The sequence below is a fragment of the Melozone crissalis genome, unplaced genomic scaffold (assembly GCF_028551555.1).
Source record: "Melozone crissalis strain CALT ecotype California unplaced genomic scaffold, PUWL_Pcris_2 ptg000027l_1, whole genome shotgun sequence".
NCBI classification, from domain to species: domain Eukaryota; kingdom Metazoa; phylum Chordata; class Aves; order Passeriformes; family Passerellidae; genus Melozone; species Melozone crissalis.
This window is the reverse complement of record NW_026535805.1, coordinates 47,688,866-47,749,813: the sequence shown is the minus strand read 5'-3', so window position 1 is coordinate 47,749,813 and position 60,948 is coordinate 47,688,866. Positions and strand designations below refer to the sequence as shown.

The window sequence follows — 60,948 nt, the reverse complement described above, 5'->3', positions numbered from 1 at the left end:
CTTCCTTATTGAGAGCCAGCCACTGAAAACCAGGCACCAGAGAGCTGATGGCCCCACAACTGATGCACGAGAAGCTGGGGAGCCAGCTAAGGCCGCAGAGCTTTGGCATTTCAAAAAGGAAATTTGAAGAAACACAGAGTGCCAAAAACTCTGAAGGGAATTGTGATCACTATCTCCAGTAGAAAGTTACAAAGAAAAACTGTAGCCAGTTCTCCTTGGATCAATACATGGATTTTTAAAATACCTCACATAAGGGACTGGAAGAGCATACTCCTGCAGGGCCTTCAAAACATTGGCAACTCCAATGTTTTGAAGCTGTACGTACCTTAACCTAGGTACAGCTGGAAAACAAAGCCTTAGCACATGAGGCAGAAGGCTGGCAAAGAGACACCAAATAATTTGGATGGCTGATTGAATCAAACACTTGTATAGAGTGTGGAAAATTTACCCAAGTGACTTAAAATTTTCACCTAGGAATTGAAAATCCTTGAAAAATACTACTTGGCCTTTTTAATCATTTAACTCAGAAGCATCACTCCTACACAGGAGCAGGCATCATGAGCAGATTCCAAAGTACATCTGTGGGAAGGGAACACCAGGTGAACAGAGTAGCTAGGATAAGGCTACTCAGAAGCATTAAAAGCAATATGAGAAAAGAAAATCTAAAGAAATTGAATATTTCTCTTTTAAAGTCAGCATGTTTTCCACTTTTCAACTCCTCGGTTCCCTTACAACTACGAAACTTCTAAAGAATTGGGAACTGCATCCTATGGGAAAAGACACACTGGACAAGGTGATAATATTTTCCAATTATTGCAGTGTAAGTTGAAGCTTACAAAGGCAAGCTTGAAATATGTTAGCCCATTTTTTTTTCAGGCCATTGAGCTGAGGTTTTAATCAGCAAAACCAGACTTCTTACACGGATCCTAAGTCAGGACACGTTTCTCTTCCTGTCACGTGTGTCTCTGGAGAAAAAAAAAGAAAGCAGAGGACTCTTCAGTGACCACAGTCACTGGGAGCAGCCTGGGAGCTCCTTCAGCAGGAACCTGGATCACAAAGAAATTTTGAATGATCTTTTTTGACTTCAGGTAACATAAAGAAGTAATTTCATTTCTCCTCTTTGTACCATCTTCATTCATAGCTGCCTCTATTCCTCATTTTGTTTTACAACAACTCAAGCTAGATTTCTCTCCTTTCCCTCTTCTTTCCATCTGCTGAAGTCACCCATATCTAAACCCTCCTAAAAAATTTAGAGCTAAAATATAAACAGTTAACAGTTTCAGCCCTCACCAATTGTACATTCTACATCTTTTCATCCAACATGACTCAGCCTTGTCTATTGAGACAGTTCCTACGCTCACAGCTTTCTGCCCTCTGCTTACACACTCCCAATAAATCCCTAAGCACTACCATAATTATACTACTACCAGTTACCACAGCACTGCCTTTCACTTGAGCTCGCTGCTCATTCAGATGAACTTCATGCTTTAGGGTGAGATGACCACTGCAGTAGAGGTGAGAGATTATTTCTTTTACAATATAATTTAAAACACAAAACAGACACTAAATCTGAACAAAAGGACTTAAATATCAGGACTAAAAGTTGTAACTTAAAGGGAAGTGTTTCGTAACTGCAGTAGAAAACTTCGAATATTTCAAAATGCATGGAAAGCAAACAAACACCAACAAAAAAAATAGAGATAAAGGGCAGTTTCCACAATTTTAGCCAAATGACTTAACCCTTTGACAGGTCTAGGCCTTTACAGCTCTTCCTAGTCAAGGGCTTCAGAATATTTATGGCATCATTATAGAGTCAGAATATTTATGGTACTATTATACAGGCTTCAGTCAGTTCTGGTATTATTATAGAGTCATATATGCATGTATGCAAATATTTTTTGTCTTTTAACTAAAAAAGATTCAGCAGAAAATGCATCTCAATAAAATCTGAGACATGTCCTGTAACTGTGTCTTTCAAAACAATGTATTTTGCTCTTAACTATAGACTGGACTAGATTAGAGTCAAACTCCACATTATGCTGCTCTGGTTTCCCCCATATGAGCTTTTTGGCCAGGCGTGAACTACACTCTTAACAGACAAAACCACACACATCGTTGTATCTTTATTATGTACAAAAAGAGAAGAAAATGAAATACAACTCTGAATTAGGTGCAGAAACCACTGCAATGCAGAAGAGTATGTTTATTTACAGTCTAATAAAAATATATTATATTCAGCTTAGCTAGGTGTATACATGTTTTGCAAAATGCTCTATCTGCTACAGAAATGAGAGTAACCCATAATGTAATTATGTTTGAACAAATACAATAAATATCTGTATTTTGTTTGATACAACTGTGGATTAACATATATTGAGATGGATAGAAACCCTCTTCACTGCCAAGAATACACGCCTACAAAGGAAATACTACATACAAACTTTGATCAGAGTTAAATTTATTGCCGTAAAGCACTTTCCTTATCTTACATGCTTTTAATTAACATTGGTCCCAGATGCCAACAAACATTGTCCACCTTTAGCTTAAAATACAATTGTCTTACTGAAGATTTTAATAGGAAAGGAATTATATACCAAAAAAATTGAAAAATTATCTTTAGAATATTATTTTTTTTAAGTAAAAATATATATACACACACAAGTAAACTGTTTTACACTTTAAAAAATAAAAATTAAGTCTGAACACTGACTTTCCTCAGAAATTCTTCCAAGTCTAACTCATTAAGCCTCTGGGAATCAGCAGGACTGAGTCTTCCAGTTACTGACAAAGGGGAGAATACACATTTGTCCATTGAATCTGGAAATCTCAACTTGCAAAACTTTTCTCAGTTTAAATATTAATCTCTAAGCATTTCAGTACAATTGCAAATAAACCTGTATGTTAAATCAGGTGGTAACAAGTACAGACTGTAGTGTCTGAGTGAAATCCTCCCATCCACAGCTTCCTAAATAAAGATTATAAAAACTGCTGGGAAGGAAATCTGGTGATAATTTACTGCTACCTGATATGCCCACTCCCAGTCATCTTCCTCAGCAATTGTTCCTTCTGTTGATCTCGTACAGAGATAAAAATAAAGAAGAGCAGAGAAAGGTCTAGCAGATGAAGAAGAGAGCACACAGCATCACATGAAACTGGCAGATGAGGAATGTTAGGAAAATAACTCTAGAACCATTCTTCCACTTCAGGCTAAAACTGATCAAATGCATTGAACAGAAAATACAGTGTGCCATGAAGTGAGGAAGAAAAAATAAATAAAAAATTTCACCTTTCCCTCAAATTAAGGGAAACTGTACAGGAAAATTGAGTGTCTTTTAAAAAAGTTACAAGACTACTTGGACAAGTCTAATTTCTAAGAACAGCAGGAAGATTCCACACAGCAATGACTTTCAAAGACAAGATGACCACAACTTAGCTTTCAATGTCTGTTCCTGACAGAGAGGACATTATGTGTTCCAGGCCACAGACAGTTTCAGAGTGCACTCTGCTTGAGGAGCTGTGGGAAAAACACAAATCTGGATGCAAAAGTTCTGGCAGTGGATTCATCTGCTAACACACAGCCAATGTGTCCTCAAGTTTCTGAAGCTTCAGAAAAAGAAACATGCCTGGGGACCTGTTTCTTCTTCACACAGCTTTATTTTTAAATACTAGTTTCTGTTCGGTGAAAACTGTACAGCCTTGACTATTTTAAAAACCTTCAACAGTATGCTGTACGACAAACACTAGTATAAAAAATGAACCAAATAATGTTACTCCACTGAGTAAGTGAAGCTCATGCACACACACATACACAAAATGATCGTGTAAATAGCGAAGTTAAGGGATTTATAAATAGCAAAATCTTTGAATAAAGTATATACATTTTTAGGCTTTTTCTATAAACATATAAATATATATATAGTGCTCCTAGGAGAGACAAGGTAACTGTGTTCTACATCACAACTTAGAACATAAGATTAATTGATGTTACTCTAAAGGCCTTTGAGGTTTTTTCTTATGTATTTATACCCTACACAGTTAACACTTGCAAAGATATCTTTTCACATTAGTTCCACTTTCAATGTACAAAACCATTTCACGTTACAGTTCAACAGCCTGCAGAGCAGTGAACAGGAAAGATGGCACTGCATGCTGAAATAGTAAGTGCGAAGACAACGTAGAGCTTGTCTGTGGAGTGTGCTGCACTTCAGCAAGAGAGCTACAAATGGAGCATGAGAAACTGCTCGAGACACCAGCCTCAACCTCCCCACCTGCAGACATGCCAGGGGCCTTTAGATGCACACCAATTAAACACTATTTTAAGATACACTGCTCTCACAAAGGGAGTAACATTTTGCTTCAACAGTAAGACAATTATAGGTTAATAGGACTGCCATAACATAACACAGATAGGGCCAGGCACCGTATGACTCTGAGAACCTCCTGTAAAGTACTGTGCACTCAACTTCTACTTCTTTAAGGATTATTTTAATGTGAAATGAGTATGTCCAGTACCCATCAAAAGCACTCATCATTTCATAAGGTCAAGCTAACAATGACCAATTCAAACAACTCTGCATTAGCAGAAACCATATCCATTCAAAAACAAACACTAAATTGATGATGCTCAGAAAAAAATACCAAAGGGCTCACATTAATTGTGAGTAATTTTTCAACTAACTTCACTATTAAAACCCCATACTACTCTCCTTAACTACTTTTGGAGCAGGTTTCAAATGGAACAAATGGTGGTGAATTTAAATAAAAACAACAAATCCAAAAACCTCACTCATAAAATTATCATGGGCTGAATGATCATGATTAGCAAGCACTCCACTGCTTATGTAGGTTTTGATAGTCTTTGCTCAAATAAAAACTTTCACCTTTACTATTCTGAGGGAAAAAAAAAGTGTTCTTTAAAGTTACAGTTCAAAAATCCTAAATACAAAACACTTGGATGCAATGGAACAAGTGTCCCCTCCATCTGTCTAGGGCTAAAGCACGCGTCACACCAAACTGAACATTAGTTGTCCCTTTAAAACATCCAGGGGTCAAAATTAGGCCTGTCACTCATTATTCTGCTTCCTAAGGGACATCAATGAGATTAAAAGTGGAACGTACTGAGGTTATCCACTTTAAAAATCCCACTCCTTGGTGGGACTACTCTTTTATTATTAAAAGAAATTCATTTCACATGCTGTGTGTTCGGTAACTACTGTGTGTCACGCAAAGGACAGTTTTCCACATTGAGAATTGCTCACAATGAAGCCCTGAGGTAACCGCCTTTTTTCCAGGCAACAGTAATACAGTTCCTTTTGACATTTAATCATCCTTTTACAACCTATACTAGTATATGCAACTTTAAGCAGTCAATATTGATTATCAATTGTTCCCAAAGATGGGATCAGTCCAGGCTTTGCCTTTTTTTTTCTTTTTTTGATAGTTTTTAAGATAAAGACTCAGCAGAACGGGCTAATTTGGGTGCAGTGTCTTCTAAAGAAGCTTCAACTGAATTCCCCAGGTCTCCATTTTCATGTCCATCAATACTTGGCTTCTTATCAAACACTGCAAGTTAAAAAGAAAATTGATTTAAGGAAAGAAGCAGTCTTGGGAAGGACAGATCAGTGATCCTTGTTTCAAAAACTGGAATGTTTCCTGAAATGACTACTAAAATTAAAGCTGACAGGTTTTTAGCAGAACGGAGCATGGCAGGAAAACAGGAACTGTTTCTTTGCTTTTCTAATTTAAAAAATGTATCTGAAAAAGTCACCAGCATGAAGTGTTAAGGGAAATTAACAACTCCTAGTCAGAGGTAGGAAAAGATAAGAATAAATTTGAATTTCAGCCTTTGGGAAAAGATGACCAAGAAAAAAGTTCATAAGTTAATTCAGTTAATTCAGTTGTATCTAAGTAAACCAGGCCAAACATTGAGGGACCAACCAGATGAACTGACAGTCTATTAGTAGGTTAATTGAATTGACAGCAGATTAATTTCACAACGAATATAAAAAAGTATTTTCCAGAAACTGGTTTGCATATTGAGACTTCAGAATTAAACTGCAGGTAACACATTTAGAAGGCTTACCTTGTGAGGGTTTGACATCCACACTTGCATCTTTCCTATTAGAACTTGAATTTGCACCTTCTTCCAATTCATCAAGATATAAACGGTAACGGTGTCCACTCTCATCCTCATATTCTACATTTTCATCATCCGAATCAACTTCTGGAGCAACATACACTACTTCAAATTCGATTTCACCTCTCTAAAATGTAGCAAAAAATACAAATTTACTTACTACTGCACAGCTACCCAGCAGGATTACCAAGATGAGCTAGGTTAGTAAAATAAGTATATCTTACTGTTGTGAACACATTTCTGTAAATTCAATTAAGTTGACGCTGATTCAATCATGTTGAATATTTTGGAGAGGTATCTGAGTTAAGTTTTTACTGACTAAAGTAGAACAGCTCTATAGCTAAGCTTTACTAAAACTACCCATATTTCTCATATGCCAGTACATTTCAAACAGTGATTTCTAAAGAGGAAGTTTTCTGCTAAATTAGGCACACGTGTTAATTGTCAGAAAATGGGATGCAAATCAGGAAGAAGATTCTAGACCACAAAGCACATGAGAAACATTGTTTGGCTGGAGCTGTTCAGTCGTAAGAGTAAAGCATATGTCACTAAATAGTTATTTCTGTGGGGCAATGTAATAAATTGATTTTCATCAGCCTTACTGAATAATGATTAGCCAATATATGTTTAACTGAACTGCTACTGACCCAGCAGTTTTCTCCTTAAATTGCAAAACATAAGAGGATTAAGTGCAAGGTGATAGAGCCTCAAGAATCACTGTATCTTAGCATTACACGCTATTTAACAGGAAACACTAGAATTCAAGGCAATTCAACAGGCAGAACACAGGAAGCACCTAGATGTGCCTATGGATAACAGGTCCAAACTGACCTGTTGGGAAAGAATAGTTACAGCCTCTTTATGCTTGGCATCTCTTAGATTAACTCCATTTACTGCCAGAATAGCATCACCAACATGCAGTCCTCCACATCGATCAGCAGGCTGCCCAGGATGGATTTCAGAGATCAGTATTGGAACACCATGCTCCTTCCCACCCTATTAAAAAAAAAAAGGGAAGGCAGATTTTAATTAACTGAGGTGCCTTTTAATATAAAATTGACATTCTGATAGTAGCTCCTAAAGTGCTCACTTCAACTTCTATTTTAGAAAATTAGAAATCACTCTTCAAACAACTAATGTTTAAGAATGCATGAGCTGTTTCCCTTAATTCTTCTCCCCAAAGAAGAATGGAAAATTTCAAATGTGCAATCAAAGTCAAAGCACGCAATTCTGAATACTAATAAAACTATAAAATCGTATATAAACTCATGAAAAGCAGAAAACCTCATTAAAGAAAGCATATCAGGCACCATATTGACTTGCAAGAAACAGTATTCATATTTAGAATAAAAGTCTAGTAGTCAAAATTTTCCAAATTTGTTCTAAAAAGTTTACACAGATTTTATTAGGTGAGAGGTGCCAATACAGATATTTCAAAAAAAGTTATAATCACAACAGCTAAGTGTTGGAAGTCAGGTCTCAGATTGTCTCTGCTCTTCTAAATATTTACACCTGGAATCACACCTGGCTAAAGTGTCTATATCCTACACATAAATAAAAATCTTAAGTTTAACATAAAGTAGCAATTATCTATTTCCTAATCTATCAAAATGGGTCTTGAAGTTCTATGACCATAGCTATGGATTTGTGTATGTTTTTTTCATTTGTTCTAACCGCACATTTATCGATCCATGGATTTTACAGAAGTAGGAATACAAACTTGAATTGCTGTGTCTTTGTCATAGAAAATAAATGCAAATATTTACTGTGATTGAAATTCCTAGTCCTTCATGGTCTTCTTTAACTAGCAAAACTTTTCTGATTGGGCCAACACCTTGACTCTTCTTTAAGGCATCAGGATCCTAGTTTGATAAAAAACAAACATAGCACAAACATAAATGTGTGAACCAAAAATGGATGCATTTTAGCATTTTGGTTTTTATTATTATATACAGGCAGCATTCTGAGCAAGAGAGTTTTAGACTAGCTCTAGGCAGGACAAACTTACAGTGCCCCTTTACAGAAAGGGAGTGAAATCAGAAAAGATTCCTCATTATGCACCCCTGATGAGAATAATTATTTAAATTACTCCACTGCTAATTAGTGCACAACACAGAACTGAACTTCAAAAGAAGGAAACCAGCCACATAAGGGACCACATGAAGAAGTGCTGATCACTGCTGAAATGTTATATGATGTAAACTCATCTTAAAAGCAACCAAATGACAGGAGATGATGTAATATACTCCCAAGGAAGAGGTTGCTTGCTCGAGTTTATTTTTATTGTAATAAAAATAAACCACACCAAAAACCATTGAATACAAATCTAAAAGAGAGACTAAATAAACCAAGGTTTGTTTTTTCCTTTTGTTAAGTCACTGATGCCTTTGTGCATATCTTTAAAATCACAAATACATGTATTTGTCCATCAGGGTTTTACATGCAATTAGCAACATAAGCAGTAAGACCCATCTGACCAACTAAGGTATTTAGAACAGATCAAAGCATTGCACCTTGCCCAAAATGTCTGGTTTTCTGTACTGAACACTGGGGTGATTAACAGGACATGTCCCATGTTGGGTGAGTTTTACCAAAGATACCCATAGTGAAATGCTGTTTAAAGGTTTTGTTTTAAAAAGTACCTTTAAGAGGAAAAAAACCAACCCACAGATAATTCTTTTACAAAGTGACAATTTATCTGGTCTTTTAAGAAAAGAAATTAAAATAAATTTCAGTTTAATCTAATGCTAAAAAATTTATTCTTGGTTTTTGTAAATAAGTTAGATCCACATTTTGAAACCTAGGTTACAAAATTCTGCTTTCAAGTTGTATTTATACACATAAATACATATATTTATATCAGAAGCCCAGTTTTCAAAAGGAGTGAGTGTTCCTAGGTAAGTCAAAGGAATTGTATCATCTTCCGTGGTCATTTACAGGGATATGCTATTCAGCACAGAACTGTGCTTCAGCATATAAAAGGACAACATACTTACAAGTAACATTTGAAAAAAACACAACACTGAAGTGAAAACAATCACAAAGCTGAAGAGGTAACTCATGTCTGGAAATCATGGAGGACTGGCTCATCTTTCCAACTTACATGTCCTGGTGGTGCTTGCATTGGTCGTTTGAGGTCGTTCCGGCCGCGGCAAGCTCGAATGACGGTTTTGTGGCGGTGAAGGTGAATTTCTGCCTCCAGCTGGTTCCACAGCTTGTCGTGAGCAGGTCCCTTCATATCCCGGCCCAGTAACTGAATCTGCTGCACCCTACACAGTGACACAGAGTACAACAATGCTGCATTACCACAGCAAAAGCAATGCACAGCAGGACTCACATCTCATCAGCCTACAGCACATGAGCACGCAGCAACTGGCACGAGAACCCTGGGGATTTTTACTCTTCCTTCTGTTAATTAACTGGAAGCGTGAGGCTTTTCCTCCTTAGTCTTAACCTTGAACCTGCCTCTGGGGATGCAAAGGAAGGAAAAAACAACAACAAACATCTTATGCTAGGGGACATGGATTGACTTCACATACCTTCCAGCTAGCTCCTTATCTAAATACTTGGCTGCCAATCTTGCTCCATAAACCTCAGCCTGAAGCACAGCTATGTGTCTACGGAGGGCTTCATTCTCCTTCCTCAGCAACTTCACCTCAGCTTCCAGTTGAGCTTCTTTGACTTTTTCCTTCTTGTTAGCTTCGAGTTCTCTCTCCTTTACAATGACAAAAAAAAAAAAGAAAGAAAGAAAGAAAAGAATATTAAAAAGCTTTTATCCAAATTAATAATAAAAGAACACTTATTGGTTCTACACACACAATCTGAAATTATTTTCCTGTGTACAAGACATGCATGCAGGAAAAGAAATTAAAAAAAAAACAAAACCAAAAAAAACCCAAAAAACAAAGCAGGGACTCTGGCACTACAGCTAGTGGTTTGCATACTATCCTACAGAAAGGTGGCAAAATTTCAATACCCTGAATATCATCTTTACATTTTCTTGTCTTGCAAATAGGAGTTTAAAAGTTAAGCAATACTATTTTCAAAATTAAAGAGCAACCATGAAGCTACTAAATATTTCAATTTAACAAAACTCTTTTATTATGATGATGACAACATGGAAACCTAAGCCCATATGTCCTTAAAATGACAATAATTCTCATGCAAACAACCAAGAAATGTCCAGCCAGAGACATTTCCAGATTAAGAGTCTGAAGACCACACAAATAAAGCCAAGGATTCTACACATGAAAATGACACCCTGACAAAACTAGAAGAAAATTAGTGCATAATAGCTCTGTTAAAAAAAAACCCAAACAACAACCAAACAAAACAAAATCAAAACCCACATTAAAACCACACTTTAAGCAAGCTATCGCCCTGTGCTTCACCCCATGAAAAAGAAATTATGGAAATATAAATTAGTCCCACACTGTTCCATCCCAAATGTACACAAACTGCATAGTCATTTTACCTTTTCTAATACCCAGTGTACTGGTGCAAAAGGAATTAGATTGCTAATCTACAAAATCTACTTTAAGGAGAGCATGCTTGATAACATGTATCTTTTATATCTTGCTCTGCATGCCGTTTACAAAGTGGGGGAAAACCCTCACCATTAACTAGGGAAATAGCAAAGACACAGAGTCTAATATTGTTTCCTTTCAAAACTGGCTGTCAACTGAAAGAGCAATAAAAACTAAATTCACCATAATGCATTTCTGAAGACACCTGGAGTACCCAAAAAACCCTGTTCTCTGTACCTGTACCAATTATATTGTTAAACAAATAAAACCAGGATGTTCTACTAAAGAAGCAACAGGACAGATATAAAAGTTTACAGAACTGGCAAGACAAATCTGTTATCAAATTGTGCACATGCTATTCACTATTCCAAACCTGGATATAAAACCATTAATATGGTCAATATCACCACATTTGAGAAACTACACAAAATTGGTCCTTCCAAATGGAATTATTTTCACAATAGATATATGAAAGCATTTACTGACTTTGCCAGATAGTCACTTCTGAATTTGGTATGTGGTACACACATAGGTGTGTACTTTGTTCTTCTAAACTGATAAAAGTATTTAACAGATGAGGGAGGCAGTAGAGTCTATCAAATTCATAGGTGACTTTGAGTCTATCAAAGTCAGAGTGCCTGGCTAGCACAGTGCTCAGGAGGAGCAGCTCAAGGATTGCCTGAAATCACTGGCATTTCACTTTCTGCGATTCCCATGATGACACACCTTCAAATCAAGTTTGGCTCCACAGGTATGTTAGAAAACATGCCACACAAAGCCACTTCTGGCCTCTGCCCTTTGGGTTGGGGTTGTCTTGTGCAAATGACTCCACAGCAAATCTCTTTCTGAACTACAGGACCACATCTAAGCCAAGAATTTTGACTAATCTACATTTCAGAACAGGAGCTTCTAAGATTATACCAGTCCTTTCTATTATTATTTTGGTCTTGGGCTATCATGCTGTGCTGTCTCTGCCACACACTTGAGGAGTAAGAAGGGTCACAGTTCAGACTTAACATCTGTTTTACAGCAGCTACAATGTCCATATACAAATACAGAGTTCCTGTTAGCTCTGTTCCTGTTGTCAATATTGCATTAAGGTGATCTAAATAGCAGTATAGGCTCCCTGTTTGTCCACTTTTAGAACACCTATTATTTGACAAATATAAAAACACAAAGACTAGAATTTAAGATAGGCATATTCCAACCTCCCTCAGAGAAGTGAACTGTTGAAGTGATCAAAGATTCTTGATTACACCAGCAAATTTCAAGCAGCACATTTTACAGTATTTACATAAAGTTTAAACTTTATATAAAGCTTTAAGCTTTATATAAAGCTTAAACACTCTCATCCAGACTCAGGTTGTCCATTGATTTTCTTTGAATTTGGTTTGTCATTTAATTTAAAGAGGAAGCCAAATGACACACTTCTACATAGAATCACTTTTAGTAATGCATTTTAAATGTTACACCTAAAATACAAAAATACAAGGGAAATGCAATCTCATTAAAGTGTTCTCTTCCTATTTTCTCCATTACTATGACTACTCTTTTGTGACAGCGGTGCAAAATTACACCCAGAAACCAATCTCCTACGGACTGTCTCCAACTGATCACCACATGAAATAAATAAAAAAATATTAAAAGGTTTGCAATACAGAATTTCTGAAGATGTCCTGAAAGAGCATGTACTGTTTTGAATGACTGTCAAAAGATTTGACAAAAGTCTCAAAACTGTTAAAAGAAATCAAGGAAGTTAAGTTAGAGAACAGTTTCATGCTTTTTAGTGTTCATGGTAGGGCACAGGTTGTGAAAACAGAAAATGTATTTTCTGTTGGTAATATAAAAAGAAAAGTTACAGCAAGGTTGAAGACTAAAGCTTACAGTTACCAGCTATTCTGTGGCTTTTCAAAAAACCAAATACTGAGTAATGATAACGAAGCATGTAACATAGTAAAAGTAGAAAAGCTGGTTAAAAACCTTTCAAGTCTATCACTGTGAAAAAATAAAAGTCAAGTTTGCTTCACTTTTTATTTATATCTATGTATTATTGAGCTCATATGCTTTTGGCTGTTACATCAGCCAGTAAACCACATTAAGTCATGCCCATGATAAAATAAGGGGGGAACAGGAGAAGCTGACATGATTTTTTCAACTACAACATGCAGAATACTTCATATCACACTCATAGAAGTGTACAGTGTTTATACTTTAGCAACTGTATAACATCTTAGCAGTTTTTGAGATACTGCCAGAACAATCTTTCAGAATGTCAAGTTGCCAGATATCATCCCAAACTAGCTGCAGCAATAATAAACAGAATACATACAGAATTAGGAAAGAGGGCACCACATCTAGAAAAGAAAAATTAAAATGCAAAGGAAATTCTTTACACGGTCTCTTGCCAACTGTTAGGATGAAGAAACAAGCCAGATCTGTTTTGCCAGTTTCTGTGGCCAACATATATACAGGTTGTTGCACAAAACAAAAGCACTGCTTGAACATAAAAAAATGGCAATCAGCATACTTACCATTTCATCCACAGAAAGGACAGACTTAAGACAGAAGAAAAGAGTTCCATAATTAGAGAAACAGGCAACAGGAACTTCAAGAAAATGCAATAACATAAATTACTTAGTCCAAAAAGACTTCACCAGCAAACTGTATATTTCATTAGATGGCATATAGAACAAGCACACTGCTACAATTCTATTTAGCAACAATTTTGGTATTTTGTAGTGAAATTTATTAAAAATCTTATAAAAACTTAACTTTAGTATAGTATTGAAAACAACACCTTCTTCTAAAATACCAAGAATCTCTGTAAATGGCAAAATAATGCAATATACATGAAAGAATCACAGAAAATCCATTCTGTAATATAACATTATACAGATAGTAGATTCTTTTTCTTTCAGAAAGAACATACTATGAGTTACAAGAGGGACATAAAGGACAGGCAGAAGTATCAGAAAAGGCATCAAGTGCAAAAACACACAAAAAAAATTTCAACCAGGTAACTTCATACTCTCACAAAGAGTTATTATGATTGTACTAAGAAGATTCCCCACTCCTAAAAATGAACTTGGCCGAAACTACACAATTATCAACTGCTTAGCAATCTAGAAATTTTAAAATGTCCTAGTTCACCACTGTGCACAGTTTTACAGATTACAGAGTATACATTTATGCTAAGAATCTACACATAAAATAAGAGTGTCTGTCCCTCAAGAAAGGAGGAAGTTAATTGAGCTTTATTTCCCCACTGCACATTCTGTTGACACAGTTCTTCTTTGCCCTCAGAGACCTTCTGACTGCCAGAAGGTCAGCACAACAGTTTCATTTACCCAAACATCAGAGGTCCCATTTTATTGTCATTAAAGCAGCCTCAGTTTTGCTTGTTCTAGCTTCACAAACTTTTATAGCTTTCTTTATCTAGAACAGTTTAAAGTTATGAATCCTCTAAAGGCAAAGTAAAACAAACTCAAAACACTAGTACTCATATTTGAAAAAGGAAACCTAAAGGAAATTAAGTAGAGAATATCAAGCTAAGCTGTTATAAAGTTATAAATGTTATAAACACAGATAAAACTGAACCAATGTATGTAAAATGTATTTATTGTCACCTGTGGGAAGAAGACTGCTGTCAATAGCATGGAAATTTAATCTGTCTTTAGAAATAATTTGTAACGAGGTAACAAGAAACAAAATCATTAAAAGTATTATTCTGTGTGTTAGTCAGAAGTTAAGTTGAATTAAGAAAATCTGGGGACCAAAACCACTCACAGTGATGTGTTAACTTAAAATTTTCTTTGTGTAAACCTGCAGCCTAACACTTACAAAATGCTAGTGATATTTAACTAATGCTTATTTAAAAGCCAAGAGAATTATTTAGATCTCTAAATAAACTTCACCATACTGTAGCCATGATTTAGTAGAGAGTAAATTATGTGTGGACAATCCAGAAAATACTCTTATACTGCATATACAACTATCTAGCCCTAGGATGACAGCTCTAATCAATTACAGCTTTTGAATCTGAAACACAAAGAATTTGGGTGACTCCTGTTGCTCAGTGATTAGCCTAGGCATCCTTTAAAACTTAAAGTCTACCACTGTGTTTTATTGTACATTATTAATGGGACAAAATAGGAAAGAGACTAATCTAATGTTCCACATATATTGGCAGTAGGTATTTGCAACCAAACTGTGAAGCAATTTTAGCAAGTCAGAGATAGACTTTGATTCATACCAACAGCTAGAAATCACACATACACAACACTACATTATTTTAATTTACAAAGCCATAGTATTAGAGCCTGAATTTGTGCAGTGGCTAGTAACAAGGCAGACTATGCCCAGGCTATCAGTCAATGCCAACTAACCGCACAGATTAATTGCTGTTAACTTTTGGTGGGCTTTGCAAAGGTCTGAGTTTGGAAAAAACATGCAGTCTACTGAGTGCTTCTATTACAGACTTCTTCTATTATCTTTTGCAATTTCAGTCTTCAGAAAAGCTTTATAAATCACAAAAACATTTTCATTTTTTTTACTTTCAGAAACCACTAAAATGGTTTATTTACAAAAAAAACTTAAATCCTTACTCTTTTTTCTGACATTATTAATCTTATTTTTAATTGGTTAACAGCCAACTATAAATGTTATGAAAAGCAAAAAAGCTAATTCTCTTAACATGAGAATTTGTAGTCAGCTTATTCACACCTTCCAAGGAAGAACGTGGAAGCCAGGAGAGGAAGAAGATTACTATAATCCCACATTCAAGTTGCCATACTCACCAGTTTTGCCTTAATAGCCCCAGAGTCAACATTCTGACCAGTCTTGGCATGCAGCTGAAGCTGAACAGCGTGGAGCTGCAAAAGCTGATCGTGCACTTCCTTTTCCAACACTGCTTTCTCTGCCTGTGTTTCTGTCAGCTCAGACTTCAGATCAACCAGCTGTGCCTGTGAAGATACAATCCATCACAGTAATGAGAGCAAGGATTAAATGGGGTCACCAGAACTGTGACACATAACAGCATTTGCTGGTACAAGGATGCTGCACCTGGTGGAATGCAGGTTAAGAATCCCTGATATCACCCATTCCTCTGAAGCCCAGCTTTAACACTGGGTCATTTGCAGGATTTTCTCCCCAACTTGCCACAAAATTCATGCAGCCATAGAACCAGTATCAAATGACCATATTGCCAAGAGTAACAAAGCTGAGCTTTCCTTCATGCAGACAATGGCACGTGATGCTGATGTTCACTTCAATACAAGGCAATGGCATTAAACTTATGTAGGATTTACACCTCTAGCAATGTAAATGCAATTTTAAATTCTAAAATTATTAAATCTTACTGAAAAAAATGGCTCAAAGTAAAATGACAATTATTTATCCAATACTGAAGTCAAATAATCCTATCTACATCTGGTCTATTTTCAACTGAAAATATTTCAGAGCTTAACTGAAATAGCAAATTAGTTGAGTAAATCAGAAGTCATGAAATGCCCCTAAAACATATATGTAGAAAACAAGAAATAGCTATTAACTATTGAAAAAAGTGGTTTTGAAACATTTTAAAAACAGTTTTCATGTGAGGTTATATGTTACAAAGCAGAAATCTGTAATCAAAGAACAAATCCTAACATGTTTACAAAGTTACTTATTATCTAAGTTCAAGTAGCATTTTATAAGATAAGCTACATTTAGATAAGCTTTAAAGCTACTATTTGCCAAAAAACCCACAGATTATGATTTCAGGGGATTTTTAGGTAAATTCCCAGAGTATGTTTGTGCATCCAAAAGATTTGGAAATAAAGACCAAAACAACAAATGACTAATTCTTAAAAAACACCCTCTCATATTAAAGCAGGGTATTTTAGGTACTTAAACAACATTACACTAACATTCAATTAACAGTGAAACTCACGTTGCAAGGCTTGATAAAACGTCTGTATCAGTTAATGAAAAAAAAGCAGGAAGGATTTGACTATCAGAGGGGAGGATTTACAGGGTCCAACTTCAGGCACATGGTTTAGATGGACAGCTTCTCAAGCTTCCAGAGTAATTCAGAGACAAGTAGGAACTTCCAGAGGTGATTCAGAGCACCCAGGGTGCAATTGATGAGATGGATCAAGCCACCCTCCAGCGTGCAGCTGCCAAGAAGAACAATCTCCCCTCCTGCCTCTTGGCTCTGCCCTTTAGTCCCACATCTCTGGGACTGAACTCAACAGAACAACCTCCCCCCGTCCCTTGAGGCACAGCCTCAGCACATCAGGCCAGCATTTACTTTTTGCCAAAAAAAAATGGAGCTGCATGCATTTTTCAGCTTCCAACTGCCAGAATTGCAAAAAAAACCTTGAAAAATTTGCAAACCCCTGCAAGAACTCTAAAGCAGAAACTGCCTTTTACAGTAAGATGATATTTAAAATACTACAAAGCCAAATAATTTCAGAGAAATGAGTTACTTACAAAGCTGCATTGCCCCAGTGACCAGCCACAGTTAAAGTCTCTGCTGTGGTTTACCCACCTTCTAACAAAAGCAGACACACACCTGAACTAACACAGCAAATGAAAATATCACCAGCATACAAGCTGATGATACTGTACACAGCAGATAACAAAGTCCTTAATAATGAAGGCACAGTTTGACCCAGCCACAATTTCACATAATAACAATAATTTGTTATTATTACATACTGCATATATTAAGCCTAGTTTTAAAAAAGTAAGACCACTACTGTCCTAATCCTTTCTAACAGCTGACATGCTGACTTTTATGGCTTTTTTATACATACACACACACATGCTCTCTCATCTACTCTAATTCAAAAGACTGTGGAAGGGTGAAGTGGCAGAACAGCTAAATTAGACCAATTTAATACTGTCCAGCCTCACCTAATAGAGAATGGCAATTGGAGTTCTGGTGGGGAAAAAACCCCAAATTTATTTCCCTGTGCAAATAACAAAGCAGCAAGAATGATAGCTACCAGCTTTGCAGGGTGAATGATGCCCCAAAAGTATCAAAAAAGACTGTCAAATGCGTAATAAAAATTAAAAATAGTACTCTGAATATAACCTGATATTCAAATCATTGAATCACAGAATGGCCTGGGCTGAGAGGGACCTTAAAGACCTGGTTCCAACCCCCCTGCTATGGACAGGGACACCTTGCACTAGACCAGGCTGCTCAGAGCTCCATCCAACCTGGCCCTGAACACTTCCAGGAATGGGGCACTCCAGACAACCTGCTCCAGTGCATCACCACCCTCACAATAAAGAATTTTTTCCTATTATCTAATCTAAATGTACTCTCAGTTTGTAGCCACTCCCCCTCGCCCTGTCACTACATGCTCTTGTAAAAAGTTCCTCTCCCATCTTTCCTGTCTCCTCCCTCCAGTTACTGTAAAGCCTAAATAAATAAAAAGCACAGAATGAAAAAAAGCAAAATGAGAAATGATAAGAGCATATATAATGGAATTAATCTGTTTACACATTATGAAAATTCATAAATGTATCCCCAGGAACTGATGCAGACACAAGAGTCACATCAAAATGCAAACACAAGCAGCTACTTTCATATTCTGTGAACTACTTCTATGAAGGCTGCCAAATCTTTACAGTACTTCACAGAAGTTCTGCCATTCTCAGCTTGGCCAGCTCACTTAATTTTCCTTTACATTACTTTTACTAGCACCATTTTTTATCCAAATTCCCTCAATTAGTTATAAATAAAACATATGAAAAGACTGCTGGAAATTCAACCTCTCTATCATCAATTTTGGAAGCTACTCAGTAAAAACCAGGGATGGGGCAGAGACAGCAGGTGAAATCATGAGCACAAACAAGGACTATCAGTAAAGCTATTCCTTCCCAGAGCACCGTTCACTGCATGAGGAAAGGGCTCTGCTGAAAAAGATGGTGTCAGATAATATGATATTCCAATTTCTATAAACATAACAGGATAAACACAAGGATAAACTAATGCTGCACAAGCAACTGTGCTAATCCTTTAGTTTGGATGCACTCTCCCACAAGACTGTCAAAGAGAGATGCCATGTATTTTGGTGGTCACTTGCAACCACCCTAGAATTTGCAGAGAAGTCAGCTGGGGGCAGAACTCACAAACATCCAGCCACAGGACACCACTGAGTTTCGTGGTTAGGTGAGTTCAGGAAGAGCCACCAAACAACAAAAACGGAACAGAAACTTTGAACAGGGAACAATGAGGGGCAGAGGCTGAAGAGAAGGCAGTGTGTTCAGTCTCATAACCTCCTCTTAATTGTAACTTGCTGATTCAGCCAAAAAGGAACCCTTCTGGGCAGGACACAACCGTGCAGATCAGCAATTGCCACTCACCAGCAAGCACCACACTGCAAGGCTACACCTGAGCTTCCTCAGCTCCCTCCTTTGTGCCTCTGCTCCAGCCAAGGCACAGCACACAGCACCACCAGACTGGGGTCATGGAAGCAGGATTTATAAGGAAAACCTACACCTACATGAATCCAGCAGGCAGGACATCAATCTACTGCTTCAGATTACAACCACAGGCTATTTCTAAATTCCACAATTCAAGTAAAATGGAGATCTTGGTCAAATTCACCACATAGCAAAACTCAGCATTTATCTTCCACACAATCTAACATCCAGATGATACCAGAAAAATAGTTTTAAAAAGCTAATCAAATATTTAGTCAATTTTGGGACATGTTTTGCCATTTACCAGGTGTTTTTTATTTCTCAAAGGTCTTACAGCTATGAAAGTTAAATGCCAACTCAACAGAAATAATTCAGGAATTTATAAACTATTCTTTTTATTCCTACAGGAGATAAAAGAAGAGAAATCATGGCATTAAGCAATTAATATTTCTTCCACAGAACATCTCAAAAATTCAAAAAAATTTTAAAAACCCCTAGGCAAAAGAATGCATACAATGTCCTAGTTTTAATCAACAGTTCTTATTGCCTGTTCAAGCAGTTACAAATTATCAAAAAATTGAGTTTGTTACATTATCTTACAATGAATATGTATTTTAAGCTGGCAAAAAAATAAATGTACTCTAAAATGCTAGGGTTAATTGCATTTATATTCATGGAGTTCTTAAAGTCTTAACTAGTGTTTTTCATGAGGTCTTAGAACAAAATATTAGTATTTAAGTCTCTTCCAATCAATTTATATAATATTTTTCATATGATGGTCTGAACTCTCATCTGTACATTTTTCACAGAAAAGTGACATTAGTTACTCTAACAGAATAGCTAGAATCACTAACCCAAAATTAGCTTATTTCTATTAGATCTCAGAGACATACTCAAAGATCTTATACTAAATTTATATGTTGTAAAAAACAAGAACGTAGATCTTGCCCTGACCAGCTTACAGTGTAAATGCATGAAGGAAGGATGAATAAATGTAACAGAAGTACAAATACAGCTGGGTATTGCCGCATAGAAGTGCACAACAGGAGGCAGACAGATGCTAAAACCACAAGTTACGTGTGACTGCTCAGAAGCATCACTGCTTGAATGAGGCACTAGAATATGGCAATAGTGCAACCTCTGAAGATCTAAAGCATGAGGGGAAACACACAGAAACTGAGAAAACTTCACAAAGTGGGACGATGGTGACTTGCATACCATGGTGACAGGAAACAACCTCCACTACTGATGGGGAAAGCAGCAGCAGGGCGGTCGGGGCAAACAGAGAGATGGCATCATTAGATAAAGTAACAACAACGGGTTTAGCTTTGGGAAAAGCTTTTTCATTTTCTGAGCTATCATTGCAGTAACTTCTGCAATATGGACAAGAGGTGCATTATTCACCACATTATGCAGCAAATAAAAATGAGAGGAAGACCAGAATCAACTCAAGTGTAATTAATGCACTTCTTGGTATATGAATTTCTAGCTCAAAAAAAGTCCAGACATAATTCAAACACAGTAGAAAACTCAGATTTTTCAGTGAAGGGAAGCTAGATACACACAAAGGCTCCATTAGTAGCCTCAAGGGACTAGAAGTCATAAGCCAAGCACTCATCCAATGCCTTTAGTTTTTGTTTTATTTCAGGTCTTTAGCACACACCTTATTCATTCGTATGCCAAGCCTTCTAAATCATAAAGTCTGAAAACTGCCTTTCTAAAGATTTTTTTTCTCACCATATAATCTCCGATTGGCAGAACCTAGGAGTTCATCTCAGAATTTTTTAGCTACCTAAATAGGGCCATCTAGTGCTATCTTTTTATCTATATGTCTACATTTCTCCCCATTTCACCCTCCTTCCCTGTTGATTTGAATTGAATTTTCAAAATACAAATGAATCTATTAAAGGGGTAAAGGTGTGTATGATTAAAGTTCCTAAAACACACAACTTTTACACTAAACAGCTGCTAGTAGGAAAGAGTGACAATTAGTGCCCTTTCAGAGGGAGAAGTGAGAAGACCCAAATCTTTAGCTAATTTGTTTAATCCTCACAGAGACAGAAGCCGACAGCCTGGTGTACAGAGAGCACACATGCAGTTCTGAGCTAAAGACTGAGCTGCTGTCTCATGTCCAGCCAACTAACAAAAAAATGTAGGGATGAAAAGGCAAAGGAAAGGATGCTGTGATGTGGAAACTCCTAAATCATGCAAGAGAACAGGAACTGCCTGAATCAGAAGGTCTTAGTGACTTGAAAAAGTGCTCAACACTTCCATTCCCCACAAATCATGAGGTTTCCAAGCTCCGTTGATTCTGTTACTAATAAAACTCCTCTGGTGTACATGTATATATTTCATAGCTAATTTTAAAGGACAGGTCCTTATGTATCTTGCTACGGGACCAAACCAAAATTCACAGACAAATCAAGTTTATGAGGTGCTTTATTTCCTCAGCAGCATGTCGTTATGTAATTTATACTAGACTCCATAAAGTTTACCAACATATGCATTTATGTATTTCAACATTTCACTGCTGATCAGGACTATTAACCTTCTGATTTAAAGGCTGCAGGACCCAGGACCATGAAACACAACAGAGCACACTGCAATGCTGCAATTACCCTGTGGCTCCTGTCCCAGCACATGCACAAAAAAGCACTATAAATATCAAGATATGACGCTAGCATATTTGCTTATCATTTCATTCTGGAGGCATTTTTTTAAAGATGGAAACATCATTTAAAGGCAAACTTAGGTAAAAAATAAAAATCTTTCATTATGCTTTACAAACAATGAAATCATTATTCCTTAGTGTTCCCACAAAATTACACCAGTGCAGGAGAGAGAACAGTTTTTCAGAGCATGCAGCAGCTGCTGCAGCGTGCAGATGCACACTCAGACACCAGATCCACAGCAACAACAGAGCCTGGCCTGCACAGCCCACACACTGCCACGTTTTCATGGGCTCCCCCTGCATCAGCCCCTTGATGTGAAGCAGCCAGAGCTCTCAATTATTACACTTCTCTAATTCCTTGAGGAAAGGATTGTCTCCATTATCTCACCAGCATCACTTCACCACTTTGCCAACAGCTCTCCAAAAGACAAGAACACTCTACTCTTCCTCAGTCTTGAGTATTCAATTTTTCCTGCCTACTGAGCCCATTTGCTGCAATTTGTCACACAACCCCATTAAGTTTAATGGACTGCTCTGAATGAGAAACCATGGAACAGAGCAGAGCCCTGTTTAATCTCATGGTGCTCCCTGCAAAGCTAAACAATGTGACAGCACTGCACAAAATGAGTTTCTGAATAGATGATACACTTGGAAACCATATTTTTATGATAACCCCCCCAACTTCACCACAGTGCTTACCACTTGTCAAAGAGGAAAATGTTTCAAGATAGTATTGGAAAAGACTATACTGACAGATTATTAGATTACATTAAAAACCTTTATTTCATTATTACTGTGACCCCAAAAAGGACCTTTGTGACTTCAATTTTTAGCTAATGCTGAATTTAACAAAACAGTCTTTATCATGTGGCTAATAAGAACATGAACAACAAAATTTATGACTAATGACTCCCTAAATAAACAGTATGGTAGTGTAGCTATGTAAGTAGTCTTGGTAAAAATGCAGTGCATGATACTGAAGACACAAATGAATTATAAATTAATTTAATCCACTTTTATTATGTCCCATACAGAACATAAAGGACATAAGACAAATGAGTTGCTCCATTTCTCAGTTTCTATTCTAGTCCTGACAAAACATTCAGGGCCAGCAAATTAAAAGGATGCAAAGCAACACTCCTAATTTTTTACCTTCTCTGCTGAAGACCATTCTGGACATGTAATTATCTGCACACTTTTCCACCCTACAACCAAAGGATAAATAATAATACTAGGTCTTAAATAAGGCATCTTAAAAATTTGGTTTCCATTTACATAAATGGATACATCCACCAACATTTTTACACCTGTGACTGATCTTTTTCACCTCTATCATTTAAATACCAGCTACTGTTTCTTGCTACTGTTTTATTTTGTGCTTGACTGTTTTATTCTGTTTACACCTACTTACAGAAGAACAAATCACTTTTTTGTTAAATTTTGCTAACAGGGACAAATTTCTGACTGCCTCACAATGACTACTTCTGTCAGGCTGCTCATGCTTCTAGTTGCTTATCAGGAAGACACAAATCTGTTCTTAGAAATTATATTGATAGTTTTATTATTAACATTACTTTGAAATCTATACTACCTATGCAAAGTAAATCAGTAAAATAAAGTAAGAAATATAAACCAATATTTTGGTTTCTTCTCACTTTCTCTTTGGTAGCTCCCAACAAATGAGACAAAAAAGGAAAACACTTTACCACATACAGACTGAAAATGAATTAGGCTAGTTAAATTTGTATAGAAGTATATAGGCTTCTGATATAGGAAAATATTAATTAATATTTGGATTAATTAAATAGGCATAATTGTAATTAGAAAGGGCATAATGATTCTGATAGAAGTCATATGTATCACACTAATGACAACTTAGTATATAAGCTGACTGAAAAAATGCATGTAAATCTATGTTTCCTGAATATGTGAAAAATGCTCAAATTTTAGGATATCAAACTAGCTGGACCAAATCTCACTCCACTGATATTTCAAAAAAATATACTCTATCTAGTACCAACAGATTTCTAATTCAAAAGAGAAAAAGTATTACAAGTCAAATCAATAAAATAATACCTCTGTAACTACTGGAAATATTAATGACATTTGAAAAAAGTAAATAAGCTACTGCAACTATTCTATATGTATGTATATATACACCTCACATGGACAAAAAAATATCTTGGTCTTCAATAAGTGCATTTCTCACTATAAAATAAAGAAAAGTGGCAAAAAAAAACCACCAAAAAAAACCAACAAAACAAAAAAACCACGACCAGACAGACCTTCCTAAGAATGTGTATGGTCCTGCCTTGATTAAAGTAGTGCCAAACAACAGAGCAGGACTGCACCTCTGCAGTGTGTCCCATAAGATGGACTTGCATGCCTATGGAAAGTCACCATACACATAACGGCACCTACACTTAGCTTTTCCAGTTTGCAGTTGGGGTTTTTACCTATACATCTTCATATTACCCACATCATTCTGCATGCTTTAACTGAATAGGTACAAGTTGCTTACAGAAGAATTCAGCTTATAGAACCACGTTCCTCTAAACATGCTGATCCAACTTAATCACAGACATAAAACTACATCTAATTTCTTAGACATACATGGTTTCCTCAGCTTTAGCATATCAGCCTTAGCACATCTGCCAAGATCCAGGGTGTGCTCCACCAAACATTCCTTTCCAGCTTGTTCATTCAAAATTGCAGAATCAGATTGGCAGTCAAAGTGCCAGAGTTAAAGTCACGCTCAGTTTGCACTGGCACATTGACCTACTTCTTTTATTTCTACAAAACTGCAGATACACAGAACTCTTTTTTTTTAAAATGGACATTTAGACAATGTCATAGTCAAGTGACAGTCAAACAGGAAAAAAAAACCCAACCTATGAACTGCTTCTCAGTTAAACATTTTCTAAAATCTCACACACTGACCACCAGCATGCATCTGCTGATTTATTTGGCTTTCCAACAGAGAATCACAAAAAATCTTCTTCAAAATGTCTGTCACCAGTTTCAAAAGACCCAGGCCCCTGCTATCCTACTAACAAGACACATTTCTCCATTTGTTCACAATGAAATGAGGCTGATCTCAGAAAACACAGTGGCTTGTATTGCCAAACACCTTTTTTTCCTCCTCTTTGACAAGCTACTTAATTCAACTCTGTCCTACTGTGACCAGCAGGAAAATTATGAAAACAAATCCTCCCCCCAACATATCATTAGTTTAATTTAAGACTGAAAATATTATTAGCACAGTAGTAGATTTATAAACTTTCACCATGCTAAGCACAAGTAAATTTATTTGCATACATCCCCTGTGCATCTGAAATACCTTCAGGCTCCTTCTAAAAATAACCTGGCCCAGAACTGCCAACATAGCTGCCTCCTGGGAAACTACTGTCTTCCTGGAACACTTCTTTCACTATCCATATAATATTTTACCTAGACTCCTCTCTCTAGCAGTAGATATACAGCAAGATGGCAACAATTTTTTTGGCAAGTCCTACAGCAGGAGCTTCTATCCACCAGACCTCAAGCTGTGCCTCTTAAGAGCGATTGTACCAATCAGAGAACGTGTATTAAGCTGATAAAGTGGATAAACCAAAGTCTGAACTGCATTTTATTCTTGCCTGCAATATTATAATAAAAGTCAACAGTTTTGGTTAAGGAAATGATATCCACAAACAACAGCATGATATTCATAACATTTGTTGTTTGTTGTTTTATTTTATGAAATAAAATCACTTATTCAGTACAAGTCCAGGCAAATGCAGCTGCAGGAGTAAGCTTAGACAAGCTTAGATTCAGTCCAAGTATTATTTTAATCCAAATAAAGGATTTATTTGTACTATTTTAGTATTTCTCAAGACGGATCTAATTCATTGGCTTGAATAAGTGTACCCAAGTAAACTATTACAGAAGACATTTTTGTGACTGCAACAAAAGCTTTGTATTAAAATGTAAAACAGTATAAAGTTACAACCGTGAGTTATTAACAAATGCTTGCAATCTTAAGTTACATGAAGCACAGTAACTCACATTATAAAAAAGAAGTAAAACCACCAATCACATCCTAAATGCCAGTACTGATGTTAGTGATTTCTTTCAAAATATGCAACTGTACTCTTCATATTGGTCACTGGGGCTTCCGGCTAGAAATCTGTGCACGCGAGACAAGACACTCATTCTCAACAGAGCAGCTCCATCTTTTGGAGATTTTAAATGGCAGCTCTCATTTCAAGTTTATTACGCCAATAAACATGAGGTCCTAAAATTAACAACCTTCAAGGCAATACTAAAGTCTTCTAAAGGTCTATTTGAGAGATAAAAACTCTTCTGTATGTATGAGGCCGGATACTACTCACAGTAATAAAAATACTTTACAAAGTAACACTTTTTATTCACTTCCAAAGCACTCACTCTAGATTATCAGTATCATTTTTATCAAACAATTACCTCAAGCATACACAAAAATAATGCTAATTATTAACAACTGCTAACTGGGCTCCTTTGCTCTTATATTCATAAGATTCAGGCACAGATCTTCAGTTTTTTACGTGCTGTAGATGATTTTAATTAGATAGAAAAAACCTTTCAGGATCTGAGTTATATCATTTCCTTTCAAATTATTTAAGCTTGAAACAACCTTTCAAAGAAATCTATTCTCCTAAAATAACCTAAAACTCACTTGGTTTACAGGCCTGCACACAACAACCCACCATGGCTGTGCCATATGCAATAAATTCTGATTATCTACAGCAAACTCAAAAATCTCATTTTACTATACCTGTACTTCATGAAGCCCACTTTATAGGTTGGTAGTGTATATGTGTGCACATACATAAAAATATTTATCTCACCTCAACACTGAAACATATAAGACAACACATCAACATAAACACACAGAGGAACATAAACATCACTATAGTAAGCATTCTGGTGGGAAAAAAAATTAAATGAAAAAAATTCCTAGTTTAACAAGATCTTTGTTCTACTCTGAAAAATCCTGCTCCTCTGTAAAATTCCACGGGTTCTTTTGCATAACAATGTCTTTGTACCAGGAAGAAATCTGATTAAAACCAAAGACAATCTACTTACTTCCTACTGAAAGACACACCTTCAGAAGAGCAGGTTACTGCTTGAAGGCTTTAAGATTCTTTTATTGTAATAAGAGTAACACAAAGGACTGAAAGAAGGGAATTCTGTCTATTGAAGCTCTTACAAAGCCCATATTTTCACGGTGTCTCAGAATTTCCCCTCTTCCTGCTATACCCTTACAAGTTCAAAGAACAAGCAATAGAAGTCTAAAAAGCCTACAAGAGACAATGAAGAAAATGGAAGGCTTTAATCCAGGGAAAAGGTAACTGAGGAAGAAACATTGAAAGCCTTCTAATTGTAGTTAAAAGACAAGAGGGCAGCTCACAATCACACCTGCTGAGGACACCACAAATAATACCTACTAAACCAAAGACACTCGGGTTGGATAGATACAAAATGACCACAAAGTTCTCCAGAATCTCCTTCCAGAGCACTCCAGGTCTTTCACAGGCCAAGGGACTTTTCAGCCCTGCCTCTCAGCAGCATCAGGACCAGATAACTTGGCTCTGGCTTCTTTTCTCCCAGCCTGTCTGAAACTCTGTATCAGGCATGAAGAAAACCTTCCAAGAGGAAGGCCAGTTATTCTTCTCCTCACAGAATGTGCGACCCCTGCTATTATTTTCATTTACTAAGCTTGGCAGAGAGCTATTTGATCTGCTTTGAAGTGTGAAGGAACAAGAGGACCTGTCAAAGTCCATGCCCAATCCACTTTTCTGTTTCCTTTACTTTTAAGGAGGAACAATGTCCTCATTTTGACTACTGACTCTAAGCTTTAAGCACCTCGATCTTGTCTTTGTCCCCTCTTTTACAAGTCTTTCCAAATTCACAAAATCTAGGAATACATTAGGCTGGAAAAGAACTCCGGGATCATCAAGCCCAACCTGTGACCAAACACCACCACGGTAACCAGACTAAGCCTTCCCTTACACACCTCCAGGGACGGTGACTCCATCACCACCCTCGACAGCACATTTCAATGTCTAACCAGCCTTTCTGTGAAGAACTTCTTCCTAATGTCCAACCTAATCCTCCCCTGGTGCAGCTTAAGACTGTGTCCTCTGCTCCTGACTCACTGCAGAGAAGACCAGTCAGCAGCATCTGTTGCCCAAAATTCCTGCTTTCAACATCACACAGAACTCCTCAGGCACGCACGGCTCCGTGCCACAGCTGGAATTGCCAAACCCAGAGGGAGGACGGCCGCGGCCAGGCCCGAATCCTAAAACGCGGGGCCTGGTGAACCTCGCTCAGCTGCTCGGGGCAGGGAAGGAGCAGGAGGAGCCCCGGGGGAGCCCCCTCTGTCCCGGGGCAGGGCCCGGCCGCCGCGGCACGCCCGGGATGCGCCCCCGGCCCGGCCCACCCGGGGCCACGGCGGCGCCCTCACCTCCAGCTTGTGGTTGATCTGGGACACGGTCTGAGCCTTGTGGCACAGCTGGGCGAAGCACGAGCTCAGGCTCGTCATCTTCTGCCGCCCCTCGTACGTGATGTCGGCCTGGTCGGGGTCGATCTCGCCCAGCAGCAGGTCCACGTCCACGAACGCCTTGTCGAACTCCTTCTCCAGCACCTCCAGCCAGCGGAACATGGACACTCCGCCGCCCGCCGCAGCAGCCGAGGCCGGGCCGGCTGCGCCCGGGCCGCAGGGACCGCCGCCCGCCGCCGACATGCTGCCGCCCGCTCCCCTCACAGCGCTGCCCGCCCGCTCCCGCTCCCGTTCCCGCCGCCGCTGCACCGGACGCGCCCCCGGCCCCGCTCCCGGGGCAGCCACGCAGGGAGCGCGGGCACGCGCGTGCGCGCCGGCCGCGGGGCCGCCTGCTGGTGTGGCAGGCAGCGCCGGCCGAGCGCCGAGCCACCGAGCGGCCCCACCGCGCCGGCAGGGGGCGCTGCGGGCCCGCACGGGCCAGGCGTGAGGGGAGGGAGGCTCGGACTGGCCGAGCGGCTCGGGATTGTCCCCGTGTCCTTACCGCGTCCTCCCCGTGTCCCCATGTCCTTCCTGCGTCCCCGTCCCGGGCACTGGGAGCGTCCTCGGGCATATTATTGTAATTATGGCCAGTTTTATGCTGACATATAGTCCATACAGAGCTAGGCTAAGTTGGTACACAGTAAAGAAAAAGAATATGTACATAGTAAAGAAAAGGAATGCGGACCTTGCCCTGAACAACGTAAATTTACGATGTAAATGCATCGAGGAAGGGATGAATAAATGTAACAGAGAAGTACAATTACAGAGGTATTTGTGCATAGAAGTGGCCTACACAAAGAGACAGATGCCATGCTAAAGCCACAGCTTCACTCAGAAGCATCACTGCTTGAATGAGGCACTAGAATATGGCAATATTCTAAGATCTAAAGAGGGGAAACACACAGAAACTGAGAAAACTTCACAAAGTGGGACGATGGTGACTTGCATACCATGGTGACAGGAAACAACCTACACTACTGATGGGGAAAGCAGCAGCAGGGCGGTCGGGGCAAACAGAGAGATGGCATCATTAGATAAAGTAACAACAACGGGTTTAGCTTTGGGAAAAGCTTTTTCATTTTCTGAGCTATCATTGCAGTAACTTCTGCAATATGGACAAGAGGTGCATTCAAGCAAACAGATACAAAAGACATCTGTGGCTTCCACATTGGCCACACTTGAGGACTTTAAGTGGAGCCATGCTGAATTGGCAAGCTGGGTCATTTTGGAGTATATATGGTCATTTTTATATATAAGGGTGGGGGAAAGAGGAGTCTGCACTGCTGTATTCACCAAGGTGCTCAGCATGTGCAAACCACACAGCAGGATTTGCAGTGACACATCCATTGTTTGTGCTCAGAAAAGATGTAAGTTTGCAAGTATTGTATGAAATCACAGAACCACAGAACATAAAGGGTTGGAAGGGACCATCTAGCTCTAACTCTTCTGCCATGTGCAGGGACAGCTCCCACTAAAACAGGTTGCTCAAGGTCTTATCCAGCCTGGCCTTGAGCACTGCCAGGGATGGGGCAGGCACAGCTTCTCTGGGCAACATGTCCCAGTGTCTCACCAACCACAGAGTAAAGAATTCCGTCTTAATATCTAACCTAGTCCCAAATGCACTGCTGCCAGCACCATTGCATCTCTAGAAGCACCAATGAATTTCAGGATGAACCATATAAAATGTATTTGCTTTTTTTAGGCTCATGCTGGTTCTGAGAATGAAAACAAATTTTAGGGAATAAGTGCATAGGTGCTTTCTCCAAGGCACTCTCCTTGGTTACAGTTCATCTCCTTTGAAATGCTGCAACTCTGATGTTGATTTCAGTGGGAGCTTTATTACATTTATTTCTCTTGTGGAGAACACAGGCAGGTTGTTTTCATTGCACTGAAGCTGTAATTCCACCTCAAAAGAGAGAATGGATCACTTCAGCCCAGACCAGGACCCTAATCCTGCCTGCCCAAACTACTCTGCCAGCACCAGAGAGGGGGAGCACAGGGACCCTCCAGTCAGTGGAGGGGATACCAAGATAATGATGGGGGCACCAGCACCTCTCACACACAGCCCTGGGGCTGAAGGGCATCCTGGGGTGAGCTTGTTTCCTTTCTCCACTTTGCATAAATAATTGATTGGAACACAGATTGACAGAAAGATACCACTTTACAGCTCAGTGCTTAGACCAGTCACCTGGAATGCAAAGAGATATGTCAGAGCAGGAAGGAATTGTACTTCCATCAATCTGTGCTTTCAGAAGAGCTTGATAAAAGCAAACTTCACCACTACCAGTAGATATCACATTTCCTCTGGGACCTGCTATTGTAGGCTTGACAAGGAGCTGACAGAGTGTTGTTACAAACCCATTCACTTGCCCTTTACCCTTTTTTGTGGTTTCACCACAGCCCTGTGCATCCACTCACTCACTGCCCCACCAGCAGGACTGGGGACTGAATCAGGAGGGTAAAAGGTAGAGAACTTGTGGGTTTAGACAAAGACAGTTTAATAGGGAGAGTAAAAGCCGAGTAAGCAAACAAAAAATCAATTCACTGTTTCCCATGGACAGGCAGGTGTTCAGCCATGTCCAGAAAAGCAGGGCCCCATCATATATAATGGTTACTTGGAAAGCCAAACACCATCATCCAAATATCCCCCACTTTCTCCTTCTTCCCCCCACTTTACATACTGAGCATGGTGTCATATGGTTGGGAATATCCCTTTAATCAGCTGGGGTCAGCTGTCCTGGTTGTGTCTCCTCCCAGCCTCCCATGTATTCCCAACTTTCCTTGCCAGCATGGCAGTACAAAAAACACAGAAGGCCTTGGCTATGTTTAAGCCCTACTCAGCAATAACAAAACTATCTCTGCATTATCAACTCTGTGTTCAGCACAAATCCAAAATACAGCCCCACACTAACCACTGTGAAGAAAACTACCCCAGACAAAACCAGTGCAACACTCAAATTGTCTGCACTGCAACTGAAGGCAGCTAGTAACAAATTGGGCAACTAATGGGGGATTCTCTTACTGTTAAGCCCATCCATGGTGGAAACAAAAGCTACAGATGCCTTTACATACACCTACAGAAAACATTCTGGCTTTGTAAATCAGTGTATTCAGAATAGGAGCTGAGAAAAGGCTGTAAGTGCTTTGGAGGGAGTCCAGCTGCACAGAGCATTTGCCTGACCTTCATCCTGATTTTCATTCTTCACAGTTGTATCAAATGTCTTTTTTGCACAACAGCATCCAACAGAAAATCAAAGTATTTGCTGGCTCAAAAGCCAAACTAGTTTTATTGTTTAAATTATTTCAGGCACACAAGAGAATTAATTATTTCAGGACTATCAGTTTTTATGTTTGCTTCGACTTTGAGTCTGGTACTGCACTGGAGAAGTACCTATAGAAATCTGTTACATTCTTTGCCTTTTTTAATGGAACAGTAATGTATCACTTAGCCAAAAATTGGCAGTTTCTGCTTATATATCTCTATCCTTCATTTGAACAGCATCTCCCCATCTCGACAGAGAAGTTTCCCATAGTTACTATGTAACATATCTATAGCAAATACTGCCTTCAAAAACTTTGACACGTTATTTACATATGACTGCTTCTTTTTAAAGAATCACTTATTCTTAGGTTTTTAGTGTCCTTTTCCTTTAGCTCAGGGGTGAGTCCCAGTCTATCTTTAATTGTCTTTATCTACAGTGGTATCAGAGCTCTGTGGTCATTACTTTTAATTCTTTCATCCCTTATCAGTGCTACCTTTGCTTTGCATGTCCTTACATTTCACCACTCAAACAAGGTTTTGTCTCTAGTTATTCCACTCAGAGATTAGCTTCTCAAATAAAATCCTTTTAGAAGCTTACCTGCAGCATAGTATCTGTCTAATACATGCTGGCTTATGGATAAATGAGAAGAAATGCTTAAAGAAACATTTTTAAAAAATCAGTAAATGTAGCTATCATTAGCTATTTATATTCCTCACTAGAAATACTGTGTAAAAGAGAGGTTGAAAGTAAAAGCAAGTATCACTTGCTTTTAAGGGTAAACACACAAATAATTTAGTTATCTCAAAACTATGCTTGCAGGTCCCCTAGAAAATTCTGATCAATTCCAGTTACCCTTGAAATGCCTCCCAAAATCCCCATGAGCAACCATAGCTCTGTTCTGTAAGGAAGCTGTGCCGTAATTATGGAATTGAACCTAAGAAAGGTTAGTAGTTTTGGCCTTCAATTAGATTAAATCAATTTAAAGTAAACTGTAGCATACTACACACTGATAACATCAACAAAGTAATTGAAGAACATTTAAAGAACAGCAGTAGTCTGAGTCAGCTGGTCCAGTAGTAAGAATCCTTTCTACAAGGAGTATTTCTAACAATCATAGAGTTGAAGCAAGTTATATGTCAAGAAGAATTTGGATTTGCTGCCTTTAATGTCAGAGATTTCACTGAAAGCTTTGTGATCTGTTCCTTTGACCTTATCTATGGAGTGATAGAGCTGGTGAAGCTAATCACCAGTTAATTCCTCCACATATAATTTATGTACATAATTTCAGTTATTTTAGACAACGTAGAGAGAACGTGAGATCTCCTTATTACACTGCTATTAAGTACATTTAAGTACAAATGGTCCTTCATAAATTAAAACCTGCATACTTTAATTGATTACTGGAGTACCTAATTAATCATCTGAAAACTTGCTTCTAGCTTTAAGAGTAAATGACCTTAAGCGTGAGGAGGACATATTTTCAGACAACAAAAAAAATCCAAAGTAATACCTGAATCAAAATTTAAAAATAAATTTCTTGGATCAACATCTCCAATGCTGTAGATTTGCTATCTAGTGTCCATGCCTAGACTGGGAAAGTGTTGTGTGAGATGCAATGCAAACCTTTGGTTAGCCCCAGCCCCTGCACAAAGAATTTACAATATAAACATGTGTGTTTGCACACGAGGGTCAGTCCACCCTCTGTAATTGCAGCTGCCCAGCTGTGCGTGCCAGGCTGCAGCGCCTGCACATGTCAAGGCCACCTTCTGTGTGGTTTGTGCTGAAGCATCTTGCGTGGTTGCATTGCCTGGGTGCCTGTGCAGTCACAGGTGGGGGGCACCAAGGGGGAAATGGGGAGAAAACAGGCAATATCTAACAGCATCAAAGGATGGGAGAAAATCAGAGATGTTAAAGCAGGAGAAGGAGTTAGAGAAGATGATTAGAATGTGCCTGTCTAAAGCACACTCCTTTCTGAAAGAGAGGAGGGAGTTGTCCACTTGTACTGATACTTGAACAGCCATACATTTTTGGTTGTCATTACAGAAAATTTTTGCTGACAAACCCCAGAGATTCTGGTTTTTATATTTTAGGTGATTCCTGCCTTCAGGCCTAGCTAGTTCATAGTTGGCTGCATTTTACAGTCCATGGGTGCAACAGTTTACTGATGACTATTCTGAATACCCACTCCCTATTGCTCTCACAGGTCACTTTTCAGACCAGCTTTTCTTTTTTAGAGTGCTATTGTGATCTTAGTCTCATGCTTCTTTCTATGTATACACTTAAGCTTAGCTATTTTCGTTCTGAATTTTTGTTTTGTTTTAACAAATGAATGGAAGACATGCCAAAAATGTTCGGCTTTACAGCAGGCAAGAATGAAACCCTCTTTCTATGCACACAGTGTGTATAATTTAAAAACTGCTGTTTCAGAGTCCTGTGCCTTGCAGTTTGAACAGCAGACAATTTTTACAGTTTAAGCTCCATTCTGATTCTGTTGGATGTTCAGTTATGAGCAGGCTGCTTTAAAAGCTAAAGATATTCACAGGAAATGGAAGGGCCAGAACTAACTTACTCCCTACAGGACTAGCAAAGTTCCATTGATTTTTCAGTTCCCTTATTGACTGGATAATCCTTCCCTTCTACTTTACTTTTAGGTGGTATACTTTACAAGACACGGTTTCACATACATTAATTACAGATCTTATATAGCTCTTCACATACAAAAGACCTCTGTGTTTAATTCTAGGCTGAAAACAGACTCAGCCATCAGATCTACCTTCTTTACTTCCCCCCTCTTCATTCCTTTTTGGAAATTACTTGTAATGTCATTAAGAGGAAACTGTCATTATACCATACCCTAATCTCTCGTTTCATGGGCAGAGCTCTCTACAGCTCAATTAATGAAAAACATTCCTCCATCAAGTGGATGCCATTGCCTACAATACTTTGAAGGGCAGTTACAGCATCATTAGTGGCATATGTGTATGAAATTATGTAAATTGACCTCCTCTAGGAGGGTTGTTTTTTGTGAGGTGCCTGCCCTAGATGCATCTGATCTGGGCTAGAATCCCTTAGTACTCATAAAACTGGCAATGAGTAAAACTCCTCAATATGTGAATTTCCATTTAACAAAATTTCATTCCTTTCAATCTGTTTCACCGTGCTAGCTCCTCTGGAATGCAAATGTGCCCTGGACAAGCGAAATGCGAGAAATTCCTAAGGGGTCATTGTTTGCATCTCCTCTATATTGCCAGCATGGAGGAAGAAAAGGAAACCTACCTTTTTGTGTGGAAGAAAAATCTGCTTTAACTCATCCAGCACCTGTTTCCAGTGTATGAAGATGACCTTGCCTGGAGTTAGAACACACCTTCTCCACATACTATGAAAATGGATAAAAATAGTTCCACAAAATTCTTGGCTTGAGAAAATTGAGATACTTTTTTTTCCAGACAGGTCTCTGATTGTTTTTTGAAACTCTGCTTTGCAGGATTAAAACACAAAATAATTCTTTATAAATTTATAACCTGCATATTAATTAGGTCTTAATAATTGGCCTAGAATCCATTTGCTGACATTCTTGATTCAGTGTAACCCTCTGAGGCTCTTTGTTTAGGAAACATTTCTGTAAAACATTTCAGGACATTTCAACAGATGATTAAGAGACTCATAACATTTTGAAAAACAATGTTATGATTGTTTCCCTTAGCAGCCTGATCCACTCTGAAGAGAAGTGCTTGATTGGAGGTAACCTTTGCAGCAGACAAATGCCATTTGCTGTCCCTATGAAAAACTGGTCCAAATCCAAATTAAAAAACTCCAGCAAAAAATAATTATAAATTCACATGTACTCAGTGGCAGGCACTTGATAGCATATGGCGCCTGAATGTGCCAGGGATTCTTTAGAGCATACGCCATCACTTAGCAGTTCCTACTTGCCAAACTGCTTCTGCTTGTGACATCCCTCAGGGATCAAGCTCCTGTCTGTGCCCTGTACAAGCCCTGAGCTGGACTTTCGCTGCAATTTTTCCTTCCCATAGGCAAGGGACACCCCAACTGCAAGAGCTCAGCTTCTCCATGTCTTTTGTGATAAGACAGCATCTTCCTTTGCATGGTCTGTGCCATCAGGTACATTACAAGGGATATGCCTGTAGGTTTGTGGGCTTTCTTCAGACATTTCTAATCATGCCATAACAAGAGTTTTGCAGGTTCATTCTTCCAATTTTAATGTCATCTTACTTTTATGTCATTTTCTAAATCTTAGATTATAAAGTTATGCCTTGACCTGAATATGTGTGTTTTGTCAAAAATGTGACTTTGGTGAAGAAAGAAAAGGCCCATACACCAGTACTGCTGAAATATTGTATGAGGAAAGGTTTGTACAAAAATAGCATATTTTTCTTTGGCTAACTGATATATTTGAAAAAAATCCACCAAATTTACAGTCCTTTATGAGCCCTACTTCAGATTTGAAATAAACGCAGCAATCCTGAAAGATGTAATTTCCAGCAACCCAAACTTCTGCTTTATGCAAATTTGTCCAATTTATTTAATCAATGTCTTTATTAGCTACCAACAAGACAATATCTTATACAGACTTGGGCTTTTGCAGGTTTTGATGTGAAGTGCTTACCTTTGGTTAAAGCACACACAGTGCAGGATGTGCCTGGGACTTCTCCCAGGGGCAGGTGCGGGGGCTATTGCTCATTCCTTCTGACACAGAAGCGACGGAGTGCTACATCATGCCTTTAGTCCTGCAAAAGCTGGAGAGAGTTTGCATAAAAACTGCTGGCAGGAAATGGCCACAGTGATTCATCTTCCTAATAGTGTGCTTGCTGTGAGGTTGTGCAACTCATGGGCCAGCAATGCCACGTCCCGTACAGAGATTCTGAAATGTTTATAAATCTTTTTCTTGGGGGGAGGTTAATTTTGGTTTGGTTTTTTTGATTTGTTTTGGTTCGGTTTTGGGTTTTGGTTTTTTTGTTTTTTAATTATTGCATGGCCCACAACTTCCTGCTAAGCTTATGCTCATACAGTTCTGGGACTCTTTGTCTGTTCTGCTACCATGAGGTCTCCTAAAGTCAATAAATGCCTGCAGGTCATAATTTTATGCAAAAGCAAAGTCATCAGCTCTGGTGTGAAAATTTGTACAAAATAGGTTTAATAGGACATCATCTTTTATAGCTATTGCTTTAAATTACCTAGCTGCCAAAAGCAGACATATATGAGAAATTAATGGATATATAACATCATTCTTGATTAAATCATTGTAACTATAATGGAAATGAACTATTAAACCAAGAATGTTTCCTTTCATTAGTTTGAAAAGACCAAAGATAGAGACATTACACAAAAATGCCAAGAGCCAAGAATATTGCACCTTACTATGGTGCAATTACCTTGGAACCACAGCTGGGAATTCTGACAGCAGCTGATTGACATAAAATATACAAAATAGGGAAGAATGCCATCTGTGATTCTTACAGGGATTTGACTGACTGCAGTACTCTAGAGTCTCAAAACTAAAACATAGGGTTGGATCTTCCTTTCTTTTGACCCTCCATGAGCAGAAAGCAGTTGGTTTTGATGACATTTTTAAACAAGAGAAATTCCTACATAGGATGCTGAGCATTAGAATGTAAACCCAAATCAGTGGAAAGATGGAATCAAAGAAATATACCACAAGTAGCTGTCAGTATGCAGAAAGGATATACACTCTTTTCTGAATACTCTGACTCTTGCAGGGGAAAAAAGAAGTCAAAGCCACAAGCCAAGTATCAAACCCTAGACTGAGATACATTAAAACACTTCTTTTAATGCACAGCTGCTAAAGCTGCCCACTCACTCAGTGTTGCTCGAGTGATCACTATGGCATAAGTCAGGCAGTATTTTTCTGCATAGCTTGTTAAACATGCCAATTTCACAGGCTGCTTTTGGAAAAGGTTTCTGCTCTTGTTGCTTGGTTTAGCACATGCTGGCTTGCAGTTCTGCACTCACAGTAATAGAGGATTAAGGAGACAGAAGGCTCTTCAGGAAGGAATATGGCAATTGTCCAGTGTAAGCCCAGCTGCATCCAAAAGGCATTCCCATCAAGGACTACTATCCATTTGTCAAATCAACTTGACATTATCTGCTTGGAAAAATAACTAGCCTAGTCTGCATTTAAGGAATAGGATTACCTGCTTCTCAAGATATGATGGAGAGGATGGAGGCAAGCAGGTAACAGTGCAAAGCAGATCAGTGTGATAAGATACAAAGGTTTCACACTGGTTTGTATATTATAAACTGCTTGAGTGCAAAGGAAAATGATCACAACCAAACCCCTCAAAACTTCACATCTCCAACTGGCACAGCTAACAGATATGTCAGAGAAGCACTAATAAGCACACAGAAAACTCTAGGGGAAATCTTTCTGTTCTCCATCTGTCATGGAGTAAATAGGTCTTATTGATTATCTACCACTTGATTTATACTAAATGCTTTCAAACATTTCCCATTTATAATTTTCAAATACAAGAATAATTAAATTTTGATTTATGGGAATTGCACAAGAAGAGGTGATTTTTTTTGTCCAGTCAGCAGCACTCAGCTGTACCACAGATATTAAGAAAACTAATAGAATGTTTTAGCTTTAAAATAGTAGCAGCCTGAGTCTTGAGGTTTTGGGTGGTGGTCTGAGTAATGCAAGAGGAAGAGCAAAAAAGCTTCAGTGTTGGCTGTAGTTGTGTTTTTACTGTTTCTAATACTGGGTCACAGAAGATACAAAGGTTTTACAGCCCCACTATAAAACAGCTCTTTATCTTTTCTCCACTAATTCCGTGGTGTCACATTTAACAAAACTAGGAAACTGAAGATAATATGGATGTTTGCAGATTAGCTGTCAGGTAATAAATAACACTAATTTCACATACCTACAAATGTAAAGGCACCTTATCACTGTTTAAGTTTCTCACTCTTTGTAATGCCTGCCAACATTTTAACCCAGGCAAATTACAGTATTGTTTTTGCTGTTTTTTCACTGGGATAAAATACACAGTCATAATATCCTTTTATCAGATTTCATGGTATAAAAGGGCTTTGGTGCTTAATTCAAGCTGTATATTGCTGAGGCAATTCCAGAGTTCCTGTTTTGGAAGATGTATTTATCTTGCCTTTTAGTTGCCTTGTCTTTTCACAGTGCTCTAAGTACCACTTGCCCGAGAAGATGCAGCTGTGACCCTGCCCAGTCAGTGCAATGCTACAGGGCTACAGAGATCCCCAGAGAAATTCCTCTTACCACCAGGAGACTCTACATCAGCCACAGCAAAATAAAGCAACTCCAGGTAAGAAAACCCAGAAAAAATACTTTTTGTAGTGCGCGTAACTGAAAGTTGGACTTCCCAGATGGTGGTGGCATCTAGTGAGGAGAGAATCTTATTCCATGTTCTAAAAACTGATGAAGTGCTGCCAGATCTGGTTTTATTTTTACTTACTCTTTAAGGATATGTAAATATATTCCTGTAGTGTTTTCATGTTCCTGCAGTCTCCAAGCACACAGTTCACACTGTCAAAATTATATTTTGTATGAAACTCAAAAAAATAGTATTTTACAACTAGCAGCCAAAGGTTGACTTGTTTTATATATGGTCAAATAACTATTGACTTTCAGAGTAATTTTTTAACCTGTTAAAAGCTTTTTCTATTTTTGGTACAATATAATACTTTTTCACAGTAAAATGAAAGGGTTTATGTCATTAGAACAATTTCCCTAATGAATGAAATTGAAGCTCTTTTTTCCCCTCTCGAGCTGTCAGGTACAACTGCTATTAGAAATGGCAGAGGAAGTAAGTTTAAGGCACAGCATGAGATGTTGCTAAAAGCAAGGCCAGGGCCTATCTAATAACCCACATAAGTGAGAGCAGCTTCTAACCAAAGCTGCCAGCTATTTGTGCTATTGAAAAAGTTTATTCTGGGTTTCTTGAGGCACCACTGGTTCGCTTTATTAAAGGCATCAGCTTATGCTCATCTTGCACTGCACTCTGGAATGGTGCTTCTTTGTTTCCTACCCTGGAATAAATATCTTTATTTAATAAATTCACCTTGTATAGATAGACACAAGGGAAATAAAACTACTTGTATTACACATGCTTGCTGTGTATCAATTTGCTACAAATAATAAGAAATGTGCAATTCAAATGAAATACATTTTCTCTTACAAAAATTTAACTGCTCTGAAATGCATCTTTGATTTTGCCCTCAGGACCAAACGGAAATAGGCTGGAAGGCAGCTTAGAGCACCATCCAGAAGGCCTGTTGCCCACTGAGAAATAGTGATTGTAGAGTTTTCCTCTAGGAAAGTTTACTCTTTTAGCTGCTACTAATATCTCTGGTTTTTTTGTTTTATCTCACACACCCACAAGAGTCAAACATTGGTGTGATTTAGCTATACTCGGGGTAAACAAAAGGTTTGTGAAATGAATTCAGTATTAGGAAATACATCTTCTGTGCAAACTCTTCTCTCCTCCTCCCCATTATTTTCTTTCCAAGATAAGTAGGATGAGCCATTATCTGTTTCTTACGCTAGTAGTCCCTACCTGTCAGCAACTCCTGACAGGTAGTTACAAGTGAAGTGGCCTTAGGTTCTGACTAGAGCAAAAGACAAGTGTCATAAAGCATTTAAATGTTGGATATAAGTGAATGAAGTGGTGAGATGAATGTTTTATGGCCAATCAAAACAAATGGTGTGTGAAACCGTCTAAGAAGAGAGTTTTTTCACTTTGTACATTAATTCCACTGGCTATGAGTCTGCCTGACTGCTGCTACTGACTGCACTGAAAGGAAAAAGTCCTTTCACACTACATCCTTGTAGTTATGTAGGCTGTTTCCTTGAGATTATACTGGCACTTTGGATCTATGTTTTTCTTTTTTTTTTCCCATGCAACAAATTATACTTCTGAAGTCTTGACATCATAAATACCTATGCTTAATTTCACACAGCTGAGCAATTCCCCTGGCACATATTATAGTGCTTAGGGAAACATTTCTGCTTGTAAAGTACCTGTCTGCAAGCACTGAAATAACTCTATAGGATTTTAGGGGTTTGGTGTAGGATTTTTGTTCATTTGGCTGGAATGATTTGGGTGTTTTCATTTGTTTGGTTTAAAAAATTCCTTTATTTACCTATTCATAGAGAAAATTACATTCTTTCCTAAAGAAATTGAATGGAAGCCTAGAGCTCCCACAGCTGACCTCCAAGAGACTTTTATATCTAAGCATTCACAAATATTATGGTTTGGCAATTAGCTGCCTCAGAAGAATAAAAAAATATTGTTTCAATTACTTCTGCATCTTAATTTGCATTGATTATTATTACAATTGTGAAGAAATAGTATTGTAAAAAAGAATATATGTTTTCATGCTAAATCCATTATGTAAAAAAAACCCAAGAAAAATAGTCGATTTTTTTTTTTTTTTACCCTGGTCAATTTTGTATTTGTTATGACAGGGCTCATCAGTGTTAATAACAGTGGCTGGCACTTTTTCTTTTGGTAATTTTACGGCATGGGGTTTGTTATAATAAAAGACTTAATAATATCAAAACCAGATTAATTTTAGCATCTTTTTTCAATATTTTCTGCTCCCTCCTTGACTTGAAGATCAAGTATAACCTTTTAACTCTTAATTTAAAATTTAGTTTATATCTTACTATATTAATAAATGGGGTTTTATCTGCTAAAAGAAAATTATCTACCTTGCTTAGAGAATAGGGAACTGTTTTAAAAAAACTGCTTATAACATATCCCAGATCACAGCAACTCAAAAGCCAAAAAAAGTAATTAAAACATAAAATTCCTCAAAATGTTTGTATTAAATAACAGCATATTAGATCTACTTTCAGGAGATCAAGGTTTTAAAATATACAGCTATAATAGTATAATTTTACAGGCAATCCAGTTAGAGAATAAAACACTGTTTCCTAGCAAAAAAAGATCTGGTGGGCTTTCAAATATATTTTGATTTGTATTAGAAAGACTGGGTGGTTTATAAGAGTATGGATAAATATTTAAGTCTCAAAACAGCAGGGTCACAAAGCTTAGCAATGCATACCAAATAGATGGAAAATAGAAATTATAATAATCCACATTAAGAAGCCTAACATCATTACAGAGCAAATGTCTGAACATTAACCTTCACGTAGCTCTCTGTCACATAATAAGATGAAAATTGAGCCTCTCAGAGACATACAGAAATCAACTGAGAAAAAGCAGAAAACATTGCTCTTGTACTTTTCTAGGAGAAAATGTGTTCAATTGTGAAGGTTCATAATTGGTTCAATTTCCATAAGATGGTTTTATAATTACATGTGATTATGTTTTTGTGCTCTTGACCAATGCAGCTCATTCCTATGTACAAGATCACCTTCCTAATCATGACCAAAACTGGACATCAGCAGTTCTGATATTGCTATATACCTATATATACACAAAACACTGCATTATAGAAAAATATAATTATATCATTTGGATAACTTTGTTGTTTACTGTTGAAAATATAAGGTTTTTAATGGAGGTACATTCCCTCATTGAATTTAAAAATAATTTATGGAGAAACCTGCTTCAATAAAGGTTCCATATTTATACTTTCTCAGTAATTGCATCAAAATTTGCAATTCAGAAATTGTTTTGCAAGACAGAATAAAGTTAATCTGAAAGATAAACTAAGGATACCATGGCAAAATGAAATCTGACTTGTCCTTCACAGCTGTGCAGGCTTTAATTTTAACAGAAGTTAAAATGCAGAGTTTGTAGCTGAGATAAAGAGACACAGCCCAGAAATATGCAAGAGTTGGACAAATGAAGCTGTAAGACATCTTTTGGCAGTCACCTTTATGAGCTGATTTCTCTTACACAAGTATGATGGCCAAATATATCCAACCAGGACTATGGAACAAGATGACTACCCAGCACCTGTGCTGCAAAAGGCTTGTACTGCCCTCCATGGAGATTCCTGACTGGGATGAGGGGTTGTGCTGTAGAATAGGCTGTATAGCTTTCCCCACAGAGTAAAATGTGCTGGGAGCTACCAAGCCCTGGGGGAAATGGTAAGAAGAACCTGCTGTTACTTTAGCCTCTCTAACTGGTGTGGTATGCCTGAGACCTGTAGTGAGATGTCTTTGGTCATGGGAAGGGAAAACAGATGAGGACACTCCTTCCCACCACTCCTGTGCAGAACACCTGCTCATATTGCTTTTTGGGGGGGATTCCCATATGAATGATTTTTTAAGACTGAGTCACTGAGGGAAGCATATTTGGTAATTTGAGAAAACCAATGTTTTAACAACTGGTATGCTTAGAGAACTCCCTGGCTCACCCTCATTGCACACTTCTCCTACCTCAGCTTAGAGAGCGCTGCCAGATTCACGCAGATTTGCTGCTTAACTTGAGACACAAGATGACAAGCTTTGTAAACAAGCACCTTCCAACAGAGCAGAAAAAGAATGAAACAATTGGTTGCCTCTCGATATTATGGTTATAGTCAACATCTAAATCTCATTTACCACTGCTACGTATCTGTTTATTACCAACTAATAATAACTAAGTTTCTGTGAAAACTCTGTTCCACAGAGGTGGTTTTTCAGGCCAGGCTGATCTGACACTTTTGGTTTGATCATATTAAAATGTGAGGTTTTTATTTTAAAAGAGGAAGGCAGTGAGGGAGAGAAAAGTGTTAAATTTTAGTCTTCCCCCAAAAGAGTAGCAAGAGGTAAAGATATTTGTGGGTACTCCCTCTGGGGAATACATGCTGCAGTGACAGCCCTGTTGATCTATGGAAACGTCTGTATCATGAACTCAAAAGTGCTCTAGCAAATACCATTGAGCACAATGAACATTAACAACCACCCACTCTCTGCAAAGATTTCTGCCACTGGTGATGTTAGCTTTCCATTTTATATAGGCTATCCACCAGGAGGAAATAAAAGCAGTATTCCTTCTTCAAATGTATATGTTTGCTCAAACCTAACACAGCATAGACTTAAACCACAAAATTCTGGAAATGTAAATAAATACTGGCAAAGCACAGGTACCTATAGTAATACCTCTACTGTTACCACTTATTTTAGTTTCACATTCTAAATATGTTGTTTTTCAGCATGTACTAGCAATTGTCCAAGCATCCAGAAGGAGTAACCAGTGAGGATATCTATAAATGTACTATCATATTAATTGTTTCTTTTTCTCTTTAAGTTTACTGACTTCAGGAGAATGTCAGTCCTTGAAAAGCTGGTCCTATCATGCAGTGGCACAGAATCAATAGAAAACAACACTTTCAAAGCTCTGAGCACCTTGAAGTCCCTGGAACTCTGCAAAAATCAGCTAAAGCAAATACCCACCTTTCTCCCATCTGGCCTTGAAATTTTAAGACTTGCTGATAACTCCATCAATGCTCTGCATGCATCTGATTTTGCAGGTTTGATGAAACTAAGAGTGCTCGATCTTCGGAACAACTTGATTGCAACTCTGCCTCCGAGTGCATTTTCTTCCCTTTACAATTTACAGAGTCTGATCCTGGATGGCAACAACATGGAATCTGTGTCTGCACCACTTAGGCTTCCTAGGCTGAAGTATCTGAGCATGGCTGATAATAAACTGAATTCGTTTCCAACCAACTTCTTTGCATCTTTCCAAAGCCTGCATTTTCTCAGCTTGAGTGGTAACTTTCTGACAAAGATGCCTCTTGACCTACCTAAATCCCTGCTGTCACTGAAATTAGAGAAAAACCAACTTAAAATAGTGAGACTTCGAGATGTGAAACACCTAGAAAATCTGTCTGAGTTCCTTCTGTCAGAAAATCAGCTGACATCAATAGATGGTGCCCAGCTTCTTCCTAACTTAACAACACTGGAGCTCTCTAAGAACCAGCTCCACGCTGTGCCCCTCAGGCTGCCCAGCAGGCTGCAGAAACTCGACTGCAGCAATAACCTGATCCAAAGGGTGACAGCACAGGACTTTCAAGGACTCCAGGACCTGAAGCACTTGTTTCTCGACAACAACGCTGTCAGCACGTTCGAGGCGGGAGCTCTCCAGCAGTGCGCGCAGCTTTCCAATCTGGCGCTGGAACAGAATCTCCTCAGTTCTATTCCGCTGAGGCAAGTGAATCTCAGGACTGCTGGTCCCAAGGTGTCATCTCTCCTTCCTTGCAGTATGAGAGACAGAAATTGGTATTCAGACCCAGTCATGGTAGAAGTCTGTCCATACCATAAACCCACTGGCGTAACCAGCACTAATTAGCACTCCTGATAGCAGTCTCAGAGTAGAGCTGCTTTCATTACATCCGTGGCCCCCAATGAATCTGCTCGTTTTGCATCTCTCCCTGCCAGTGAGACCACTTTATTTAATTAGCACACCAATAAGAAGAACCTGCTAGGAGAATACAACAGACTTACTACCAAGGTTATACTGCTAGTTAGATTTACTCTCCCCCACAAAAGAAAAATAATTGGGCATTTGATATAAAGGATAGATAGCAATTTTAAAGCTGATGTTTCTACCAAGCCACACCAAGTTTATTATTATTAAAATATTAAGATTTTGGGAGCTGAATCTGATCAAAAAGAATGTGCTTTTCCAGTGATATTGGCATTCCCAGCTTCATTAAATTCACACATTACAAGGTATTTGGAATGCATATAAAGTCTCCAGCTTCAGGCTATGAGAAAAATTCCAGTCAACAGAGCACAGAAGAAACATCCCTTGGGCACACTGTGTTCATTAATGCTCTGCTTAGAGGATGTCTTACATTCATCTGAATGTTGGAACTGGCCATTATCAGAGATGGCATATTAAGCCAAATGGAGGCTGTTCTGATATAAAGTGGCAATTTTATTATGACAAAAGGCTGTGCAATAAGATGGCACAAAAATAGTGAAGTAATTCTATTAACATAAACTTCTTTAACAAAACTGGACTGTTAAACTTTATTTTTATGGCTTGTAGACAGGTTTAACTAGCCTAAATAAATAATGCAGTAAAATTTCAATTAATTTAGTACCATGTCCTTTAGCATTTGAATCTATTTGGCAACAGCTTTATAATCAGAAACTGATTTAGTGGTGTATAAATATTTGATTTCAGTCTAGCTCAACAGGAAAGTTTAATGCTTTGTAGTTACTTTAGTATTGTCTAATCTATCTTATTTTACAACCTTCATAGTCAAGAGAATTAACAGCAAGGAGTTCTCTACTAGCCTTTAAACACTACAACTTTTAAAGAGATACTGGGGATCTTTCATTCCAACAGTAAATACAGACTTCCAGGGAGGGCTGTAAACATAAAAGAGGTGAAAAAAAAATGACAAGAAATAAAACTTATGTACTTAATTTAATTGTCTGGTGATGACCAGGTATGCATGGAAATACAGAAAAAAGAAATTATTACTTTTGATTTCTATCTGAGAATTCTGTCAGGTCTAAAAGGTTAAAAGATATGACTGATATGCTAAAGTGAATAGGTCTTAGCAGGTTTTTGGCAGAAATGAGGAGAAAGAAAGCTCCTCTCCCTTCTTTTCTGAAAAGAAAATAATCTACAAGTCCAAGTATTTTCAGGACTTTTAGAGAAGACCTGTACTTCATAAAATCCTACAGGGTGTGGTGAAAACGCAAGGAAAAATCTGATGCTATTCCTTAGAGTGGCAGTAGCACAATGTGGCTGCCATGGTCAGCTCCCAGGTGAACACAGCTCCTCTTCCAGCTGCAGGGCACTCAATCATGTACTCAGTGGCATTATTTTCTCTATTTCAACACAGCCTGAAGTCAAACAATATAGCCATAAAGTTTAAGTCTAACATTAGTACAATAAGACTCTTCACAGGTTTAAGGACTTACTGGTCAGGCTTTGGACTGTAATCAGTCTAGATAAACCTCTTGGGTGATTTCCCACTGCTTTTGATATCAGAGTGGCACTAGGGTATTACCCCAGAGTACCCCTCTGACATTACAGTGTCATATTGGGCAATTGTCTGCAGTTAAGTTTCAAAACTGATTTACTGCAGTCACAAGCATTTTGTAAGGTCAGATTTTGTGAAGTGAATCACCGTATCAATATGTGAAATTCTCGTCTCCCCAGGAAAAACAGCACAATACAGAACTGGCCTACTCTTGAAATAGTAACATTGAACTTGTCAAGTTTTCACAAATCTGGAAACCATCTTTCGGCTTAAGAGGTTCAAACTCGGCTTCACAAAAAACAGTGAGGGTCACCCATATGTTTACCAGTTGTAGTATACTGCTGTTCTATTCTATTCTAAATGCTATTCTATTCTAAATAGATCTTGGTAATATGATTATCATCTCCCTGGAGGTTCAGTCAAGTTTCCTTAAAATCTGTAACCTTGACTCTTAATTTAATCACCTCACATACTACCATAGTAAGGTATTTTTAAGTTACTTTCAAATTCATTTTATTAAAGATATTCCATGCCTATGCTTTTCTGTTAAGCACTTGTCACTAACTATATCAAAGGGAAAAGATCATAAATGAGAAATACTTTTTAAATTAAGGTATTTTAATATAAATTTGTAATATATGTGAAAATAAGAATTATACTGACCTGTCCAGAATCATATCCAGAGATTATCAGCTTTTTCTCTGCTAAATGTAACCAGTTCTAATTCTCAAAAGTACTATTTTAAAAGCATTTACATTTTCCCTGTTGCTGATTTCTTAGCAGCTTATCATCAGATGGATTACTGCTGTGATGATTAATGTTTGAGTCTTATGGGAGCAGGAGAACAAATGGAAAAAATATAATTCTTTACGAACTAAGAAATGTTTTTAAACAAATCATATATAAAAGTAGTTGGAGGAGCAGCGCTGCCACAATTGTCTAAACTTTTGATCTTTCATGGTGCTGTATTTGGTCATTGGCATTGAAGAGTACAAAAAGCATTTTTAAACTTGACAATTTAAATTAAACAGCTGATTTTCTTTATAATACAGCACAAGACTGCTGTTCAGTTCAGCTGCCTGAACAGTCAGTGCAGGTCAGAACTGCAGTAATTTTAGAAAACATTTCAATGGTGTACACACAGTACACCTATAACGTAAAAACAATGAACAAGCAAGCCCAAACCCAATGTGAACATCTGTTTTTGCAGAAGATTGCACTTTTTTAGTGATAGCTTTATTTTAGTACATCAGATGTGCCTGGACAAATACCACTTACCAGAAACAGTATGATGAACATAACACCTTTCTATTGTTTTATTTTTGCTCAGACTTCCAGACACCCTTGCTAGATTGGATCTAAAAGGAAACGACATAGAGGATGTTGGAGAACAAGAGCTGAAGGACTTGAAACAGCTTCAGGTTTTAAATTTACGGAATAACAAGATATCTCTCTTGGATCGCAAAGTCTTGGAGTATTTGCCTCGTCTCCGTCACCTGTATTTAGATGGGAACCCTTGGAACTGCACCTGTGACCTCCTCAGAACCAGGAGAGCGCTGGTGGCCAAAGGGACGGATGTGCGGGGAGGGCAGTGCGCGGCGCCGGCACACAGCCGGGGAGAAAGCTGGATGTCTTCCAAAAAGATTCTGCAGCAGTGCGAGGACAATCTGTCTTCCACGGAAAGAGGCAAAGAGGACAGGAAGAAAATGAAACCCAATGAGGCCTCCAGCGTTGGAGTGAACACAGATGATGATTACTATGATTATGAATTAGATTAATGTCACAGTTTATCTTTAGTGAACCTTAAAGTTGTCTAGAGCTGCCCACTGCCACCAGTGTCTCTACTGACAAGCAGTCTTCTCATCATCTGTCATTAGCTTTTCCTGCTCTATTTGTACTACATGAAATAATACCCAGAGACAGAAGGGCTATAGTAAGGCTGTCACTGTGAACTAAATATTGTAAAAAAAAAAATTTGTTTTTCTATACCATTAGCATTATGTAGTTTGAGGGAAGCAAGAATACAATTATTATATCTTAGAAAAGCAGTCTGTAACTCTGTATGAACCTTTTTATATTAGAACATTTCTTATAGTTGCATAAAACCCCCACAAATAAAATTCTGCAATACCACAAGACACTAACACAAGCAGTCTGGCATTCAACATATTTAAACTCACAGGTCTGCAGGTCAACATGGAGAGTTACACTGATGTGAGCAATTTTTTGAGATTGTTCGGAAATTCTTGCTTTTGAGAAATTTATTTTGGTTTTCCTGAAATATTTCCCTTTTTTGTTTATTTTAGACTATTTTAAATTACATTAGACTAAATTAGCTGAGCTCTAGACAAAACACAGAAGGCTTATCTTCATCACAGCAAGTGAAATAAACAGAAGAATCAGTGTCCTGGTTAATGAAATTTAATAGTAGTTCTGAAATTAATTAATAGTGAGGAAGGAAAACACTGGGGTCAAGTTGACCGGATTCTGTTGTTGTAAACAAAAGAAGGGAGATTGTCAGGAAATAGATCCTGGCAAATATTAGGATAAGATGAAGTGAGGTGAAACTTTTTTAAGAGTTGATTTTGGTATCTGAATAGCTAATTTGCTATAATATACTTCAAGATACCTTGTGAATACTTTTAGGTTAGGTATACTTAATGCGCAAGTACACACTGCAAGTGTCCCCCCTTCACTAGCCAGAACTTTCCAGACTTTTATTCACATGCACACAAAAGAAGACTAAATGCTATATAATTAATGCATTAACTCTGATATAAGTAGAAATTTTATCAAGCAGTTCCCAAAGTGCTTGAAAACTAAACAAAACTGGATTAGTGAGACCACTAAAACCAATGACTTACAAACAATCACTTGTTAGTTCATGATCTCAGGTGATAACTGATGAGTAATTACATCAGCAAATTACTTTTCAAAGCAAACAGTTTCTATTATTTTTTATCTCCCATTGGCATTCAGTAACTGATAATCCCTCATCTCCACGGAGGCTGATTTGTCAGGTGTCAGAGAGCAGCTATTTGGTTATGTCTCCTGTGCAAATGTGACTGACACGAGCGTTTCTTAGGTCCCCAACACATTAAACTATGCAATTGGAATAGAGGAAATGGAGCTCATTTTTCTTTATGTTCCCTTATCATCAGACTCTGCAGAGGGATCTGCACAGGTTGGGTCAATGGGCTAAGGCCAGCGGTGTGAGACTGAACAAGGCCAAGTGGCATGCCCTGCCCTTGGGTGACAACAGGGTGACAACACCCCCCTGCAGCACTACAGGCTGGGGCAGAGGGGCTGGAAAGCTGCCCAGCAGGAAAGGACCTGGGTGCACTGGTTAACAGCTGGCTGGGAAGGAGCCAGTGTGTGTGCCCAGGTGGCCAAGAAGGCCAATGGCATCTGGTCTGTGTCAGCAATAGCGAGGCCAGCAGGACCAGGGCAGTGAGTGTCCCTCTGTACTCGGCACTGGTGAGGCCACACATTGAGTGCTGTGCTCACTTTTGGGCCCCTCACTACAAGAAAGGCATGGAGGTGCTAGTGCCTGTCCGGAGAAGGGAAATGGAGCTGGTGAAGGGCCCAGAGGCTGAGTCCTGTGAGGAACAGCTGTGGCTCTTTAACCTGGAGGAGGCTCCAGGGGGACCTGGTCACACTCACAACTTCCTGAAAGGAGGAAGTAGCAAGACTGGGGTCAGCCTCAGGAAACAAGTGAAAGGGCAAGCGGAGATGGCCTCAAGCTGCACCAGGGAGGTGTAAATTGGTTATTATGAGAACTTTTTTCATGGAAAGCCTTGTCAAGCATTGGCACAGACTTCCCAGGGAAGTGGTGGAATCACCACCCTGGATGTGTTCAAAAGATGTGGAGGTGGCTCTTAAGAACATGGTTAAACAGAGGACTTGGCAGTACTGGGTTAACAGTGGGAGTTGATCTTACAGGTATTTTCCAACCTTAATGATTCTGTGGTTCTGTGGTCATTAACCAAATTTTTGGTACCTAAAGATTTAGATATCTATGAAACAGCACAAGCCTTCCTTGCAGTTTGACTGTTATTTTTGCTGGCTAATGCTGGTCTGTATTAGAAGCCAGGAAAGTAGCTATTTTCTGAGTACGAGAAAAACTTTTGCGATACAAAATTCTTCATTCAGTTTAATATTGGCAGAATTCTTTTAACAGAGTGCTTTAAATATCCCCGTGCCGTCTCTGCCCACCGATCTGTCTGACAGCATCGGGCTGGCACCAGCTCTCACTCCATCTTTCACCTGTGTTTCATCTTACAAGCCAAAGCAGCGAAAGCCGCGGCGTTTGTGGAGGATGCGAATCGGGGTGCGCAGCCCGAGGCCGCTGCCCCCGGCTCCCAGCCCGTTGTGTGGAATCCCCGGCGAGCATTCGCAGCGCGCTCTGAGGGTGAAACCTGCGTTTCAGTAAAGACACCCCTGACAGTAAAGACACCCCTGAGGCCCGACTGCTTCTGTGGTGTTCAGGCGCTTTCTCCCTCCACCTCCGCCTCACACACCAGCCTGAACGAAGCACTGCGGGCGCCAAGAACAGCAAGGCAGGGAACGGCAGAGGAACGTTCTGCAGATGAGTCCGTGAAGCAGCGGGGAAGTTGGGCAGAGCCCGCCTGGGGCCAGAGCCCGCCTGGGGGCAGAGCCCACCCCGGCCCGGCCCTGCGCCGGCCCCGCCCTGGCCCCGCCCCGACGCCTTTTCCCTCCCGGCCCCGCAGGGCCATGGCCAGCAGCGGCCGCCAGGGAGCGCGGCCCCGCCCCTCCCGCGAGGCGGGCCCGCCCCGAGCCGTTCCCAGCCCCGCCTCCCGCCCTCGCCCAACCCACCCTGTCTCTCGCGGCCACGTCATTCGCGCTCCGCGGGCGGAAGCGACGTCATCCCGCCCGGCGGCCAACGGGCGGCTCGCGTGTGGCGGGTTGAGAGGTGAAAGATCAGGCGGGGCGGCGGGAAGATGGCGGCGCTGGCGGTTGCCGGGCGGGGGACGCGGGCTCCGTGAGGGGATGGCGCGGCGGGCGTGGCGCAGCGGCTGAGGCACCCCCGCGGGCCCCACGCGCTCCTGTCGGTCGGTCCCATGAGCGGGGCGGGCGGCCTGGCGTGGCGCGCGCTGCACGCGCTGCTGCGCGCCTTCCTCTGCCTGCAGCGCGCGCTGCTCGCGTGCCTGCGCGGCCGCGCGGCCGCCGCCGCCGCCACCTCCTGCGCGCTCCTGGCGCCCGCCGCCCGCGCGCTCGGGTTCCGCGAGGCGCGCGCGGCCTGGCGGCGGCGGGGCCCCGCGCGCGGCGGGGCGGCGCGCGGGCGGCAGCGGTGGCGCGCGGACGGGCGCGCCCTGCGGAAGCTGCCGGTGCACGTGGGGCTGGTGGTGACCGAGGAGGAGCCGAGCTACGCGGACATGGCCAGCCTGGTCGTGTGGTGCATGGCCGTGGGCATCTCCTACGTCAGCGTCTACGACCATAACGGTGAGCGGCCGCCGCCCGCGGTGCCCCAGGGCCCAGCCCCGGGCCGTGCCGGGGACCGGAGCGCAGAGCCAGGGGGCCGCGCTCTTCTGGGGTCTGCCCAAGTCCGGCCCCGCCTCTCTGCTGGCAGCTCCTTTCCCATCCGCTGGAGCTGCTTGGCCGCTGCAGAGCTTCTGTCCCCGGGGAGCCTGGGCAATGGCCCGGTTGTCCTTCTGGCCCAGCTCCCGTGTCGGGATGACCCGGCCCTGCCTGCTTTCTGGAGCCTTGTCCACAGCCTCGGGCTCACGCGAATGCTGACATGTGAAAGTGTAAGGCAGGACTGTTAGTAGGGAAGAGCTTCAGGCTACCTGCTCTTATGAGTGCTGTTTATTGAGTTGGGGCTGAACCTGCAGAAGTGAATGAATGAAAGTAGCCTTCTATTTTCAAGTACTCCTGTGTGAAGAGACAGGGTGGACAAGTAGTTAAATGTAAGCATGTATGTCCTGTGTGCTGTCTGTATTGTGAAGTTAAATTACGTGGTCTGCCTTTGGTCCTGCTTGGCATTTGAGTTAACTCTGAGCCAGTGCTTCTGTGAGCTCTGAAGATTTTTCACATCTGCTGTGTGATTTTATTTATTACTGAGTCCCAGGTGTAAAACTATTGAACTCTGGCTTTTGCAGGTATGTTGATTCCATGTCACTGACTATCATAAAGATAAGATCAGAGTTTGGATTTCACATACTGTGAGGAAGTTGTGGAACAAATCTGACTTCCTCATACTTGTCCTTTCCTAGTGGGGAGCTAAAACCAGCCATATTCAGGATACTCTTAGTTGAAGCTTTCTGTCCAGCTGATCATTGAGAGATGATCTGTAACCTGTGCTGGACAAGCTGTCCACTCAGAAGGGATAACAATACATGGACTGTGTCCTTTTTGTGTCCTGCAGAGGAAAAGAACTTCATCCTGAAGATCCCTGTGCTTGTGCTGTCAGGGGTGAGACTGTAGGAGAGCAGGGTTTGACTTGTTTTGAGCCACTCCCAATGGCTGTTTAGAGGTGAAATGCAGTTTCGGTGAGCTCTGTAGATTTCTGCCAGGTTAGAGGTACAGTTATCTTCTAGTGTTCCCTCAGGAAATGCCCAGTAGTGCAGCCTATGTAAGTAGGGGAACTCTTTTGTTATTAAGTGTGCAAAAGCATCTAAGGTATGCAGGCCTTTCCTTGAGCACAGGCATTTGTGATTTTAAATTTTTTTCTGCTTCATTTTAAACCATCACCATTTATAATTTTGTTTCATGGTTGATCCTTCCTATGTGATAAAAGACTTGGAAGACTTGACTTTCACTAAATTACTCTTAAGATCATTATGAGAAACTGGGCTTAATACCAGTCACTTAGCAGTTTAAAGTGGCCATCTGTGCAGGGCAGTTGTGGAACTTGGTTATGTTGTATTTCAGAGGCAGAATGCTCCCTCATTTGGAAGTCAAAGGATGATATAAAATATTTGCATAACATCTCAAGCACACAGAGAACAGCACCTTCTGAAAAGTCATTTATGTGTTGACAGTTTTTACTCCCAACTTGGAAAGCATTCAACCAGGTGAAATGCTGCAAACAGTACCAAGGAGGAGACTTTCCCTCATAGCTTGAAGACAGACATTTTTATTGTACAGGATCTTTAACTTCAAATTTAAATAAGCTATAGGCAGTATTGCCTAATATGTTTATGTATGTGCTTAGTTCCTTTTTTGATTCCAGCACTGTGCTCCACAAATTAAATGTATGAGAGCTGAACTGAGGAGCAGATCAAGCTGAGAATCATGTTTCTTGGTCGTGTTGGCTTTCATCTTGCCTACTCTGCAACAGTGAGGAGGGAGAAGGCACCAGCCAATGCTTAGGTAGTCACTGCTGCTGAGCTCCTGTCTCACAGTGAGGAGCCAGAGCTGTAGCAGTGTCTGAAACATTTTCTGAAAACCTGCTACTGCTTCTCCAGCATATGTTGAAATTCAGTCAGATCTAAGATTGACTGTTAGAAGACTAAATATGATGACCAGAAACGACAGTTTTGTCCTCTGAAGAGCTGACATAACCTTGCAGAAGAATTGTTATTGCTGGCAGTTCAGAAAAACAAAAATCTTGGGTTATTTGCTGCTGTGTCTGTGTATTGTTTCATTCAATCTAAAGTTACATATGTTAATTGTTTGCTTTTGTTCTGTGTTCTGATGTTATTTTTTGTTTTGGTGTTGGGAATTTTTTCTTTAGTTTGGTTGGTTTTGTTGTTCTACATTATGTGATGAGTGTGGATTTTAATTTTTCATTCTAAAGTTGCATGTTAAAGAGGTTTTCCTGTCCCCACTGGCCGAGATCTGAAAATGTAGCTATTATCTCATGATTTCAGTATCAAAGCATATTTTTAGTAGCTTGTTCTTCTGTTGATCCTCTGATACTGGAATGTGCTGGTTTAATTGCTAACTTACTTTCCAGTTTGCTGGAGCAAAATCAAAGAAGGCAAAGCAACGAAAAAGTTTTAGATCTGTGGCTTTTGCCAAACTTCCAGGGTTGATGAGAATAGCCTGCCATTGCACATCATGCTCCACACAGGTGTTCAGTGGATTGTCCAGGATAGCAGCTGCAGCTGCTTTGTGCACAGCTGGGCTTTTCAGCCTGACTTCAGCTTCAGAGAGCGAGCAAGTAGTCATTCATACAGCTCTAGTGTAGCTTACTGCTGGTACTAGCACATATGCTGCCTTCCTTGTGGTGCTAAGCTCCTTAGGGCGCCTTGATTGAGCATACAGCATTTCCAGATAGATTTGTCATTAAGTGGGATGTTGCAGCTGTTGCTGAATCTGGTGCTCAGTGGTGGTGGAGCCTGGAACCCTCAGCACTAACACTGATAACAGTGAAGGTGAATGAAGTCAGGTACAGCTTGCTCTCATCAGTGACCCTTAATTACAGTGTGCACTTGTTTCCATCCATTCAGATGGTGAGCGGCGCTTTTGGACTGCTGAGCTGCTTCTGGGGGTTTGTGTTCATACAAGTGTACCAACTATTGATTTGTCAAAGTCCCCCCTGTGCTGGCTGTGGTGGAGAAGGAAAACTAATTATGGGTGCTCTGGATCAGTGTTAGCTGTGGTGAGGTACACCTTAATTTGTTTCTTTTCCTTCACTGCATATCTGTAGTACTGAGATTCTTTTGATTGCCACAGGAAATCTTGTTTACCAGCTTGGTGTTCCATGGTTGCCTTCTCTGCAGGAAATAGTGTGTCAGTTTCCTGCAGAAGGATTAAATTCAAAATATGTCCTTAACTGCCTCTTCTATAGGAGGAAAGGGAAGCATGAAGTTCCTTACAGAAGTGCTACATAAGCTGTTTATTTGTTTATAGTAATGAATTTCTGTATTTTTTGCAAAATTGGTAAACAGAAGGTTGTTCATGTATTCTTCATGTCAATAAGTAGCTGCATTCCAGCTCACCAGCTGCACCAGTAACTGTAAAGGCAACTTTGCTGGGGTTGTGCAGGGCTCAGAACTGAGACTGTCTCTGTTTCCTCAGCATGTTTGGAGGCCCAGGGTGGTCTGGCTTTACTGGCCCTGGTGTGTGGAAGCCCTTTCTCTCAACTTTCATTGTTGTGCAACATGACAAAGCCATAATAACCTTAATGCTACTGTGCACACCTGAGTTAAATAATGCAAACTAAAGTTTCAGGCTTTTGATCAGGAATTTTTCTTTTGAATTCTGTATTGCCAGTTATTTCTTGGTAGAAATCCAGCCATTCTTTGGAGACCTTATCTGAGGAAATACTGCAGCTTTGTTGCAGTCAGAAGGCATTGATAATGCTTTCAGGTAATAGTACTTAAAATACCTTCTGGGGAGCAGAAGCCTTTTACTAGTGCTGTGTACTTTAGCTTTCTTTTGGTAGTTGTTTTGTCTTTTGGGAGAGCTTCATTGAGTGTTACTTCTGTGAAGCTTTCCTGCTCTAGTTTAAGACAAGTCCAGAGTGCTTTTTGGGAGCTTTCTGAGTCTTGGCATTTGGGTACTTTGGACTCCTAGATAGATGCTTCATGCTGAAGGTTTCTTCAAGCCCATAGTGTGACTGTATTGAGAATTTGGAGTTATTCATCATAGCTTTCTAGTGAACTGCTTTGCTTCTGAGCACTTTTCACTTAAAAACTCTTTGAAAGGATAGAGTATGGAAAAGAAATAATTTAATTAGCCCCAAAGTAGGCTTCTAGTCTCTTCTAGATTACTTGGTAGTTTAGCTAATTTGATCAATCCATAAAATCTTCTGGTTGTGCAGTGTGTTTATTTCACTGGGCAAGATAAATTTGTTGTGGTTTTATGTCACTGGAACACTTGTGAGATACCAATATCTTGTGGCACCTGCTGTGGGCCTTCACCCACGTGAAATTTCACGTTTCACAATTTCATTTTGGTGTTGAGTTGAGAGGAGTTCTCAGACCACTTTATTAAAAGGGATAACACTAATCTGTAGAAGGTGATCTCCTTAAAGGAATGGGAAATATAAAAGAGGTATCTTTTCTCCTAATTGCTGATGAGCCCCTGTTCTCTTAGTGCAGATTGACCCTCCAAGAAGAAATCTGAGAGGAATGGTCACCTATGAAGTTCTTAGTTCTAAGTCAAATTCTTTGATTGGTTAGTGCTGTCTGAAGTGGCCTTAATGTGGTTGAAAGTTAAGTGACTTCAGTTACATTCAAACTTGGATTGCCTTTTTTCCTAGACTCTTGGAATGAAGGAGGTATTTGTAGCTTTCCATATCCTGTGAGGTCCTGTATAATGGCCATGCTTTCCTCCCTTATCAACCAGCATGATTCAACAGGATGCAGGCAAAAGTTGTTCATGTATTAAAATGGTTTCTTGCATGTGCATTCTTTGAAGTGGTTTATTATTTGATGTTCTCAAAATGTTAATACCTGATAACAATTACAACTTTTGATTACTCTTTCCTTGTCAGCACTGGAAAGAAGCTGAGAAAGCAAATAACTGAAATGTTGTGGAGATATGTTCTTAACTAGACTCCACTTTGGTAAGGTATTCCCTTGCAAGGAAGAGCTAACTGTTATTCTGTGTTTTACCAGATTCTGCTGCTTTAAAAAGCAGAAAAATTAAAAATGGTGAACTTTGAGATGCCATTAACAGGTGGTGGCTGTGGTAGTCTAGTCAGACAAACAAATGGTTGACATCACCTGGTGTTTCTCTGTGTCAGTTGTTCACTTCCAGTTCAAGATTCTTGTCACTTCTACACTTGATGAATTAATTACAAACTTCATTTGTCAATATCTAACCCTAAAATACTGCAACACCATGGTTGCAAGCAAAAGGGCATGGCTTGTAGTTTCTGTAAATCTGAGCAAAAGGTGTGTGCCCTGGAAAAGATCTGTGTAATGGAGGACTACTGCAGGAAGCTAAAGCACTTCTGGTTTGCCTCAGCTCTAATAGCAGCAAACGACAGACAGCATGCTTGCAGCTTCTGTTGTAAAAACAAGTAGTATCCCTGAAAACAGCTCACAGGTTCTCAGTAGTTAAAGGAAACAAACCAGGACAGAGTTTAATACTCTTTTTCATTGGGAATTTTAGTGCTTAAATACATGTAGTTCTTAGAACACTTCATTTGCAGGAACATACACATTTGCCCCAGCTTACAGAGGTTCCAGAGTTCTGACCAAACAAATGTTTCTGCTTTTCAAAACCAGAAAATCATCTGATGAAAAATAATAGTGACTACTTCATGTTTGTGTTCCGTATTAGAAACATGAGTAGTGCTGCATTTTTTTTCATTTAACAGCAAACAGCTGTTGTATTGCCAAAATTTAGTAGGCCTTTGTCAAACTAATTTTTTATACTGTTAAAATTATATTATGGACTAGTTTTAATTTTGTGAACAAAGTTGGAGGGTAGCAGTAAATCAAGAGTTAACTTTCACTGCCTAGAAACACATAATTCTGTTACTGAGTTGGCCTACTCATGCACTTGTTTGCTATATTTGTCATGTTTAAATTAAGCAACAGCATCTCCCAGAACTAACTTGGGTGCATTTACAAAATTTTTTTAAAATGAGCCTTGTAGATAAATGGGGTTTTGAGATACTGTAGGAGAAAGGAGAATATAGCTGAGTTATGACCATGTAAAATTCTTGAAGTTGAATATGGATTTGGCCTGTGAATATTGCATTTGGCAGGACTGTGTTTGCAGTGATGTGCATTCATGAGTCTCTAGTGCACTGACTGAGAGACAAACATTGAAGGAGTATTCCCAAATGCCGTTGGTTTTTAATTAAGATCTGACTTAGTCTGCATTTTTGCTATCTTCTGTTGTGCTTCAGGATCTTCTCTTCAGGAAAACTGTGTGTGTGTCAAGGTTGATGGATCAGTGGGAATTTAGGTGTGGAGGCCTTTCCAAGGAAGGCATGCTGCAGCTACATGGTATAACTACAGTAGCTTCCTGTTTGTTAAACTGCTGTTCCAGTCCCCAGGTTTGAACAACTGAGGGGGTGGGTCAGATAAACAGGCAGAATAGAAGGGTGGTACTCAGATAGATCTTAAGAACACATTTATTTAGCAAGTCTTCTGTGTCTGTTGTGTGTGTTAAGGACCTTCACTTTGGAGCTGGACCAGTTCAGTATATGATATCCAAGCAAACACCTTGGTCAGTTCTTCTACTTGTCCTCAGTGTCTTAATTTACTTTAGAGCTGGAGTGTGGAGTCTTAAACTAGTTCTTCCAGTCTTTGGCAGGAATAGGCAAAAACCTTCCATGAGGAAGGATTTGGTATCATTAGTATTGGGTGAGAAAGGAGAAGAAGAGCAGCAGTTTATTTCCCAGATTGGGAGCCTTTCCTAATTATGTCACATGTTTGTCTGGATATTGAACACAGTTTTATTTCTCATATGTAAAAGTGTGTGGAAGTCCAGTGACTCCTAAAGGCGAGGCACATGCAGCCTTGTCCAGATCTTCCTTGAAGAGGGTACAGGATTGGCAATTGCAGGGGCTGCACTGCTGCTGACCTTGGGAGTGAGGAAGACAATTTGTGTTAACCTCAGTATGAAACAGACCAAGCCAAGCAGAGGTGTATCAAACAGGTGTATTTAAAGCAGCATTCTCAGTTTCTGTTAGGTATAAGTATATGCTAGAAAGCAGGAGCACAGGAAGCCACAATTTAACTTCAGTTTAAACTTAGCAGAAGCATTCTAACACACCTTCTTCTGTAGAGGTTTGTGCCTTACCACAACTTGCTTTTTTGTAAACATGTGAAATTAATTATAAGCATCACTAATACTTCTATAATGAAACAGGGCTTTTTTTACAAGAGCTATCCAGGATGAGAGGAAAAAGTAGATATTTTGCCACCTAGTAAAACCTCTAATGAACCCTGTAGAAAAGTTTTAATTCATTAGACCTAAAGGCTAGCATATTAAATAAATGCATTGAATCACTTCATATTGCAAACTAACTCCTAGTGTATTATGGTCTTGATTCTGATGGTACACATTGGTTTGACCAATGTGGGAACTCTTGTAGCAGTTCCAGATTCTATAGTCAGGTTGTGGTGTTGAATCCTGAGCCTAGTCAAAATTTTATGTCTTACATTCTTGTGCACTGTCTACATTGTAAGATTAGTGTGTGGACATTTTTAGACTGGTCAGTGGAAATGTTTGACATGAGGCTTCTGAATGAAGTACAGTAAAAACCTCTGAATACCCTGTGAAAAAAGCATTATCCAATTCCTGAGTGAATATGCCTAGCCATGCTTTTGGATTGTAAATATTTAAACTGTAACATTTCGTTTTTGCTGTGGCATTTAATTAGAAGTAGAGTTATGTTTCTCAAAAGCTAGAATTTATTTTAATACAAGAACCCAAGTATGTCTGAAGCAGGCTTTTGTGATTTCCTGCATTTGAAATGTCTGCCTTAAATATGTAAGTATAAAAAGGCCTTGGGGACTGCATGAACTCCTTGAAACATACAGCTTGTGAAATTCTCTTATTAGGAAATCCATGCTGTTGGATGGCTTAAGAGTGGATACTTACTGAGACCCGAAATGTTGATTTAGTGGTGACTTGCTTTGTTAGCCTGCAGCCTTAGGCATGTAGCAATAAGTGGCAGTAGACTTAAGCAGCGTGGGCTTTAAAGAAATTTGGTGTTAATCTGACTTGGTGTTCTTTGCTGATGATTGCTTTCTCTATTTCTAGCATACCAAGGACAAGGAAATAAGTCTTAAGCTACCCCCGATGCAGTTGCAACTTGCTGCTTATTCAGGCTGGGTGAAAGAAGAACAAAAGCACACGAGTTGTCTTTCCAAGGTCACTCACATTAGTCACATGCAGTAGCATTTGCTTTGAGTTCTTACCCACACTTGTGAACTCCAGTCTGAAACCAGTTCTGACTAATTTTTTCTTCTTGCCTAGTGTCAGATTTATTTTGTAACACCCTTTATAGGAGTTGGCTGATATGCAACTTTTTTTTTTAAAGGTATTTTCAAGAGGAATAATTCAAGATTGATGGATGAAATTTTAAAACAGCAGCAAGAACTCTTGGGACTAGATTGCTCCAAGTACTCTGTGGAATTTGCAAATCACGACAAAACTGGTCAAGGTAAGATCAACTACAGGAGGGGCTTGGTGTGCCCCTAAATAGCTGTATATCAATCATAAATCTGCTTTTACTTAAACACATGTACAGTGGCCTTTTTCTTCATGTGTGTGCTTCCATTTTTCCAAACATACACCTCAAAGTGGGGAGGTGAAAGGGAAAGAGCAAGAGTGCTGGTTGTCACGGCAAGGTATAATGCCATCAGGAAGGTAAAAGGCACAAGTTAAAAAAATAAATTTGGTAATAATAGCTTTTGCCCATACTTAGATGTGGGAAGCAGGGGTAGGTTTCAAGGCTGATGTTCCTTACACAGCACTATCTGCTATAAGAACTCATTTCCTCATCTGCTGCCTAAGACAAATGCTAGAAGTCTGTTCAAATATAATAAATCACAGGCACGTACTTGAATCAGACCTTT

At 39.4% G+C, this 60,948-nt stretch overlaps 3 protein-coding genes across 3 annotated transcripts in view; 2 read left to right on the top strand and 1 right to left on the bottom strand.

Annotated features, from left to right (window-relative positions):
- Window positions 1-2,090: 2,090 nt before the first annotated feature.
- Window positions 2,091-28,517, bottom strand: GOPC (golgi associated PDZ and coiled-coil motif containing). The gene is made up of 9 exons (XM_054279847.1): window positions 28,239-28,517; window positions 15,459-15,623; window positions 13,194-13,217; window positions 9,676-9,851; window positions 9,240-9,405; window positions 7,903-7,998; window positions 6,968-7,132; window positions 6,083-6,263; window positions 2,091-5,562 (listed from the first exon to the last, which is right to left on the bottom strand). Exons 1-9 carry the CDS (start codon window positions 28,515-28,517, stop codon window positions 5,444-5,446), a joined length of 1,371 nt encoding a protein of 456 aa, XP_054135822.1. The 3' UTR covers window positions 2,091-5,443.
- Window positions 28,518-38,706: 10,189 nt separating this feature from the next.
- LOC128939082 (nephrocan-like) lies at window positions 38,707-48,270 on the top strand. Its single transcript, XM_054279845.1, has 3 exons — window positions 38,707-38,892; window positions 43,795-44,696; window positions 47,823-48,270. The coding sequence occupies exons 1-3, from the start codon at window positions 38,707-38,709 to the stop codon at window positions 48,268-48,270; spliced, it is 1,536 nt and encodes a 511-aa protein (XP_054135820.1).
- Window positions 48,271-51,573: 3,303 nt separating this feature from the next.
- NUS1 (NUS1 dehydrodolichyl diphosphate synthase subunit) overlaps window positions 51,574-60,948 on the top strand; it is an 18,627-nt gene continuing 9,252 nt past the window's right edge. Inside the window, exons 1-2 of the mRNA XM_054279851.1 lie at window positions 51,574-51,955; window positions 60,411-60,533. Coding sequence (XP_054135826.1) covers window positions 51,574-51,955; window positions 60,411-60,533 — 505 coding nt within the window. The remainder of the gene's footprint in view (window positions 51,956-60,410; window positions 60,534-60,948) is intronic.

Excerpts from the sequence above, each read along its gene's own strand:
- GOPC (XM_054279847.1), bottom strand. The coding sequence starts at position 28,517 with ATGTCGGCGGCGGGCGGCGGTCCCTGCGGCCCGGGCGCAGCCGGCCCG. Across the intron at positions 7,999-9,239 it reads TGCAAGCACCACCAGGACAT|GATCCTGATGCCTTAAAGAA; the intron begins GTAAGTTGGAAA and ends TTATCAAACTAG. Across the intron at positions 7,133-7,902 it reads GACTAGGAATTTCAATCACA|GGTGGGAAGGAGCATGGTGT; the intron begins GTAAATATTTGC and ends TTTTTTTAATAG.
- LOC128939082 (XM_054279845.1), top strand. The coding sequence starts at position 38,707 with ATGTATTTATCTTGCCTTTTAGTTGCCTTGTCTTTTCACAGTGCTCTA. Across the intron at positions 38,893-43,794 it reads GCAAAATAAAGCAACTCCAG|TTTACTGACTTCAGGAGAAT; the intron begins GTAAGAAAACCC and ends TTTCTCTTTAAG. Across the intron at positions 44,697-47,822 it reads CTCAGTTCTATTCCGCTGAG|ACTTCCAGACACCCTTGCTA; the intron begins GCAAGTGAATCT and ends ATTTTTGCTCAG.